General features: G+C 40.3%; 2 protein-coding genes and 1 long non-coding RNA gene across 4 annotated transcripts; 1 reads left to right on the plus strand and 2 right to left on the minus strand.

The window, feature by feature from the left end:
• The first annotated feature begins 21,572 nt into the window (after positions 1 to 21,572).
• On the plus strand, positions 21,573 to 24,558 carry LOC141627472 (uncharacterized). Of its 2 annotated transcripts, XR_012537029.1 has the most exons (4): positions 21,573 to 21,641; positions 21,741 to 21,808; positions 22,843 to 22,929; positions 24,365 to 24,558. It is a non-coding gene; the product is annotated as an uncharacterized LOC141627472 (long non-coding RNA). The 2 variants fall into 2 exon arrangements; XR_012537030.1 differs by lacking the exon at positions 22,843 to 22,929.
• Positions 24,559 to 47,598: 23,040 nt separating this feature from the next.
• On the minus strand, positions 47,599 to 48,697 carry LOC141627767 (protein FAR-RED IMPAIRED RESPONSE 1-like). The gene is made up of 2 exons (XM_074440989.1): positions 48,502 to 48,697; positions 47,599 to 48,215 (listed from the first exon to the last, which is right to left on the minus strand). The coding sequence occupies exons 1-2, from the start codon at positions 48,695 to 48,697 to the stop codon at positions 47,599 to 47,601; spliced, it is 813 nt and encodes a 270-aa protein (XP_074297090.1).
• Positions 48,698 to 48,736: 39 nt separating this feature from the next.
• On the minus strand, positions 48,737 to 49,330 carry LOC141627768 (protein FAR-RED IMPAIRED RESPONSE 1-like). The gene has a single exon (XM_074440990.1). It carries the CDS (start codon positions 49,328 to 49,330, stop codon positions 48,737 to 48,739), a length of 594 nt encoding a protein of 197 aa, XP_074297091.1.
• Positions 49,331 to 72,089: the final 22,759 nt, after the last annotated feature.

Below are 72,089 nucleotides of genomic sequence, written 5' to 3' on the forward strand. Positions count from 1 at the left end.
AAAGTAGACTATTCGGGGGATATTTGTAGTAAAATTACTACAAAATAAGCATGGAAATGCGTGCTAATATGGCCTAAAGGTCTATATAAAATGCACGCATCAGCATTCATGCACCCACGAACACCTAAGCCAATGTTAGCAGTGTTCCTCCGTTACTGATTTCATCTACGTCCCATTTATTTATGCCATCTACGTCAAACTCAAAGCCCGGCAAGAAGTTTATTCAAATTGAACTACCTGAAGGTGTCGAGGATGACCAGAAGTTGAAAGTTCGGGCTTTGGATGTATGTCTCGTTTTTCATTTTTTTTTTATTGATTTTGTGTTTAATTATTTTATGAAAAAGTTAATATTGCAGTTTTTGATACATTCTTAATACTATTTCCTCATACCTTTGAAATTCATTGTTGTTTGTATTAATTAATGTTTATGTGTAGCATGAGAATTTGATGTGTACTTGTTTATTCAGGATGTACATGAACTTTATTTAAAGATTCAGAAAATTTTTGTAGCATTTCATTCATGGTATGCCGAGGCAATCTCGAGGATCAAACACCTAACAACTGGCAGTATTGATGGAGCTGACCTTGTCCCTTCACAGTCAACCCAAGATTTCTGGCAAGACGAAGAGCTTCATCGTTACTGCGATGAAGTTGAATATATTGCTGAACGGATAAAACAATCCGTTGCTAAAGCACCTTCTGTTCAGGCGGTGACTGCGGATAAAAAAATCTTGGTTGAGGACGAGGATAATATTGTTGGCATAAAATTATCCGAAGTACTATGTCAGCTTAAAAATTCTGTGCTAGGGAATGATGATGTGCCATCAGTAACTGAACGTCTAGGGAATGATGATGTGCCATCAGTAACTGAACCAAATTGCTCTGATCAAGTAATTGACAGCGGGGCATTTTATAACACCGCTGAAATTAATGAAATAATGGAAAACGTGAAAGAGGTTATGCCTGTTTCGCATGTCGAGGGTTCTGCATCTAAGTCAGCAGAGTTAGTTGAGCATGCACTTTTGGAGGAAGCAGGTTATACTCCTACTGAGATAAACGAGGCGTATAATTTTTTGCAGGATAACAGGGAAGGTGATACTGATGTAGGGGTTGTTGATATAGGTGAAGGAGAGGTCGTTGGTACGGACGGCAAGGGTAGTTTAGCACCTCCCCCCATTTATATCCCTTACACTTCTTTAATAAACCACCCATTCCTACTCCACTCCTATCGTGCCTTACCCTGCATGGTTGTTGTTCCTGAGAATCTAGGGTGTTCTTAAAACTGTGGAGCCCCTGATCCCGAGCATATTGTTGTTTCAAATTTTTTATGCAGTAATAAGAGCCTCTTTTCCATAGTTTTCAGTCGTAGGAAAGACGTAATGCACTATGTGTTCAATGAAACGGAATCCGGTGACAAACTGCAAGTAACCATTTCCCAAATATGTCGTTTTAAATTCTTTTTTCTTTTATGTACAACACATCATTAATGAGTGTATTTTTTTTTAAAAAAATTTCTTTGTAGCGAACAATTGGTTTTATACACCGACGTTTACTTCATACCTTGTGAAGACATGATTTCGCTGCTACCTCGAAAACAGATTACGAACAATATCATTGAGTCTTGGTGTTTATTGCTGAACTACATGATGAATGCAAACACTGCACTTGTCGCAAGTAGCCGCTGTTTTTTCGAGCTTAGTCATACTGTATATTTTCATTTAAATTCTATGGCTGTCAACATTTTTTATTTGTTTAGTGTAACTTAAATAGTCTTATTATTAAAGTAATACATTTCAGGGCCATTGTATCTTCATTCTAACAAGTACGTAACTCTACCCGTTTGATTGTGGAACTTTATTTGTTCTTAGGTGTAACTTTTGTACATTATAACCTCTGTTCATTGACTGTGTAACCCCAATACTTTGACTGTGTAACTCTACCATGTCGAGTGTAGAACTCCAGTAGACATTAGGTGTTACCGTTAGTCCAGTGTGACTGTTGTAGGTTGACTGTGTAACCAGAATCCATTATTGATTGTGTAACTTTAAGGTCAATGCATTGACTGTAACCCCAATAAGTTACAAATTCCTTGCATTGGTTATATATTTTTCCTGGATCGGGTACTTTAATTGGTTAATGATTTAATCGACTTTCAAGATTCCATTTTAATTCATTGCATGATTTATATATTTGTCCTGGATAGGGTACTGCGCTGAACATTTGGAATGCCAAAAAAATCGGAAAAGCCGTGGACTTAACTAGCGAGCTGTTTGCTTATTGGGACCAGTGGATTGAATCCTGTTATCCTCCATTTCAAGTTGAGGCTGATATGATATGAAACTTCATCTTGAAGCTGATATGTTGTACATTATCTCCATTTCAGTTTCTTACGGTACAAACTTTATCATAATTGTGTATCTTATATGTTTCAGGTTTTTATCCCAGTTTTGTCTCGTCATAATGATCACTATAGTTGGGCTTGCATTAACTTCATATCAGAGCAAATCGAGTGTCTTGACAACCGTTTGTATGACGATGATTTTTCCAAGTTACCTTACACAGACATTGCACGTATCGTGGTACACCATCTATCACATGCTTTTGCACACACTACAGTTTTTATTTTTTTTGTTTTCCTTTTCACATCCTCTATTACTAATGAAATGGCGATACACTGAAACTACCTTCATGCTGAGGAAATGGGCAAGTACCTATTATCTAAAGGGGTGGTCAAAGGATCAAAGGTTAGCGGGTTCAAGCTCGTGAATGTTGTTTTCAGCTGGCAGGGTGTAGGGTTCTCAATGAATGACTATGGTGTTTATATGATGCTACACATGTTACTTTATTGCGGATCTCCTTTTGAGTGCGGCCTAGGGAAGATGGATTCCAATAACTTATTCCGAACTGAAATAGCTGCTACCCTTATTCTTAGTAACATTAACAAGTGCAGGGCGGACGTGTTGTTTAAGGTTGGTTCCTTTACTGAGGGTAAATGTCAACCGAAGAAAATCCTTTCGTATTTCAAAACCCCTCCTAAAAAAGCTGACCCCAAGAGGAAGATTGATGATGTGGATGAGTGTGAAGTGACGTATAAAAGACGTCGATCCTTTACGCCTGTTGCAGTTGTTAGCCCCCTACTGGTGAACCTCTCTCAGCCCTTAGTAGTCGTCGTCGTGGTAAGGGTGATGGGCTTGGCTATTCCTACAATTGCGGGCAGCCGTCTGGTTTGGCCTGCCTTGTCGTCTCTACTTTCCTACGGAACAACCAGACATTATTTAAGGATGTGCAAGATTTTAGGAGGCACGTAGCGGAGTATTGCTTCCTAGACGACAATGGCATGCCCAACGTATAAGCTTAATTTTATCTGCTAAGTCAATCAATTTACCAGCTAATTAATCTAAATTGTTGAGCTTATCTTACGTTGTTTCAAACACAGAGAGGAACTTGCTTCTTACCGTCTCAATGAATCACTCCAAAGGGATGACATCCTTTCTATGCTACTCCACAGTTTAATGTCCTCATTTGTGATTCAGCGCTGGGCAATGTTGCTGAGCAGGATAGAGTCAGAGGGTTTTGAAGTTGCTAAGATGGCTTTCTTTGGGCTACTTCAAACGGTTCGACCCTAATAACTATTTTTTCTGTCAGTATGTTTATTGACTTCAGCCTGCGTGCTTTTTTGTAATCTCATCACGTATAAGTTGTAACTTCATACTGTATAATGCGTAACTTTAGCCCTATAATTTTGGAACTTCAGCCTCTATAATTATAAACAGCTTTTTTATAAAAAAAAATTATTTTAACCTAAAAATAATGTCTTTAATATTAACAGTTTGCCTTGTAAACAAATTTTGAATTTATAAAAAAAAAATGTCTTCATTAAATTCAGCCCGTATAATTTGTAAGTTTAGCCTCTTTAATCTTAATTTTTTCCAGGACGTTCTCATGCGGCTAATGGATACACCAACTCAGTGTAAACCAAGCGATAACAACAACAATATGCTCATGCGTCTGGCTCTTCACGAGGAGTATGGCATTTTCACCTTGGTTCACATGTTAATGTATGAAGGTGAGCTCTTCAAGCATAATGACCTCAACAGCAAGACCAACCGGCATTACTTGGTAATACAGCTTGCTGCATCCCTTGTACTAGCTGACATGAATGACATAAGAGAGGAAGTTTTGGAGAAGATTAAGCGTTGGGTAGCTCAAAAAGACAGTATTTGGAAGACAATTCAAGTTAGGCGTAATAACAAATTACACCACGCAGGGGGTTGGTTGTTCAAGATTCTGGGGATAAGGACAGGGCACAGCCACAAGAAAGGATGAATTCGCCAAGCTAATTTTAAAATCATCAAAGTGACATTTGTACCTTTTAGAATATAGTTGGAACACAATTCAAGCCAGCTATTGTCAAACTTGTACGCTTTTGAATATTTTGATCCTTCTATATAGCAAACAATTGGCGATGAAGTTTGAATATTTTTACCCTTGTTTTTTGTTTAACTTCGAGACATCTCTGTTTTCTAAATTTTGTGACTTGCAGTTACAGAATAACCCTATAAAGTTACACCTATAGCGGAATACAGTTACACTGCGTAAGATTTTTAATATCATATTGTAGATACCTCATTTCTGCACCTCCCGCAAACCACCCGGTGATGATTGGGCCGCATGTTTGATTCGCGGAACGATTTGTGACAGTTCGTAAGATTGTCGTCAAGTGATTGCTCAAATATTAAATGTCAACCTCTTAGTTGTCATCTACGTCCCGATACGGTCGTTTTGGCAGTAATTAGAGTACATTCGGAGTCCGGGTCAAAAACCGTCTCCATTTTCTGATAACTGTTAAATCCCGAGTCGGAATGTTCTGGAATGTTCTGGATATTTCTATTCCATATTTCATAAATTCTATCTTTTGGCAAACAATATCCCGTAATATTCATAAGATAATCGAATTATTTCCGTCCTACCATAACTCAAACGCGGAAATCTTTCTTCAGCAGGAGGAAACCTCCTGGGAATAGACGCAGCAGGTGCTGCGCCTCTTCCAAGAGACGCAGTGGCTGCTGCGCCTCTTCCCAGGCCCTTCTTTGCATGTCTTACGTATCTTTTTTTCATATCTTTCCGAGATTCACTTCCAAAGAGTCTCCGAAACCCTATTCCTCCGCGTGATTAGTATAAATAGGAGCCTTCGTTCCTCATATTTCTCACGCGAGTGTCCGCCCTTCTCTTCTCCCTTTGCATTCTAGACTTTGTTCTTACTAATTGGCGCCTACGTGCTTGGACTTCCGACCACGTAAGCTCGGATCCTTCCGGGTACCAGCCTCTCCGTTGCATGACCGACCAATTTGACCAACTACACTCAATCAACTTAAATTAATCAATCGTTTTCCTCTTACGAGGGCACTCTCTTTGCATTCGCGTCGAGCATTCACTAGTCGATATCTTAGTTCATCTCGTTTCGTCAACATGTAAGTCTGAGGGTGTATAATCCTCTTTTATTTATTGTATTTTATTTATCGTATCATCGTTGTAAGATTTATGTCGAAAACACCATTAAAACTGATTTCCAAAACCGTGCTTTAAGACTCTGTTTTTGCGGATTTCCAGTAGACAGACGTCGAGAAAAGACGCAGCAACTGCTGCGCCTCTTCGAAGGAGCGCAGTTCCTGCTGCGCCTCTACGTGAGGCCGCCGCATTCCTGCTTCTTTTTCTTCTTCTTCGTCTCTCCGTAATTCGTGTGTTTTTTATTTGTTTCGTTTATTTTCTTTAATTCTTCATCACAATAGTTTAATATTCACATGTATATTATATCACATAATTCATCATTCATTAATATGTTTTAATTATCACAAATCCGACTTAAATCCCTTATAATTCATATTTGCGGGTTTTCGTCATTAAATTCAAACCCGGGTTTTAGAGATTCAATTTATTCATATTGAGTTTCTGGAATTCGTCATTGATATAATTTTCATCTGCTTATTCGCATATTCGTTGTATATCCGTCATATTTAGCCTAATTGACTTATTTCAACAGAGAACTCATTAATGTTTCCATCATAATTTCATGTAAATAATCCGTTTGCATCCGTCTCATCCATGTTTATCGCTTTCATGACCATCATTGACATGTAATAAAAGTATTAATCACTTTCATCCGAGTAAATAATTTAATCGATCCATAAAATTACCAATTAACATTAACGATTTGCGTTCGGCTTCACAAAGAAGAACTCACCCTTGGAACAGAAAGAATCGTTGCGCCTCTTCCAGAGGGCGCGATCTCTGCTGCTGTTCCAGGAAGATTTACTGTCCCGAACTCCGTTTACGCCTTGACCTAGTTTAATTAGTCCACGTATTAACTAACTAATATCCGTAATATCGCTAATTCCTGTTCGTTAATTTATTTCTTTTTATTCTTTTATTCTTTTTCTCAAATTATCCGTTTTAAAGGTATTTTCGACATAAATCGCCTATTCCAATGTAATTAATGTAATTTTCATTATTGTAATTTATGATTATTGTATTTCTTTTATCATTTGTATGTTTCCACATGTAAATCAACATTAAATTCCAACTTCGACCCAATTGTTTGCTAATTACGTGTCAACCGACTTAGTTAATTCTCACATGCTAGGATTAAAACTTGGATGTTGCATTGCATGCATATAACCGACGATATATCAAGTACCAATAACTTCCCTAATCATTAGTAGAGGCCGCTATCGAGGCGGGCGGGATTAGGTGTTCGATCAAAAGAGCTTCCTAATACGTACCCTCACCCCTTACTCCAGATCTCCGTGAGCACCCGTGTTCATTGGCATCCACGAGAGTCATTCTAGACATAGAATGCTAAGGGTAACGATTGCTTAGTGTTCATGTCACTACTTTGTGTCTTAACATGACACGAGGTATTCGAACGGTTCCAATTTCCCATAAAAATTGGTGGCGACTCCTTACAAAATGCAAACGCTTGTTTTTCGACCTTCACCAAGCGCCCCCGTGGGCGGCCCGCTGTCCACAGTTTGGCGACTCCGCTGGGGATAATACACTTACGTGTAGCCAAGGGTGAAACTTGAACAAGGTTAGGGAATAAGTTTATACAAGACAATTGTCGGTTTTCATAACTCGGTCTTCCTAGACCGTTTAATTCGGCCTTCCTAGGCCCAACCCAACCCATTCGACCAATCGTCCCGTCTAAACGGTCCTAATTCTTATTTGGGCCTAAGGATGGATAGCGATTGACGTCATCCATACCATGATGCTTACTCTTGTTTGTATCAAGGGCCTTCACTACTTGAGGAAATGGACTAGGAATCGGCCTTACTCTTGTTTGGCACGAGCCTCTCCACAGACTTCGGGTTTGATGGTTCGGTATGGCAACCTACCCTTTAAACCAAAACCCTTCTAAATGCACTCAGCATCCCGTTATAATGCCTGTATAAGTGTGTAAACCCGACGTGATCACCATTTCTAAACAAAACCATGACGAATTTTCAAAAAAAATCAAAATCCTTATTTTCAAACAAGAATTTCGAAATAGGGCCTTCAATTAGCGCAAAATCCGGTCGAAAATCCGTCCGATTGTCGTGTCAAAATTCGGGCCACAAGCCCATTTCAAACCTCACTTCGAGTCCACTCCTACAACTACACTACAGTTGACTAGGACACACATTTTCAAAGACCTTGTCTTTCTTCAAAATCCAGTCAACACAAGTGGCACACACCCACTTCACGAGTCAAAACTTTTCCTCTTTTAGCAAGTGTGATAGAATGGTCGATCGTGTTTTGATTTGTCGCCGATCTCTTATCCAGTTTCCAAGATGCCCGGATCAAGCGATGAAACAAACCTCCAGCAAATTCAAGAGAGTAATGATCGAATCCTAGCCGCGCTAGCCCAAATGCAAATCACTCAAGAACAAACCTATGACCGCCTTGAACTTATCGAAGGTCGTATCTTTGATGTAGAGGGAAGGTTGCCTCCCCTTAAAGGTGAAGTACTACGTTTTTCCGATGACGAGTCTAAAGATGAGAATCCTATCATAGGAACAAGCTAATGTAGAAGAAGAGACTCCAATACCTAGAGGAGCAATTGATGTACCTTAAGGGGGATGACATTTATAGGGAAAACAATCGCAAATATGAAGCCGTCAATTCCAAATTTCCAACTAACTTTAGCATGACGGATATCCCTAAGTTTAAAGGACATGAGAACCCTTTGAACCACATTTGCGCCTTCAAGGATTACATGTCTATCAAAGGCATCAAACCCGAGATGTTCTTAAGGATCTTTCCTTCATCTCTTGACACCATTCCGAAGCAATGGTTCTACACTTTAGATCACAAAAAGGTCGCTACTTGGGAAGACGCCGCAATCGAGTTCTCGAAACAATACGCGGATAATGCCGAGATCCAAGTCAACATGCGTACTCTAGAGGTTCTTACCCAAAATGACAAAGAAGGATTCACCGACTTCCTAAGTAGGTGGAGGAAGACTAGTACTCAACTAGTTGAACGCCCGGATGAGGCTACTCTTGTGGAAAAGTTTGTGGATAATCTCAAGCCCATATATGCCAACCATTTGAGATATCAAAACATCAAGACTTTCAAGGACTTAACTGTACTAGGGACGCGAATTGAAGATGACATCCGTAAAGTACTCTTGTCCAAAACGGTAGGTAGAGGATATCAAGGGTCCACAAGTCGTTCATACGGCTCTACTAGCAAGACCGACGAAGTCAACCTTCTCGAGCCATCCAAGAAAACTACTCCACCAAGGAAATTCACAAACCTTGGGGATACGTACTCCAACGCTCTAAAAAGGCTAATGAAACAAGGTAAACTCTTACCCATTGGACCTACTCCCGAACCCGAAAGGAAGTCCAAATTCTGGGATGAAAATTCCTACTGTGAATACCATAGGGGCAAAGGGCACGACACAGAAAAATGCTACAAGTTGAAACACGTGCTTCAAGATATGATTGAAGATGGTCGACTTCCAATTCCACCAGGAGGTAAGCCCAACAATACTCAGAATCCTCTTGGAGTTCTAGTGATTATAAGTGATGAATCTACCTTAGATTGCTCACACCTCATTTCTCCCACCGAAAATGAAATTCATGCAATTGAGAAAGAAAGGCTCTACTCCACTATCTCCCCTACCATTTCCGACTTCATCACATGGGCAAGGAATGTAGATAGACAAGTGTGGGAACTAGAAAACATGGTAACGACCTTGCGCAATCCCAACGCAATACCTAAAGAAAGCGTACCATTGATCTTCTCTCAAAATGCCACTATGCAAGAAGTAGTCACCGTGGTTGATAAACTAGTCGATCAAATCATACGACTAGAAAGTGACATCATGAGAATGAAGGAACTAGCTGCAGTCAATGGGGTTTGGGCCGATGATGATGAAGACGAATACCTCATTGAAAACTCCTTAGTCAACGAAATAGTCCAAAATGGTGAAGACCAAGATGTGGATCACCTAAATCGTTCGGGTCGCCCATATCAAAGCACTACTCAAAACGGTCCAACCAACGTCATCACACCAAATGACAACGAAGATGACCCCACTGATCATTTGCTCAAGCAATTACTGAGAAGACCAAGGCTGATCTTTCGATCGGCAACTAGTGGCAAGCTCATTTCCGCATCGCCAAGCTTTCTTTGCAAGCTTTGGCCAAATTGAATGTAGCACATAACTCCACTCCTGAAGATGTAGTCAACTTGGTCTTACAAGAATCACCGAAGCTAAGTAATCCTATTACTTTCTCAGATGAAGACTTGCCACCTTTTGGCGCTAGTCACAACCTTGCTCTACACATCACTGTCATTTGTTTAAAGAAGAATGTGCCAATGACTTTGGTAGATGATGGCTCCGCGGTCAACGTCATACCCCTCAAAACGGCATACAAGCTAGGCATGAAAGAGTCGGATTGGACTCCCACCAATCAAGGTGTACGTGCATATGACGGTACACGACGAAAAGTGGTTGGACTTGCTAGCCTAACCATAGCCACGGGACCAATCGAGCGAAAAGTTAACTTCCAAATAGTGGACATCGAAGCTTCATTCAACATACTTCTGGGAAGGCCTTGGATTCATGCTTCCAAAGCGGTAACATCCACCCTTCATCAAAAGATCAAGATCCCACTAAATGGCAAAGTTGTGACGATCACTTCGTCACCCATCAAGGCAATAATCGAGAAACAATCAAACAATCGAGTCCTTGCGGATCCCATATACGAACTTGGGGGCTTCCAAAGTGTGAATGTCATAGAAAGTGAGTTGGCACCCTTATACTATAATCCCTACTCCAACTTGGTGGTCAACCACATACTCAAATCTCAGGGATACTTCCCTGGAATGCCTTTGAACCCAACTCGGAAAAATACCTTTGCACCATACAAGGAAGGCAACTCGACAAGGATACCACTTGGACTAGGGTACAAACCCACAAAAGAGGAAGTTCTCGAAATGCTCGCTCAAGTCCAAAATCGCAAGCACGTGGGAGTCCAAATGAGACCATATCTCCCCACTCTAAATGGGTACTTCGTTCAAGAAGGAAGTTGAAACTCTTTCACGGATTTCCCGAACCTTGGCATTATCTTGAGAGGAAGTTAGCCAGAATCGAGATCTTTCACGATTGCTACTTCATTCCTCCCGAAACGGTTCCTACCGTCAAAACCCGTCAAGCACCTTGCTTCGACGAACAAGCTGTGAGCCTATTGTTTGGAGAAGATCGATTCATTAGGGCCGCGCAGGATGAGATCATTACTATGATACTTCAGGACGATCGCTTCAACCCCACCGCGTTGATCACGAAATCGACACAAAGCGGCGAAAAGGATGGAGGAAATCTATCAAATGGACCAACAACCAAGGAAGACTCTTCAAGCTCGCTCTTTGGAGAAGGAGAGATGTTCAAAGGAGAACCAGAAGACGATGAGTTCGAGTCGGAGTCGGAGTCAGAGTCGGAGTCTAGAGAAGTCATTAGAGAGTCTACTCCTGTTGTCATCCCCACTCCCTTCGTTTCTCCTAGCTTAGCCTCGAGTAGTCACGGTAGTTCGGGAAATGCCCCAACTCTTTTCCTTTGCCACCACCGACCATGGATCGGTTGGCTTCTTTGTTTCAACTTTACTCAAATCTTAATATGAATAAATCGGGTTACGCTTACTCTCTGTGTTCTTTCGAGTGCAATTCTGTTTATGATGATCCTGAGGATGACCAAGACCCAGACTTGATCGAAATACCTCCCTACGTAGCCAAAGAAATATTACAAGAAGGGGAAGGGGACCGGTAATAGAAGATACCTGGAACCCATCAACGTAGGAACCGAACTAGAACCCAAAGAACTTAGGATAGGGACTACCTTGAGCTCCACCGAAAGGGCCGATTTCATAGACCTCCTAAATGAATTCAAAGACGTTTTCGCTTGGTCCTACAAGGACATGCCGGGATCGACAGGATATCGCCGAACATAGGATTCCGATTAAGCCAGGTTTCAAACCTGTGAAACCGAAGCTTCGACGAATGAGAACAGAATGGGCTCTAAAGATTAAGGAAGAAGTTGATAAACAATTCAAAGCCGGGTTCATCAAAGTTTCCGAGTATTACATTTGGGTAGCTAACATAGTACCCGTACCCAAAAAGGATGGGAGAATCCGTGTTTGTGTTGACTTTAGGGACTTAAACAAAGCGAGTCCAAAAGATGACTTTCCTCTACCTCACATCGACATATTGGTGGACAATCTGCGCAGACCACGCATTACTATCCTTCATGGATGGATATGCGGGTTATAACCAAATCAAGATGGCCATGGAAGATATGCACAAGACCGCATTCGTCACCCAATGGGGAACATATTGCTATACAGTAATGCCATTCGGATTGATCAACGCCGGAGCTACATACCAACGCACCACAACTACACTCCTACATGACATGATGCACAAAGAAGTTGAGGTATATGTAGATGACATGATCGTCAAGTCCAAGGAAAGAGAGGGACATATTGCAAACCTTCGCAAATTCTTCGCAAGGCTACGAAAGTACAACATGAGACTCAACCCCGTAAATGCACATTTGAGGTAACATCTCGAAACTCCCGGGATACGTCATCGATCAAAGAGGTATAGAAATAGATCCTTCCAAAATCAAAGCTCTGATCGAAATGCCACAACCTCAAACAGAAAAAGAAGTCAGAGGATTCCTGGGAAAAGTACAGTACATAAGTCGATTCATATCGAAACTTACAATGATTTGCGAGCCTATCTTCAAGAAACTCAAGAAAACAGACCACACCATGTGGGATGATGATTGTCAAAAGGCGTTTGACCGAATCAAGGAGATATTGGCTAAACCACTAGTGCTCATGCCGCCACAACAAGATCAACCTCTTGGTTTATATCTCACAGTAACGGAAACCGCCATGGGTGCCATGTTGGCTCAAACTCAGGAAGCGAAGAAAGAGCTATTTACTATCTAAGTAAGAAGTTCCTGGAATATGAGTGCAAATACTCGCAACTCGAAAAGACATGCCTCGCTCTTGTGTGGGCAACGAAGAAGCTACGTCACAACATGCTTAGCTACTCCGTCAAAATATATTCCAAAATGGATCCAGTCAAATACCTCTTCGAGAAACCCGTCCTCAACGGACGTCTTGCAAGGTGGACTCTGATGCTCTCAGAATTCGACCTCAAATATGTGCCACTAAAAGTCATAAAAGGTCGCGCCGTCGCCGAATTCTTCGCAGAAAATCCCATCAACGACGCACAAACCATAGATACTTGGTCATTTCCCGACGAGGATATACTTCAAACAGATGTAGACTCCTGGGATCTATACTTTGATGGAGCATCAAATTTAAGAGGATTCGGAATAGGAGTGTTGCTCATTTCTCCTGAAGGTGAGCATACACCGATTTCTGTCAAACTCGACTTCGAGGTGACAAACAACGCTGCAGAGTATGAAGCTTGTCTCATTGGGCTACAAGCGGCAGTAAGCTTAGGCATCAAAAACCTCCGAGTACATGGGGACTCATCACTAATCATCAACCAAGTTACAGGATCTTGGAAAATCCGAAGTGAAAGCCTCGCACCCTATCAGGCTAGGATAGACCAAGTGGCTCAATTCTTTGATCACGTAACCTACTTACACCTACCTCGGGAGGAAAATCAATTTGCGACGCTCTTGCGAAACTTGCATCCTTGATAAATATGCCGGATCACATGATAGACATGCCCTTGTGTATCGAACGACCAGTCGAAGCAACCGGCTTATGTCCACCAAATCACCAATGAAGAGGAAATCGCACAGAACCCCGGTTCCAAGCAATCTGAATTTCAAGCTTAATGGTACCTATCCACCGGATATGGACAAAAGGGGACAACGTGCTATACGCCTATTAGCTTCCCAATACATCCTGATGCAAGGAGAGTTATACAAAAGAACACCTCTTGGTGTAGTCCTACGTTGCCTTGATCATTCACAGGCACGAAAGGTGATGGAAGAAGTCCACGACGGAGAATGCGGTCCCCACATGAGTGGGCCTATGATGGCAAAGAAAATCACACGTTTAGAGTATTATTGGACCACAATGGAATCCGATTGCATCAAATACGTGAGACATTGCCACAATTGCCAAATCTTCGGGAATGTACAACATGTCCCTCCTTCGTTGCTATACACGATGACATCTCCTTGGCCATTTTCCGCATGGGGAATTGACATAATCGGAAAGATAACCCCAGCCGGAACAGGAGGTCACTGTTTCATTCTAGTAGCAATTGACTACTTCACCAAATGGGTAGAAGCAGCTTCCTACACTGGGCTTACGGCTAAAAATGTGGCAAAATTCATACAAAACAACATCATCTATCGATATGGTTGCCCACATGAGATCATTAGTGATAATGGGTCACACTTCCAAGCTGAAACCGAGCAATTGCTAGCCAAATATAAGATTAAGCATCACCACTCTTCGCCCTATAGACCACAGACTAACGGCGCGGTAGAGGCGGCAAACAAGAATGTTGTCACAATTCTCAAGAAAATGACCGACAACTACCGAGATTGGCCAAGCAAGATACCTTTTGCCCTATGGGGATACCGTACATCCATTAGGACGCCCACTGGGCTACTCCTTTCTATTTGACCTACGGCATGGAGGCCGTACAACCAGTCGAACTAGAAATACCATCCTTGCGTATTCTACTCGAAAGCCAAATCCCTGAAGCCTATTGGAAGAAAGATAGATATGAAGAACTCATCCTCCTGGATGAACGTAGGCTACGCGCCTTACATAATGTCCAAACATATCAAGCACGTATCAAACGAGCTTTCAACAAAAGGGTTAGGCCAAGAAACATCAAAGAAGGAGACTTAGTACTCAAATCGATTAGAGCTCTTTTACCTGTCGACCCAAGGGGAAAATTCAAACCTAATTGGGCCGGACCATATCTAGTCAAATCCATACTCCCAGGGGGTGCGGTTAGAATCACAGACCTAGATGGGAATGAGTTTTCAAACCCCACAAACCTTGACCAACTGAAACGATACTATGCCTAGAATAGGACCACACACGCGCCTCGCGTAAACCCATGTGTCGCTCTTGTGGCACTAAATAAACGGCCCCTGGCCCAGCTGAAATAAGCTAAGTGTCACTATGCTCTTGCATTTTGACAAATTTGTCATCCTCATATCATCAAATAAACGAAATTCGCACCTTGAGAACAAGCAAAAGCTCATGCTTAGTTTCTATGTTCATTACAAGCTCTTGCTTCGAACAATTATTCTTTTACATTTACTCAAACTACGCGCAAGGGTTTGATTTCGCTTTTTAAGTGAATACGTAGGCAATCCTTCACCGGATTCAACCCATTATACCTAAAATGTAAATAGAAGGACATTTGCGTTGCATTTGAAATTCGACAAGAATAATAAAAGAAAATCACAACGGTTTCATAACCATTCAACCTTTTTTATTCCATTCGCTTTCTAATAATAATAGTACGTTACATAATAAAAATAGAATAGGCTAGGATTCTAAAAATCCCTCCTTTTTTATGACAACAATAATAATAATAATCAAATAATAAATAAGGACTCGGGCTATTCCTCCATCTTCCCCTTGCCCTTGTCACTCTTGTCATATTTCTTGTCACGACCTCGAGCCGGGCGCTCTTGCACCACTTCAGACCTAATCACCAACGGTCTTTCTCGAGGCCCGACTCTTCCGTTCTTGCCAACCACCATTTCCGCAACAGAGTAGTCTTTGATTTCTTGAAGGATGAATGACACAAAACCGGCTTCTTCTTCTCCCTCTGTCAGATGCTTCTCCTTCTCTTTCTCTCCCTCGCGCACCTTGTAGTCAACAGGTTCGCGTTTCCTTAGTCTCTCGCGCTCTTCCGAAGTCGCAGCCTTTCTCCACCTCAGATAGGAATCCGACACCCACAAAGCATTGGCGGAGAAACTCAAGAACCACATGTTTCTTTGGGCCCATTTGATAGCCCACTCTCTTCGGCTCTCTGTAGTAAGCGCCATAGCAGTCTCCGGGACGGTGTCAAGCCTCGGGATCGTGCTGCTCAGCCCAACTTGCCTCATCAATCTTTCTGGAAAGATGCATACCATGAACTCCGGTCCGGAATGCGCACGGACCTAGTGGGATCCAAAGAAGACACTCCAGTGACGGACTTGAGGTGCCACCACGGTACAACCCACCTAATCAACGGGCCATCATCATTCTTCAGCTTGTTCTTCCAATAGTCACAGACCCGGGTGAAGTCCACCATGTACAACCGCGTCCTCATCGCAATCATACGGGAATGATAGTGTAACACCCCGTATTTTATTAAGTTGGATAAAATTCTTTTAATTGCTATTTTGAATTTAATTACATCATTTAACTACACATGTGAAATAAAAATATAATAAATGGCCTAAAACAAGAAAAAGGCCGATTATCTAATTCATTCAAAATTTCATCCAACCGAATTTTTACCCGCAACCCCAGCCCTGCGACAGGTACGGGTTAAATTGCGGCTGACCAATCACACAATTGATGACATCGAATCGATCAAAGGGACCAAGGCTCGATTTTAAGCATAATCATCCAACATTACATTTATCGCTATATTATTCTCATGCTATTTCTAATTTCTATCATGTGAAAAACGAAAGTAACACATTATCAATCCCTAAACACTTAACAAACAACAAGCACAACATTAACTACTAATGTGACATTTATTCGTCGAGTAACTCGGAATAGTTACCTTAAACTAGCAAAGAGACAAGCAATAAACTTGAGAAAGCTTCTAAAACCCAAAATTACTCTTCATCTTCAACCACATATGAGTCACCTAAAATAATTATGTGAAAGGACGATATTAACGAATTATCATTATATAAAATATGAGTCGGAAATATAATTATTTCAAATGAACTAAACTAGGCGCCTAAAGAAATCCATAACCACGACTCAAGGCGCCTAAAGATTATAAAAAAAAATGAACTAAACTAGGCGCCTAAAGATTATAAAAAAAAATTAATTTACGATTATAAAAAAAAACATTTAAAAAAAATAAAAAAAATAAAAAAATTATAATGATGATGATAAAATTAATTAGATGTTTACTATTAAATTATTGGTTAATTATTACATTTTATTATATAGTATTCAATTGTAGTTTATGATTTTATGTATTATATATAATGTATTCATTTTTACTTTAATTTAATATATTATTAATAATTATATATAGATATGTAATTGTGTATTATAAATGTTTTCTATTATACTATTTTTATGAAATATTGATTATATTTTATACATTGTATTAGTGTTATTGAATTCATTAATATTTTAATGCTTTATGTTAAATAATAATTATTACAAGTATGATTATGGTGTAGTTTATTATAAATTTTTTTTTAGTTTAAAATTATAGAATTTGTTGAGATGCAAGCCGGCTATGGTTGATAGAGTTTGGATTCCTGGATGTTATGTGATTCACATGATAGTGCAGTATGAGTCGGTCTAGTATTCGCATGCTAGGACTATGTGTTGTTATATTGTTGTTCACATGATAAGCACGATTGTCTAGCATCTATATGCTAAGGCTATGTGTTATTCATATTCATATTCTTGTAACACCCGCAAAATTCTCATTTTGACATTTATAATTTATTTAACCGATCAATTACCTTATTTTATATTTTTAAATTATTTAATTTAATTAATTCATTTTAAACATGAATTTTATGAAAAGAATATTTTAAAACGTGATTATTGTTACTCTAATATTGCGATAAATTTTGTAATTTGGGCCAAAGTAGGCCAAGACTCTGAGCTGGGCCAGATTGACCGAACGAGTTTGGTCAAGCTAGGTTTAAACCAGTCAGCCTCGATTTGACCGATGACCCGTCGCGGGACTCGGGTCGAGGGTTTGAAATATCAAGGCACAACATAAAACATCCAATCTCACCTCAAAGACAAACCCTCGACCCGAGTCCCGCGACGGGTCATCGGTCAAATCGAGGCTGACTGGTTTAAACCTAGCTTGACCAAACTCGTTCGGTCAATCTGGCCCAGCTCAGAGTCTTGGCCTACTTTGGCCCAAATTACAAAATTTATCGCAATATTAGAGTAACAATAATCACGTTTTAAAATATTCTTTTCATAAAATTCATGTTTAAAATGAATTAATTAAATTAAATAATTTAAAAATATAAAATAAGGTAATTGATCGGTTAAATAAATTATAAATGTCAAAATGAGAATTTTGCGGGTGTTACAAGAATATGAATATGAATAACACATAGCCTTAGCATATAGATGCTAGACAATCGTGCTTATCATGTGAACAACAATATAACAACACATAGTCCTAGCATGCGAATACTAGACCGACTCATACTGCACTATCATGTGAATCACATAACATCCAGGAATCCAAACTCTATCAACCATAGCCGGCTCTGATACCAACTGTGACACCCTTAATTCTAGCCTAAAAAAAACGTAAATTCTACAGAAAAACTGGTAGGATATGTTTGTAAATGGTTCAACTAGTCCAAAAACCTGCAATTTCAAAAATTTTCTAACTAAACCATTCACAACCAATTCCAACTCAAGAAGAGTGTCAAAAACCCTGCAACAACTGATAAACTAATTTACATACATAACATAAGACGCGGAAATATAAGGATACAAACCAAAAATAGAAAGGTTTACTAATAGACTAGCCAAAACTAGGTCCAAGGTTCCTTGCTCACTAGCTGTCTGTGACCCCCAACAAAGAATCAACAACCTGTCAATCGCATTTTATACAAACACGAAAGCCACAATTCAGTGGGGAGTAACTTCGAGTCCTCCCAGCCACGAATCGTCAAAATTAATGTAACATGTAATGTAACATGTAAACAATTTGATAAACCATTTACTTTTCATGTATTCTAACAAATGACCCCTAAACTGACCAAACTAAACTATCATGTGAATCAGATAACAAATAGTAATCCAAACTTTATCAATCAGAATCGCTTACATCTCACCTATTACAACTCATAAAATCACCATACAAGAAAGGGCAATATATCAAAGACAGGCATAAGTTCTTAGTACGGTCAATAGTCACTTTGTAACTCGAGTCTATACCACGAGGTAGGGAAGGTAATCGAACCGGTATCTTGGCTCAGCGGTTACTATTAAGAAAACATGGCCAAGAGACAACACAACCCTAGCCTAAAATCTGCGCAGACCTAGACATGCGGATACACACCACCGCACCCAAGACTCACAACTTTTTTTAAAACAAAGTGAAGTGAGTACCCTAAGGACACCACCAAAGGGTTGGCTAGTACTTAAGCTGACCCCATACTATCAAAATAAGTACCTGAGGTCATGCCCCAACTTGGATAAACATCCACTAGTCAGGAACACAAAGGCTATCAAGCAGTGAACATATACTCGTCAAAGACTATAAAGACCTATCTATGATGGAGGCCGAAATACTCACCTAGGACCTAGTCCCAGCTAGTCCCAGCTTGAATATTTTAGCCCACACCACACATAACTCACCACACAAGTCAAGTAAGACATCCACTTAACCTTAAGAGGGCAAAAAGTCCTACTTATCAATATAAATTCTAGCATTCTATCATGTGAAAGGCTTATAATGTCTAATTACAGCATACAATCCCAACAGAATCCTCAATAAGTATTCAATACTAATTTCTAATTCTAACAATAGTAACCATATTAAAGGCTTCAGGGGAAACTAGGGCCATTTCTACAATACAAGACACTATTAAATTCAATAAGCTATACATGTGAACTAAAGCTTGATAAATGGCCTAAAACAAGAAAAAGGCCGATTATCTAAATCATTCAACCGAATTTTTACCCGCAACCCCACCTGCGGCAGTGCACGGTCAAATTGCGGCTGACCAATCACTCAATTAACTGACATCGAATCAGTCAAAGGGACTAAGGCTTAGTTTTCGGCACAATCAACAAAACATTACAATTATCGCTATAAAATTCATTTTGTAAACTATTCTAACATGTGATAATTTTTAATATAAGCACAATTTTTCTCATTAACATAATTTTTGTTACTAGTATGCTTCAAATCAAATTACTACCCTTTTTGTTACTTATTCTATTCTAATATTAATTAACCCGAAAAGACCAAGATTGTACGAAAAACCGCAAAACAAGCACGGACCAACCCGGGCCAATCCCAAGACCGGCCGGGAAGCTGCCGTGGGCTGCCCGGCTGCTTTCCGGACCATTTGCCACCATTTCTCCTCTTTTTTTTTCATTTTTATACATTATAAGACCGTCTGAACATTAATTAATCGTTCCCAATTCAACTTTGTTAATTTAAACTAACAAAAGGCATAATTTAATCTAACAATTGACATGCATGCAACCATCCTAAACATGTGAAAATTACTACACCAACAAAAATCACCAAACATACAAAAATCAAAAACATGTGACGATCTTTCGTCGAGTAACTCGAAATATGTTACCTTAAGCTAGAAAAAGAGCAATTAACACCTTGAAAACCCAAACCCTAACGACACTAGCCGCTATCCTCTACAATATACGAGTCCCCGAACTCGTCTTCCAATCCTTCACCTAAATAAACAATTAAAACACAATAATTAAACATATATACCGAAAAATCCGAAATTTGGTCTTAAAATAACTTAATGAAAACTGAAATTAAATTGTACCAAGTTGTAGATCGCGTCGAGGGGATTCTGGAAAGGTAAATTATGCGAAAAACGGACTAGTAACGAAGAATTTATGGCGATTTTAAGCTTGAAATTATATAAATGGTGTTTTGGTGTTTTGTTGATGATGATGATATGAACAAACCAGAAAAAAGAAAGAAAGGAAGGGCTGGTCAGCCGTGTAAGGGAGAAGGAAAGGAGAAAAGGAAGTGCGGGATTGTTAGTCGGGATTTTTACGAGTCGGGTTTGACTTGTTTCAATAATAATTAAATCCGTAAGTCAAACGCAAATTCCGTCAAGACCAAAGTCTTTAAATACGAGATTACAATAAAATTGAGTATTCATACGACCCACTTCCAAATTCGTTTACCCAACGTTCAAACGAATTGTCATTTTCCCCCCGATACGCCCTTATTTCGAAAATAATTAATTAATCAAGTAAAATTTGACAATAATGTATTCAAAGTAAAAATAATTCAAAGAAATATAATTTTATTATATTTTGAAGAAAAGTATTTATTTTGATAGTTTTGAAATGTTTAAAAATAGTTTAAACCGTGTAATTGTAACACCCCGTATTTTATTAAGTTGGATAAAATTCTTTTAATTGCTATTTTGAATTTAATTACATCATTTAACGATTTATATATATATATGCTTAGCTAATTAATTAATTTAATCATAATTCGATACGTTAATTTTAATAATCATTAATAAGTTTATTTAAAGTTAGTTCGAGTTTATTGGAGTTAGTTCGGGTTTATTTATTTAATAATTTCCGTTCCTTTTACGAGTCCTTTATGAAAGTCGTCCCTTAGTGGATTCAAAATGGATTTAGGAAAGTCATCCAATTAGCTATTTTGAGTTATTTTGCTAAGTAATCAAATTTCGTTAAACTCCGCTAATTTAGTAAAAATCGCTAATAATTCCGATTCAAGCTGATATCGTATTATTTCCGTTAACTAGCTGAGTTTATTTTATTTTCACTCATTAAATTTATTTATTATTAATTCCGTTTTATTACTGAAACTTTTACTAAAAACCGATTTTTATTAACTCGAGACGGTTTTAAAAACGAACGAAATTACTTAACGATGAAGTAACGTACGTATAATTAATAGCTAGCAAGCTAGCTGGTGTCTCATTATTATTATTATTATTATTTTATTGTTGTTGTTGTACCCCGACCCTACCCTCCTTCTTTTCCCTTCCTTTTCGTGAATCACCAGCAACAACAAAACAATAGCAATTGTTTCATCAACCAAAAACGACATCAACATCCACCATTTTCGTCACTTCAAACCTCGGATCCCTACCCATTTCTCAACCAAATTCCGTAATTTTTGTACCATTCTCTTCCCCTTTCCTTCCTCCTCCTTTTAAGGTAAGAAAGTCTCCTTTTTGTAGTGGTTTCGTCTTTCGCCGTCTTATAAAAGTGTCGTCTTTTAGCTTCTTTATTCCGTTTTCTTGCCCTTTTATGAAGGATTCGAAGACCCGGGGTGAGGCTCGTGCCTTGTGGACCATTTATTCGAAAAATAAGGGGCGTTTAAGGTAACATGATTTTACCGATCCTAGTATTTTTATTATTATTCGGGGTTATATGTTTATTTTTTATTTATAATACTAGCTTTTATATGTTCTTCTCCTAAACGATTTTATGGCGAGACAGGGGACTTAGTTTCGTTTAATGGAGTGCCCAAGTTGACAGAAAGTGATATTTGGTGATAAGATTATTTAGTGTCATATATAGTCACATGAATGTGGGAGTACATATTCAAAATAGCTGTTGATTATCTTGCGTTTGGTGGGTTGTTTTCCAAGCTTCATATCGGAACCCAGCTAAGAGTATTTGGGTGTAAGTTTCGGGACTGTTTTAAGACGGAAAGTGGACTGTTTTGAGTCAATTTTTGCTTGATAAAATGGTGCCTTTCGGGATTTTTTTGGGGCGTAAGAGTGATCGGTATAACACGATTTTACGGGTGGGAAATTCGATTTTTTGAACTCGGCTTTGGAGCCGTTAAAGGGACTGAACTGGTCTCTGTTTTGATGGGTTTGATAAGTATTAACAATTATTTAAGTGTCGACGTCTCACGCTCCCAACTCTTCCAGGTTTGAGAATAGTGAACAAATTACTCCATGTCGCATTTAATATTAGAAATTACTAAATTACTGCTATCGCTCGGAAAGATATCGCTTTGTATTATTGAATTTGGCTTAAACAGCTATCCCTTCGTATACGATTGATCTTTCCCCAGCTGTTTACATGTTTTCTTTTCAATGGGCTGAGTTGTGTTTGAAGTTATAAACCCGTCTTATGGACTGGTTGGTCACAGCTGATTTTGGGTTATAATGGTGGCTGTTTGGGATCGGCGTGGGCATTTGCCTAGCCTAAAGTGGCTTGGTGAGTGCGACCTTAGCCATAGGTGGTGTTAAAGGCGGAAATAGGGCTGCCCAAACGGTCCTTGAGTCGTGGTTATGGATTTCTTTAGGCGCCTAGTTTAGTTCATTTGAAATAATTATATTTCCGACTCATATTTTATATAATGATAATTCGTTAATATCGTCCTTTCACATAATTATTTTAGGTGACTCATATGTGGTTGAAGATGAAGAGTAATTTTGGGTTTTAGAAGCTTTCTCAAGTTTATTGCTTGTCTCTTTGCTAGTTTAAGGTAACTATTCCGAGTTACTCGACGAATAAATGTCACATTAGTAGTTAATGTTGTGCTTGTTGTTTGTTAAGTGTTTAGGGATTGATAATGTGTTACTTTCGTTTTTCACATGATAGAAATTAGAAATAGCATGAGAATAATATAGCGATAATTGTAATGTTGGATGATTATGCCGAAAACTGAGCCTTGGTCCCTTTGACCGATTCGATGTCGATCAATTGTGTGATTGGTCGTACCGCAATTTAACCCGTACTGTCGCGAGTCAGGGTTGCGGGTAAAAATTCGGTTGGATGAAACTTTGAATGAATTAGATAATCGGCCTTTTTCTTGTTTTAGGCCATTTATTATATTTTTATTTCACATGTGTAGTTAATTGATTTAAGTAGCTTCTTATATTGTAGAAACGGCCCTAGATTCACCGAAACCTTTAATATGGTTAATATTGTTAGAATTGGAAATTGGTATTGAATTCTTATTGAGGACAACTTTTGGATTTGTATCTTTGAATAGACAATTATATAGCCTTTTACATGATAGAATGTTAGAATTCATGTTGGTAAGTGGGACTTTTTGCCCTCTTATGGTTAAGTGGGTGTCTTAATTGACTTGTGTGGTGAGTCGTGGGTGGTGTGGGCTAAAGTATTCAAGCTGGGACTAGCTGGGACTAGGTCCTAGGTGAGTATGTCGGCCTTCATCATAGATAGGTCTTTATAGTCTCTGACGAGTATATGTTCACTGCTTGATAGCCTTTGTGTTCCTGACTAGTGGATTTATATCCAAGTTGGGGCATGACCTCAGATACTTATTTTGATAGTATGGGGTCAGCTTAAGTACTAGCCAACCCTTCGGTGGTGTCCTTAGGGTACTCACTTAACTTTGTTTTAAAAAAAGTTATGGGTCTTGGGTGCGGTGGTGTGTATCCGCATGTCTAGGTCTGCGCAGATTTTAGGCTAGGGTTGTGTTGTCTCTTGGCCATGTTTTCTTAATAGTAACCGCTGAGCCAAGATACCGGTTCGATTACCTTCCCTACTTCGTGGTATAGACTCGAGTTACAAAGTGACTATTGACCGTACTAAGAACTTATGCCCGTCTTTGATATATTGCCCTTTCTTGTATGGTGATTCTATGAATCATAGAAGGTGAGATGCAAGCCGGCTATGATTGATAGAGTTTGGATTCCCGTGTGTTATTTGACTCACATGATAGTGTAGCTTGAGTCGGTCTAGTATTCACATGCTAGGACTATGTGTTGTTATATTGTTGTTTTCATGATAAGCACGATTGTCTAGCATTTATATGCTAAGGCTATGTGTTATTCATATTCATATTCTTATGTTTACATGTTATATTAATTATGACATTTCGTGGCTGGGAGAACTCGGAGTTACTCCCCACTGACTGTGGCTTTCGTATTTGTATAAAATGCGAATGACAGGTAGGTGATGCATATATGGGGTACATGGACGAGCTAGCGAGCAAAGTAACCTTGGAACCTAGACTGGTTTTATTTCATTGTGACCCTTAAACCCTTTTTATGTCACATACATTTTAGGGACATATGTCTCCCTTTCTCATATTTGGTTTGTATAACTTTCTTTTCGCGACTTTAGCGATGTTTCATTCTTGAGATTTATTTTGGACCTTGCATGTTTGACACCTTTCCTTCTGGATATCTTTATAACAGGTTCAGGTTTTAAAAATTACAGGTTTTTACCCAATTGAACCTATTACAAACATATCCTGTCAGTTTTTCTGTAGAATTACGTGTTTACTTTTCCGCGATAAGTGAGGGTGTCACAGATAGGAAAGTGCATGAACTGGGGGCTCGAGCAGTCGGAGCCGTTCCATAAGCCAAACCTACCAAAAGCAGGTATTAGACACCAAACAACAAAAAAACAAAAAAAAACGAAAAAAAAAAAAAAAACGAAAAAAAAAAAAAGGAATGATGTCTCTTACTTACGCAAAATGACGGGACTCCCCAAGAACGGCGGATCGCGGTTGGATTTCCTATTATCCAAACCCAAGATGATCTCCCTAAGCATAAACAAGCTGGGTTCTGCGCGCTCCATTTGCTCAATAAGACCCAAAAGACGGGGATCACCTCTCAAATCTTCATCAACGTGTCCTTGGAAGACATACACGTGCAGCAAACAAAAGCCAAATGCCCTCCTCCTGGCAACATGGGAAACAGTAGGGTCAGCCCTGTTAATGAATCGGTCTACAAAATCCAACATTCTCACACCTTTCGGGGTAACTAGGCGATCCACCTCAAGTCTGGTCAGTCCAAGCAAGTCTCTGAATTTGCTCTTATACCCTTGTGAAGTGGAAGGAATGACAGGTAAATGTTCAGGATCCCATCCACCAATAGCAGCTATTTCTTCAGGAAATGGGCAAATGTCACCTCCTGGGAACGCGAAAACATGATAATTCGGGTCCCAATGGTCAAGGCAAGCATCCAAGAACGGTTTTACAATCTTAATGAGTTTCAAACTCAACAAAGACCCAAGGTTATAAGCACCCATGTCGTGCTTCTCCTCATTCGAAAACTCGTTGGTCCATTCCTTCAGACGGATCTCCAAAGTATTCATGATGACAATTTTCTCTTGAAGATTTATTTCGAGAGTTTTATGTGAATAGACGAGGAAGAGACGGAAGAATTGTGTGAATTAACGCCTCGTCGACGCTTCTATTTATACTAATTGTTGTTTCCAAAAATCCGCCAGAACGGACCAACTTGGGAACAGGCGCAGCGCCTGCTGCGCCTCTTCAAAGGGACGCAGCTCATGCTGCGCCTCTTCCCCAAGCTCACTTCTAAGATTTCCGCGTTTGGATCTTTCCTAATTCTATAACGAATAAATTCCTATTCTTACGGGATTTTATTTTGGTAAATACGAGCAGTTTACCATGTTTCAAGTTTCCTATTTTCGCGGGCACGCATTTCGAGGCAACATCGACACCTTCGCCATTTCATGACACTCAAACTTTTTATTCTTAGGAAATGAATTTCATTTTTTTATTTTTTTAGGAAGTAAATTTCATTTTCTTTTTGGGAAACAATTTCCTTTTGTTTTCATTTCAACATTTCATTTCTACACTTACAGATTTCTCTTTTTTCTTTTTTTTTTAGGGGGTAACCCTCCCTACCGTCCGGTCATTTCCGACAAAATTTTTGCATTTTTCATGCTCTTTCGAGTCTCATTTTGCGCTGGTCAAAGGCCATATGTATAAAATGTATGTTTTACGTGATTTCTATGTAAATTTCGGCAGCATGACGGCGTAAACCGTTATCTACCAAACCTGTTCAAGAACTAACCTGCAGATACAAGCAACACAACCCAGCAGCAAAGGCACTCGGGCCATCGTATATACAAATGTACAAGCAAACTGGGGGCTTGCGCCCCGAACAAAGTCCAAAGTCCAAGCAAACTGGGGGCTTGCGCCCAAAAACAAAGTCCAAAATGTTCAAAATCAGATGTCCAAATGTACAAAACTACACAAAACTACTGCTGGGCACCCTCCAACTCAGCAACCCTCGCCGTAAGAGCAGCAATCTCGGCATCCCGAAACTCGAGCTCCCTCAACAAGCGAGCTGTCTCCTCCCGAGACTGGGTCAACTCTCGCTCCGACTCACGGCCAGCCTATAAACAGAAGTAAATTGGCTCATGTCAATCAATTCAAACAAAACTGAAAATCAAAAAATCAAAAGAAATCAAATGAGGTTCATACCTGACGACCTCGACCACCGACGAGTGCCTCGATGGCGGTAGCTCGTAGCCGGTTGGCCACCCTCCATAGTGCCACGAACCAGGATGGCGCGACCTGCATTATCAAAAGAAATTCTCAGTAAATTGAACAAGTTCAATCAAATGTGTTCTTACACGAAAGGTATATAAGCTGGAGGCTCACCCTCCGAATCGATCTTTGCCGCCATCGTCTAGGCCAGCATCCGTCACAGCTACGTCAAAGTCACGCAGCTCGGAGATCGTCGTCCTCCCAGTCGCGTCAGTGTACTCGAGGGTCTCGGGGTACTCTGGGGGCTCGATGCCCGCCGCCTCGACCTCCTGCAAGGACAAATAATTCTCATTAATCGACGATCTTTCATCGTAATTCTCAAAATCAAATCAAGGAAAAGTAAAAGATACTCACCACTCGGCGATCGCCAACCTCCCGTAAAGGAACGCCGAGTAGTCCTCGCCGAGGAGAAGAAGGTCGTCGCCACCGGCACCGCCCCGGGTCCGCCTCCCTCTCGGCCTCGGTGGGCTCCCGAACATCGTCCTCGGAGGATCGACGGGAACCGTCAACGCGTCCCGAGAGCACCGACGAGCCAAACGCTCGCCCGGATACCACACAGACCCATCGACGTCCACAACAGCGGCTCGGGCTCCTAGGTCGAAGGACCTCAGCGACAAAAGGAGGCGCTACAGCGTACTCCGCCCAAGGTTTGGGCACCCACTGCGACAAGATAAGGCAAAGATCATTCCTATGATCAAGTGAAGGCAAAGGATAAGAAATATAAATGAATACGAGTGGGATACTCACGCTGCTCAGCTGAAGGGCGTTCACGTCCCGCCGGTAGACATTGTGCGAAGAGCGCTTGCTCTTCGTCCGGCACATCACCCAATCCCTCACCACGGGATAGGCCTTCTCCAGCGGCTCCGTCCTCTTGGGCGCGAGACTCGGGAAGTAAGAGTACACCCACGCACAGAGAATGAATAATCAATTACGATCTTTCGCGATTTAATAAAGAAAGGAATTTACCTTGGTCTAAAGGAAGGTTCATACCTCCAACGAGTAGTCCGGTCCGACGGCGCCGGAGAAGCCCCTTCTCCATCAACTCCGGACGAACCATGGCCCTCATGAAGCGGATGAGGACCGAAAAACCAAAGCGATGACCCGGTCCCGGCGTCTAGGGAACTCGGTCGAAAGAAAGGGAAGAAGCTTCGTCGATAGCCTCTCGCCCTTGTCTCCGAGGTAAATCGAAGACAGGGAACCACCAAAGCCACGACGAGCCCTCTGCTCGGTGTACAAGGAGGAGGAGCGATCTCCCTCCCATCGATCGTCACCGGCGCAGGGTCTTCCCCGCAAAGTAGTCTCGGACGTAGGTGCGGGTACCAAACCCGCATCAAACACCTTCGGCGACAAGTTCCGGCCGATCAATCTCCTCGCCTCGGCCGAATCCGCCCTCATAGCGCTCCGACCACACCATCTCCTCGGTCCCACACGGCGGACCCGTAAATCATGCCATAATCCTCCGTAGTAACTCCCACCTCACGAAAGGCGGGTGAAACGTGGAAGACGTATCCCAGAATCGGTCCAAGAAAGCGCGGACCAGGCTAAGGTTAGCCCGCAACTTCCTCTTCACGATATCCCTCCAGATCTGAACCAGAGGACCAAACGCTCCACGCTCGATCATGGCCCTCTCCTCCGCCGACAGCCGCTCGTAGTGCTCCATCGCTGTCGTGTAACCCGAGAACGACCGATGTTCCGGCCTCCTATAATGATTTGAAACAAAGCTATCTTTAGTTTTGGCTGAAATTTGAAAGAAATTTGAACTAAAAGAATGAAAGAGGACGGGTAGTGAGTAGTGAATTCCTATTTACCGGGCTCTTCACCGTCTCCGTAGGACGGGTGACCCTCTGCAGCCCACACGAGGTGCCTACTCTCGCAGTCTCGGCCACGCACGCAGAGCTCCTCTCACCTGACGACCTCCTCGCCTGACGTTGGCCCGTCTCGGGATCTCCTCCTCCTCGACAGCCTCCTCCTCGTGAGCCTCGTCTCAGCAGCCTTCACCGCAGCGGTGAAGGCCTGCTCTAAAGCCTCCTCAACAGTACTGACGTCTATCTCCATGGGAGTCCTCCCAGAAGTATAAGCCTCATCACCTGCAACGTTAAAGTAAATTCAGGCCGCGTCACATGACGACAAGCCTTTGTTAAGGAGTTTTCGAGCCTTCAGAGCCCTGAAAACTGCCCTTTCCATTCCATCTTTGGCCATATTCCCGTCAACCCAATCACTCATGTGATAAATTGGGTCAAGTCAAGTCGAAGTCAAAGCCTAGTTCCAGGTTCAAGTCGAAAATTCGGCAGCATTCCGCCATAACGGCGATTATGCCCTAGAAAGGTGTCCTCAAAAAGTTGTCGCAAACCAAAATTTCGAGATGGTAGAAAGTTTACCCATCATCCAAGGATCCCAAATACCAAATTTCATCGCCAATGGGCATTCCTAAGGCTATTTTCGAAGAAATTTACGGTTCAGCTGTAAAACCGTCTCAAATTCACTCAAGGGCTCAAAACTCGATGAAAATTCGAAGTAAATACATGGTTATGTTCCTAACATTGCCTACTATCCGTTTCTAACATCAATTTGGCATAGCAAATCCATTTGGGGGAAAAGCCCCAAATTTTCGATCAAAAGGGTCGAAAACCCTAGTTTTCGCGGCTCAAAATTCAACAAATGTAGATGATTAATGCAAGATTGGAACATATACCTCGATTAGTCATGTTCAATGCAAGCTTTTGGATCAAACCTCGACGGAAATGGTGAAGATTTGAGAGAGAAATTGCAAGAATTGTGTTTCGAAATAATGAAATACAATCCTTCTGAGTTCACGTTTTTACGCAGAAATAGCCAAATTGGGGAAAAGACGCAGCAGGCGCTGCGCCTCTTCCAAGAGACGCAGCTCTTCTTTGCGCCTCTTCCTTGTGTTCCCTCCATACGGATTTTCAAAAATTCGTTATGAGTTCGTTATTTGTGGGCCCATCTTTGGTGCGCCTCTTCTTCAACGCTATTATATTCTTTTGGTCCGTTTCGATGATTTTCTTTGGTTCCGGCCCGCATTTTATCCAGCGCAGAATATTTTTGCGGTATTGCTCAAGATCATTATATCCAGTAGCAGAGTATTTTGCGATCTTGCTCACTCAAGATTTCTCCCACGACGATCTAGATGTTCCTAGTCGTCAAAATATTCCCCAAGAGAGTTTGTTTGAGACCGACGCAAGCGATTCAACCTCAAGTTTTGCCGAGTTCGCTTGAGACTAACGCAGCGAATTCCCCAGCGATTTCTACGACGTCCTGCTTTGCTTTCAATATTTCTTGTTTCCCCGCAGATTCGACCAAAGTTCCTGTGACCCTAATGCCTTGAGACACCAAGTTATCTTCGGACCAAAGAGTTTTGCCGAAGCGTCTTGATCCCGCTTCACCCGGGGGGTATCTCGGTATGGTTTCTTCTTATGGTTGGCAAGCTTCCTTACGTAGTCTAATGGACTTTAAACGACCCTCCCGATAGTCGACAGACTCTAAAATGTTCCCGACGACATGTCCTTGGTTCGGACCCCTTGAGCCGCCTCGCGTCGCCATAGTCGTCGGGTTGTAATCTTCGATTGACCTGATGGCTATACTTTGACTTTCGCCTTGTCCAAGCCTCGGTCAAAGTGGGGCTCTGTAGATACCTCATTTCGCACCTCCCGCAAACCACCCGGTGATGATTGGGCCGCATGTTTGATTCGCGGAACGATTTGTGACAGTTCGTAAGATTGTCGTCAAGTGATTGCTCAAATATTAAATGTCAACCTCTTAGTTGTCATCTACGTCCCGATACGGTCGTTTTGGCAGTAATTAGAGTACATTCGGAGTCCGGGTCAAAAACCGTCTCCATTTTCTGATAACTGTTAAATCCCGAGTCGGAATGTTCTGGAATGTTCCGGATATTTCTATTCCATATTTCATAAATTCTATCTTTTGGCAAACAATATCCCGTAATATTCATAAGATAATCGAATTATTTCCGTCCTACCATAACTCAAACGCGAAATCTTTCTTCAAATAGAGGAAACCTCCAGGGAATAGACGACGCACAGTCTTTGCCTCTTCCAAGAGATGCGATGGGCTAGCTGCGCCTCTTCCCAGGCCCTTCTTTGCATGTCTTACGTATCTTTTTTCATATCTTTCCGAGATTCACTTCCAAAGAGTCTCCGAAACCCTATTCCTCCGCGTGATTAGTATAAATAGGAGCCTTCGTTCCTCATATTTCTCAGGCGAGTGTCCGCCCTTCTCTTCTCCCTTTGCATTCTAGACTTTGTTCTTACTAATTGGCGCCTACGTGCTTGGACTTCCGACCACGTAAGCTCGGATCCTTCCGGGTACCAGCCTCTCCGTTGCATGACCGACCAATTTGACCAACTACACTCAATCAACTTAAATTAATCAATCGTTTTCCTCTTACGAGGGCACTCTCTTTGCATTCGCGTCGAGCATTCACTAGTCGATATCTTAGTTCATCTCGTTTCGTCAACATGTAAGTCTGAGGGTGTATAATCCTCTTTTATTTATTGTATTTTATTTATCGTATCATCGTTGTAAGATTTATGTCGAAAACACCATTAAAACTGATTTCCAAAACCGTGGTTTAAGACTCATTTTTGCGGATTTCCGATGAGACGGCGTCGAGAAAAGACGCGGCAAGCTCGCTGCGCCTCTTCGAAGGAGCGCGATTCTGCTGCGCCTCTTCGAAGGAGCGCGATTCTGCTGCGCCTCTTCGTGAGGCCCGCCAGTTCTGCTTCTTTTCTTCTTCTTCGTCCTCTGTAATTCGTGTGTTTGTTATTTGTTTCGTTTATTTTCTTTAATTCTTCATCACAATAGTTTAATATTCACATGTATATTATATCACATAATTCATCATTCATTAATATGTTTTAATTATCACAAATCCGACTTAAATCCCTTATAATTCATATTTGCGGGTTTTCGTCATTAAATTCAAACCCGGGTTTTAGAGATTCAATTTGTTCATATTGAGTTTCTGGAATTCGTCATTGATATAATTTTCATCTGCTTATTCGCATATTCGTTGTATATCCGTCATATTTAGCCTAATTGACTTATTTCAACAGAGAACTCATTAATGTTTCCATCATAATTTCATGTAAATAATCCGTTTGCATCCGTCTCATCCATGTTTATCGCTTTCATGACCATCATTGACATGTAATAAAAGTATTAATCACTTTCATCCGAGTAAATAATTTAATCGATCCATAAAATTACCAATTAACATTAACGATTTGCGATTCGGCTTCACGGCCCGAACTCACCCTTGAACAGACGCAAAGAATCGCTGCGCCTCTTCCGAGGGCGCGATCTCTCTGCGCTGTTCCAGATGATTTCTGTCCCGAACTCCGTTTACGCCTTGACCTAGTTTAATTAGTCCACGTATTAACTAACTAATATCCGTAATATCGCTAATTCCTGTTCGTTAATTTATTTCTTTTTATTCTTTTATTCTTTTTCTCAAATTATCCGTTTTAAAGGTATTTTCGACATAAATCGCCTATTCCAATGTAATTAATGTAATTTTCATTATTGTAATTTATGATTATTGTATTTCTTTTATCATTTGTATGTTTCCACATGTAAATCAACATTAAATTCCAACTTCGACCCAATTGTTTGCTAATTACGTGTCAACCGACTTAGTTAATTCTCACATGCTAGAATTAAAACTTGGATGTTGCATTGCATGCATATAACCGACGATATATCAAGTACGAATAACTTCCCTAATCATTAGTAGAGGCCGCTATCGAGGCGGGCGGGATTAGGTGTTCGATCAAAAGAGCTTCCTAATACGTACCCTCACCCCTTACTCCAAATCTCCGTGAGCACCCGTGTTCATTGGCATCCACGAGAGTCATTCTAGACATAGAATGCTAAGGGTAACGATTTCTTAGTGTTCATGTCACTACTTTGTGTCTTGACATGACACGAGGTATTCGAACGGTTCCAATTTCCCATAAAAATTGGTGGCGACTCCTTACAAAATGCAAACGCTTGTTTTTCGACCTTCACCAAGCGCCCCCGTGGGCGGCCCGCTGTCCACACATATAGTTTGTAACTTCACCGCCTAGTCTGTGTAACTCCAATATATAACAATCAAGCTATTGTCACATTTGTACCCTTTTGAATATTTCGAACCTTCTATATAGCAAAACATTGGCCATGAATGTAATACTACGGATTTTATAAGCTAAGTACTCGACCGAGTAGAGCCTACTCGGCCGAGTAATGCCAAGAGTGTAGTTTGTTTGGGTTCTGCCGAGGAATACTCGGCCGAGTATGGTGAATACTCGACCGAGTAGAGGATACTCAGCCGAGTATACATTTTACTCGACCGAGTATCCGGTCTGACGGGTTATATTTTTTCAGCGAATGATTTAGAAAGGATTAGAGTTATTTATAAACGCAAAACAGTTTCCTATTACATTTCATAAAACCTAATCACTCAAACGACGCTCTAATCCTCTCTAAATCTCCCCTTGTGTGTGTGTGTGATCTTAGCAAGTGCATTCATCCTTTGGTTCTTTCGCCGGTAAGTCTATATCCCTATGTTGTTGATGATTAATTATAGGGTTTGTCTTTATTCATGAATTAGGGGAAATGGGGTTTTGCAGTTAGTGATTGGAACTATATGATTGTTATTGTAGGTGACGGTGTGGTAATTGTTATGCATTTGTATGGTTGATTGCAGCGTAAGCGGATTGCGAAAAGGTAGGGTTTCCCTACTCAGTTCTTGTGTAATTGAATTGAGATATTTGTTGTATTGTGTATGATTGTTGTCTGCTGATCATCGGAGTGTTGGTGTTGTGGTGACGGTGGTGATGTGGTTGTGTTGTGACGGAAGTGGTGTTGTGACAGCTGTGATGCTGTGGTATGTGTGATTGTGGTGAAGTCACTTGCGGGAGTGGCTTCACACCCTAGTTCGCCCTTCGTGGAACCCGTCATGGGAGGGGATGTGCACATTAAGGGACAGGGATTGTTAGTCGCTCGTTGATGAGCTGGACTAGGTGGGGATGGGCTGCGGTCACCCACTGGCAGCAAGGATTACCTGTTGCGATGGGTAATCTGGCAGGGCTACACACTTCGGTGTGTAGTCGGTTAATGTGTGAAATTGGGAGACCGGGGATGGAGGATGATCACCCGGTTACATTATTTGTTTGTCTTATTTGAATTATGCGGTAACTGACCCCGTGTTGTTATTTTGTAAAACCTGCGGTGATCCATTCGGGGATGGTGAGCAGATATGATAGGTAATGTAGATGTTTAGTTATGGGACAGACATGGGGAGACATCACTTCGAGTCTAGTTTCCGCCGTTATGAGTTTAGCCGTCAATGATTTCAGTTGTATTGAAATTCTTACACTTTTAGTTTGAGTTGATTTGAGATAATGTATTCGCTAACTCTTTATACTTTAATAAATGTTGTTTGGAAATTGTAACTTTGATATACTAACCTCGGGAAACCGAGATGGTAACAGCCTTTCATGTTAGGGTAGTCCTTGATAAGGTACCTTGGTATGAGGGGGTGTTACAAAGTGGTATCAGAGCCGACAATTCCGGCACCTAAAACAAATGAACCCAATGAACTTAGGGAGTCTAAATAATATGAACCCGGGGAGAGTTGTTTGGAGCTACTGCAAGGACTTGGGAGACGTCCTGAAGTCGCATTAAGGCCCTTACGCTCTCAAGCCGGTCACATGGGGAGGAAAACTGTTGTATGCTTGAGTTCTGTGAGTGTGATATCTATACTTTGAACCTTGTGCATGGTTGGATGAAATGATGAAAGAAGTGGAATGTGATAGTCGTTGAAAGATGCATCGAGGATTTTTCATGTTAAACTTTGAGAAGGAATATGTTGGCATGTTAAGTGTTGGAACATCGTAAAATATGAAAGGTGAATTGTGAATTTGTATCTGATTGATATTGATTATGAAGAATGTGATCATGTTATCTGTTTAATACAATGTTGAGCATGAAGTATGGTAGTGGTACATGTGCATATGAACATGATGATTTTAATGCTTGATTGTTGGTAGAAGCATGTGATTAAGGTCATGCGTCTATATATGTAAATGGCGTATTTAATTTTAATGTGAGTATGATAAATGTTCAACTATGTACTGGTTTTTAGAGGTATTGAATTATTATTGTTGCCTTATGTATGTTCAAGTTGTTTTGGCTTAGGAAACTTGATTTGTATAAAGAATGATTAGGGAATGGTTGTCTTAAAACTGTCATAAGTAGAGTTCTGGAAATGATATTGCTGTGATTCTAAGTTGAGGTGATAAATTGTCCTCTTACGATTCTAACGATAGGTCACACGCCCAAAATGACCAAGTAACGAGTGAGATATGACTGTTTTACGAAAACTGGTCGGTGCTGAGAACTACGCCAATACTCGACCGAGTAGTCCCTACTCGGCCGAGTATCTTTTATACTCGACCGAGTATTCCATATTCGGCCGAGTAATCTCTCGTGATAATCTTGTTTAGCGTGCGGAGTCGTGAACTCGGCCGAGTAGTCTCATACTCGACCGAGTAAGGTCTACTCGGCCGAGTATTCCCAATACTCGACCGAGTAATTCTTATGCGACAATTGAGTTTGCTTCTGGAGTCGAAAACTCGACCGAGTAATATAGTTACTCGACCGAGTACCTTGTACTCGACCTATTATGTTATGTACTCGACCGAGTACCTCATTGGGCGGCCACTTTGAGTCGGTGGCTATGTTCTTACTTTTGTTTTGAGTCGGTGGCTATGTTCTTACTTTTGTTTTGAGCCGGTGGCTATGTTTTTACATTGTTTTGAGTCGTAGGGTATATACACATGTGTTTTTTGAGTCTTAACGCATTCTTTTATATGTGAGACGGTCTTGATACGTAAGTTACCAGAAGTTATGACATGGGGAATGACGGCTTATGAGGGACATGTGTTGGGTAAGGAAGACATGTGTTAATGTGGTTGTGAAGGATAGTGGAAAAAGAAAAGGGAAGAATGATGAGCTAATCGAGGTAAAGAGCATGTTTTGTGAGATATGATGAGTGATATAGTCGTGTGTTGAGTAGTATAAAAGTAAGTGTATATGGGCAAGGGTGATGTAAGTGTAAAGAAGCATGAGAATGAAAGACTGAGATAAGGGATACGAATAGTTGCATATTCGGATGTGTAAGGATTTATGGAAGAAGACAGCTAGGATAGAGTTTCATAAGGATATATGTAATGGAAGGTTTTTGTAAGAAGATAGGAAAGAGAGGTATATAGTGAACTTAAAGGAAGTTATGTCGCGATGTGGATTTGTAGAAAGTGGCTAAGTTTGGGAAGTTGGAATATCAAGGGGTGAGCCTAGTGTGTAATTCTTTGGACAAACGGTATGAAGTGAATTTTGGTTTCTAGAGATGCGAAAGGGAGATACGACTAATTGAAGAGTAACTGTAAGTGCGTGGACTTGATGGTGACAAGGGTGAGTGTGAAGCAAGATGAGAGATGATAAAAGATAAGAAGAATGATAAGATATTGATATGAATTAATGGAATTAGAGTTGTAGAGCTATGAAAAATAAACAAATGACTAAAGGGTTAGGTAGAAAGAGAAAGAAGATGACTTATTAATTGGCATTATTGAGTAAAAGGAGGGAAAGAGGGATGGAAGTAAGTTGAGAGAACGTTGACCGGAGTTAAGGAGCATGAAGGTAGGAAATTATGAAATGTATGATATCCCCACTAGAGGGTGTGAGTTAATGGTTATATAGGAGAGCAGGACGACGTGTTAGCCGTGAGTTTCGAGGTATTAAGGGAATAAGAAGCTTGTGGAGTGTTGCAAGATCTGAGATTTTGGTGGGGAGTTAGGTAGCGATATGATAAAGGATAGAATTGGGAATAATGTTGAGGTATGTTTTGTTGATGGATTGGATGTTCGTATTTGGGATGATAACCAAAGAGAGGAAACAGATTGTTATATTAAGAAGTGATAGTAAGAGAATAGTCACATGAAGGATGTTGGTGTCATAGTAGTGTCACTAGTGGCTGAGGGTGATGTTACTTTAGGGAAGTTAGTTGTTCTAATGAGGTTGATTTTGTGGAGGTGGTTAGTATGTTTGGTTGTGAGGAAGTATAAGATGTGGATATACGAGGTGTTCGCTGGAAGTTGGGTACTGATGTTATGGCTACATTTGCCGGAGGGGTGATAATTGTGTGTAAGAGAAGATATGTTAGGAAGGGCACCTGAGTTAAGTCCGGATAAGAGATATTCATTGTCAAGCGGTAACTTACGTGATCAGAATTGACTAGTTGGATGTGATTATGGGTCTAAGAAATATATAAATGTTTGTGTGAGGTTGTGACCTCACGAGAAGCGGTATGGTGTGATAGTTATAATGTTGTTATCTGAATGTTCTGTCAGATATGTTGATATCTGATAACTTAATAGAATGATGATCAAAAGTCATAGTTTGGGTGGTCTGACAAGACTGGTTATACTTGCATGTGTATTCATGATATATGTTTTTTCCATGAAAAAGTATGGATGGTATGCATGAGATTCTTGTCTATTTATTCCGTATAATATATGGTGTTGTGATCTGGTAAAGCAGTCTTGAGTAAGTTTTTCTTGTCCGAGATGTTATATTGAGTCAGTGTTTATGGGATTGTGGATGTTGTGATGTCTATCGGTGTGGTTGTGGTGCCTCGGGTGGTTTTCCGGGCACGGTACTTAGTATTGTGATGCGGGTATTTTCGCATGCGCGGTGGGTTTGTTGTGGCGGTGTTGCGATGCCGTCACCGGTTGTGGTGGAGTAGGTGAGGTGATTATGATACGAGTTTCGAAAGTGCATACCAGTTAAACATAGATTGTTGTTTTATTTGCTGCTGTTCCTTGTGAGTTTTGGTTGAACATATAGACTGTTGTTTTGTTTGTTGATGTTTCTTACCAGTTTCAGTTTGGGAATGAGAGTAGAGTAGGATATGAAAGAGAGTTGTATATGTTTTCGTTGTTGTCATGGTATAGTGATATTCTCATTGATGGGACACGATTGTGAGAAGTTATTCTTGTAATTTTGATCTTATTTTAAGATGAGGCATCGGTAGTCATAGTCATGGCAAGTGATTCGTGGAATATGTGTTGTAATGATCTGAAAGCGGCAGGTAGTTCATAATCTTTTGTTGAGATAGTAAGTGCAGGATATTGGGAATTGGTGTCATGTTAAGTTATGTATGAGTTTTGCGGTAATGAAAGAAAAGAACTTGAGGATCTAGTGTGAGTGTACGTAACAAGTGTGGAGTGTGAGTTATGCTTTTGGTGATATGAGTTTTATATAGTTTATATAGAGAGGTGTGTCATGTTTCGGTAATGTGGAAGAGTTCAAGTTTTGGGTTATGTTAAAGATTTTGAGGTATAGGTTAGGGGGTGTGACGAGTGAATTGAAGGATGGGAGTTGTTTAAGTAAGAGAGCCTAAGATATATGCATGGCGACTGTTTAGATTATAAGTGCTTATCTTTGACATGCGGTGGTGATGGGGATAATGAGAAGATATAGCTAGGATTTAGTATTAGTGAGTTACGAGGACGTAACATTTATCTTAAGAGGAGTAGGATGCGATAAAAGAGATTTTGATGGTTGTGCATATGGTACTATAATTGGAAGTAGAGTGTTGGTGTAGCATAAAGGACGGATATTTGTTTTGATTTTTATTAAAGGTCATGACCGTGCTTGTAGTAGTTCGATGTTTAGGAATGAGAGAATATTTCAATAGTGTTGACAGTTGAATGATGATAATTATGAGTCCGATAGTTTTGACAGTTGGAAGATGATATTTATGTGTTTGAGTAAACTTCGAGGACGAAGTTCGTTTTAAGGATGGTAAAATGTAACATTCCGTTTTGATGGTTGATCTTCTTTTGTGGATTGAGTGCTATTGCGTGTTATAGAAGTGAGACAAGGTTGGCAACATTATATTGTGGTTATTTGGTAATGTTATGGAGTCAGTATTGGGAGCCTATGCTATAATTGAGACGATATAATGAGCCATGTTGTGGAAGGAAGAGTGGTTTGTGGAGTTAGTGTTAAGTGTCCATGTTTTATAGGTTGGATTGGAACTTCGGGGACGAAGTTCTTTTTAAGGGGGGAAGACTGTAATACTACGGATTTTATAAGATAAGTACTCGACCGAGTAGAGCCTACTCGGCCGAGTAGTGACAAGAGTGTAGTTTGTTTGGGTTCTGCCGAGGAATACTCGGCCGAGTATGGTGAATACTCGACCGAGTAGAGGATACTCGACCGAGTATACATTTTACTCGACCGAGTATCCGGTCTGACGGGTTATATTTTTTCCGCGATTGATTTAGAAAGGATTAGAGTTATTTATAAACACAAAACAGTTTCCTATTACATTTCATAAAACCTAATCACTCAAACGACGCTCTAATCCTCTCTAAATCTCCCCTTGTGTGTGTGTGATCATAGCAAGTGCATTCATCCTTTGTTTCTTTCGCCGGTAAGTCTTTATCCCTATGTTGTTGATGATTACTTATAGGGTTTGTCTTTATTCATGAATTGGGGGAAATAGGGTTTTGCAGTTAGTGATTGGAACTATATGATTGTTGTTGTAGGTGACGATGTGGTAATTGTTATGCATTTGTATGGTTGATTGCAGCGTAAGCGGATTGCGAAAAAGTAGGGTTTCCCTACTCAGTTCTTGTGTAATTGAATTGAGATATTTGTTGTATTGTGTATGATTGTTGTCTGCTAATCATCGGGGTGTTGGTGTTGTGGTGACGGTGGTGATGTGGTTGTGTTGTGACGGAAGTGGTGTTGTGACAGCTGTGATGCTGTGGTATGTGTGATTGTTGTAGAGTCACTTGCATGAGTGGCTTCACACCCTAGTTCGCCCTCCGGGGAACCCGTCACGGGAGGGGATGTGCACATTAAGGGACAGGGATTGTTAGTTGATACCGTCGTTTAGTACCAAAAATAATATTTATAACCTAAGTACTACTAACAGAAGCTAGTGGCAGTCAGGGTCGAACCACAGGGAGGAAGGGAATTTCAGTTGTTCTATATTTCAGTCTAGAAGTAACAAGTAAGGGTGGTGTTTTGACTTGTTCTATACTAATGGCAATAAATGAACAATAAAAGAAACTGGATTAAATCAAATATAAAAAAGGTGCTAAGATGGTCGGTTCACTATAGCTGCGATGGCACAAAATCCTAGGTAAGTCTGAAATAAAGTCGTGTAGATGGGTAAATAACAAGTCCTCGCGGTCCAAGTTAACCAGTAGCTCCTTTCGGCCTATGCGACTAGCCCCTAAGTCTCACTAATGCTAGCTCTCGCACTGAAAAGTGATTCTTAAAGCCTAAATTACCTGTCTTTCGATCTTAGCAATTTAGTTGTTCTAATTCATTAATTATTTCCCTCCCCTATCTCGCGATCTTAATGGGTTGGTCGATACTAAGCATTTAACAAATAGCCTCTCGGTCTCGCTGTCAAATATTGCTATTAATAAATTAAAAACGATGCTAATCATACACGCGTCAGTCGATCGACCACTATAGGCAGTCGATCGACCAACTAGCACGATCGACCATAGAAGCCAGTCGATCGACTGATGCCCTAATTCAGGTCGCCTAATTTTACGCCATCTACGCTATAGATCCCCTACATCCTAGCACAAGGGTTTTAGCTACTCATGTCTATGACGAAAATAACAATAAGACTAAGGCATAAAAGTACCGAATTCATGATTGAAATAATTGAACGAATAAACAACATAAATTAGCAACACGGCTTTGGAACTCCTAACTAGCAGATCTAACTACAGAGAAATTAAAGCAATAACTGAAATTTGGAACAGAGAATACCGTACGAAATTGCAGCGAATAAAGATCCAAAGGACCGAATGCGCAACAAACTTGTATTGAAGGAAATAATTATAAGTTACGAACCCTAGAATTTTTATGAACTTAAAACTAATGTAAAACTGAATGAATAAAACTGAAAGCTAAAGCTACGTTATATAGGAATATCACGCAACTCTTATTCCTAAACCTAATATACAATGGGTTTAAGCTAAATCTCGCCTGAAAATTCTCGTCAGACCCGTGGAGTGGTCGATCGACCACTTGGACCAGTCGATCGACCAACAGCGCTGTACAGAATTGCATTCTGACGATTCCTGCAGCGCGCACCGATCTTAAAACAGCTGCCATTTCTTCGTTACATGGTCAAATCAGGCGTTCTACACGGCGTTGGAAAGCTAAGAGGATAAGCTTTCACCTCCAATTGGAATCACTCAATTATCGGCTCTAGAACTAGAGATATAGCCATCTGAAATAGCCTGCAATGTCGTGAGGTGCTTCTTTGCTTGTTAAACTCATACGCACCCATGCTTTTGCTATCTTCAGGCCTTGAAATGCATTCTAAACTTCAAGTCCGAGTCAAATATTCATGTCCTTCCTAATCTTAGCTTCCGGGGTCAAGATTTGGTTCATTTTCTACCCATTTCCGCAATAATCTGCAATATTACATAAAAACACGAGAGTAGACAGAAATAGGGGAAATAGTAGAATAAACTACATATAATAGACATAAAATGCGTGGAAATAAAGATGTAAAACATCATATTATAGACACGCATCAAACTTCCCCAAACCAAACCTTTGCTTGTCCCCAAGCAAACTAAATGCAAAACTAAATTTAGATAGAAAGGAGCAAAACATGGACAAACTGAAAATCGTCTACTTAAACCAATTTAATGCATATGAATCAACAACTAATAGCTCAAAGTCACGCAAACTAATTTATGCATATTTCGAAAAGATGTTGAACGTTTGACCTTGCAAGACTTTCAAGATTGGACTCTCCCGGGTCACTCTTCTCTCAACAAAGCAAATGGTAAGCAATTTATATGTAAGAGAGAAAGAGACAAAAGTCGCTCACCTAGACTCAACCAACATGATCATGCATGCAATATAGTATGATAAGTAATTATAGCTACCGTGCACATACATTCCAACCATTCAGGGTCCATCACATGCCGAATACTTGCAAAGATTTGGATAAGTGAGGCTATGGGTAAGAAGAGGCAAAACAATATGGGAATGAGAGGGAAATAGCCAAGCTAGCATCCTAACAAACCGAATAAATACATCCACCTCTAACTCAATGAAATAAGCTCAAATGCCTTAATGAATTAGGCAAACACTTCACTAATCCACATACCACTCCTCATAAAATATAAAGCAAACATAGGAGTAAACTTTTTTTTTTCTTTCTTTGTCGTTTCTTTTTCTTTTTTTTTTTTTTTTTTTTTTTTTTTTTTTTTTGTTTTTCGTTTTTTTCTTTTTCTTTTCGTTTTTTTTTCGGCAGTCCCTATTTTTCAATTTTTTTCATTTTTCTTTTCTTTTCTCCTTCATTCATTACCAACTTCATAGAGTGCAAATCGAGCCAAAATTGATACAATACAACGAATACCACTAAAACTACTAAACTAGCTCAGCAAAAGGTAGGCTTAGTTTATGGATTGTAGCTAAAGGGTCAACTGGCAATTTTTGGCTAATGTGAAGCTAATGGGTAAAATGAATAAAAGGGATTTTCGCAAGCATTCTCCAAACATGCAATACCAACCACTAACCTGAATGTATGCAGGCAAAAAGCAATTAAATGTCATACTTGTGCAAATTAATGTTACACGATATGCAGGGAGTAACTACTCACAATCCTAAATGAAACTGGTCATGAATGACACAAGTTTAAAAAGCTCTAATTCCTTAGAAAGTTTTGTAGTTTGCCAAAATTTCAAGTCAAGTCTAATTGTTCAACAAATTTTGAAACGAAATTCGAGATATTGCAAAAACTTTTGCTAAAAGATGTGATAAAATGCAGGGAGTAAGCAAATGACAACTATCAGTAATGAATACTCCAATCTGACTCAACCTAATATGCAAAATTAAATGTGATATTTTTGATTTTTTTTTGAAATTTCTCTATTTTTTGGATTTTCTGTATATATAGGGGGAAATAAACAACAATGCAAGACAAAAATGTAAACGTGTAACTGAAATGCAATAAAAACAATGCAAATGCGACGCAAAACCCTTCCCCAAACCAAATCACACAATGTCCCCATTGTGCGATATCATGTATAAAGAAGCAAGAGGAAATGGGATTTTGCGATAAATAACTAAATAAGACATGAAATTGGGACTCGGAAACTTACAAGATTTTAAGCGCAAAAGGAAACCTCCCCAAACCAACGTGAGCTAGGAGGTTTCAGTAGCCAGCAGTGCTACCAATAAGTACCTGAAAAGACAAACAAAAGTACCGTGCGTAAATCCGAGAAAACAATTTACTAAACGCAAAATTATGTGTAAAATAAAGAAATGGAAGAAAACAGAAATAAATCGGAGAATAAGGTGTGGAAAAGACTCCTCAACTCCGCAAACCGACCAAACACAAAGGGGAATGATCGATAACAGTAATAAGAGCTGAAAGTGGTCGATCGACCACATCACCCAGTCGATCGACCAAGGTGACACGAACAAAAGCTTCTGTAACTGTAGCAGTCAGTCGATCGACCACATAGGCTAGTCGATCGACTGAAAAACCTGCTGTAACTTCTGATTTCTTCAAATTAGCTCAATAACTTGAGCTAATATGGTCTATAAACCTGCAAAAGCACATAATAACGCGCCCAAAAATTGCGCACAACCCAAAGTAATAGTTTAAAGCATAAATAAATCCTAAGCAAACTTATAAAAGCGAAGTCTCGCGCAAAACCAAAAACAGTAAAAAGTCTTAAATGCAATAAATTGTCTTAAAAACTCAAGCATTAAATTATTTATCCGCGAAAAACGCGGGATAACTCCGACCATGGCCTTTGGCTAGATGCGATCGCCTCAAAGAATACTAATCTCGGCGAGATGGAGACCACCCATCTCCGTCATCTAGGTAACTAAATGGATTGTCGACTCTAGCCCTCCATGCTCTAGTATCGTCCGGCTCATCGAACTCCATATCATACTCCATGCCTCGCTCCGACTTCTTCAAAGCTAGAAAATCGGGCGGCTCTTTCTTCCCCAAACCAGCTCTGAAATAGTCAAAGGCAAAAAATCTTCCTCCATCTTGCTCCCAATCTGGGGCGGAGGTGTTAGAGCAGAAATAAGGGTAGGAATAAAAAATGGGACATCATCAATATGCGATCGATAGTGTACCTCATCTCGCCGATTTCGAGCCGCTCGGAAATGGAGGCTTTATCGACAACTTGGCCCGCTCTTCTACTTCCTTCCTTGAAACATCCTTTGAATTAAGGACCTTGTCCTTATCAACACGTGGAAGCGACTTCATGGCTCGCTCTATGAACGACACGTCAATAACTCGGGCCGAAGTATCACGTAAATCGACAATATCGGACTTGTCCATGTTTAAAACCCTCGTCACATTATCACTAGTCATTTAATTTTGCAATTCAAATGACGGTTTTGCGTTACGCTTTCGGGTATACTTGGTCGGTCGACCGGTGGTGTTGGTCGATCGACCATGAGCACTGGAAACGTGATCTCTTTCTCGCATCGAAATTTCAACAAGCTTCTCCATATTTCCCGAATCCTTTCCTTGCTGATTAGCCGCTAAGATTGCTATTTGGCTTTCAATTTTCACCATATGGGCCATAAGAGCTTGGACTACCGTTCTCAATTCTGCAATCTCATTGGTGTCATGAACCGAAGCATTCTCGCTCTCTGAATTTTCTTGCTTCAATTGTGCCACCTCAAGCTTTTCGGATTGAGCATTAACGAGAAGCCTCAAGTGCCGCAACAGTACTCATCTCTACACTTGCTTTCCGCGACTGTCTACTCTCCAGCTTGTCAGATTTTTCATTCTGAGCTTCAAATTGTGCTACAATTCTGGAGACGGTTGACATCTTGGTGGAAGAATCAAAGGTACTCAAGCCTTCCCTCTGATGTTCTCCTTCCAAATTCCTGCTTAGATAGGACCTGAAAGACCTATAAAAACAAAACTAAAGGAAAAAGATGAGAACTGCCTCAAGGAATAAATCCCTTGAGGCTAAAGACAAACTAAAATAAAAACAACTAAAACTAGCGCTACCTCCCGAATCAACGGCGCCAAAATTTGATACCGTCGTTTAGTACCAAAAATAATATTTATAACCTAAGTACTACTAACGAAGCTAGTGGCGGTCGGGGTCGAACCACGGGGAGGAAGGGAATTTCGTTGTTCTATATTTCGATCTAGAAGTAACAAGTAAGGGTGGTGTTTTGAGTTGTTCTATACTAATGGCAATAAATGAACAATAAAAGAAACTGGATTAAATCAAATATAAAAAAGGTGCTAAGATGGTCGGTTCACTATAGTCATGATGGCACAAAATCCTAGGTAAGTCTGAAATAAAGTCGTGTAGATGGGTAAATAACAAGTCCTCGCGGTCCAAGTTAACCAGTAGCTCCTTTCGGTCTATGCTACTAGCCCCTAAGTCTCACTAATGCTAACTCTCGCACTGAAAAGTGATTCTTAAAGCCTAAATTACCTGTCTTTCGATCTTAGCAATTTAGTTGTTCTAATTCATTAATTATTTCCCTCCCCTATCTCGCGATCTTAATGGGTTGGTCGATACTAAGCATTTAACAAATAGCCTCTCGGTCTCGCTGTCAAATATTGCTATTAATAAATTAAAAACGATGCTAATCATACACGCGTCAGTCGATCGACCACTATAGGCGACTCGATCGACCAACTAGCACAGTCGATCGACCATAGAAGCCAGTCGATCGACTGATGCCCTAATTCAGGTCGCCTAATTTTACGCCATCTACGCTATAGATCCCCTACATCCTAGCACAAGGGTTTTAGCTACTCATGTCTATGACGAAAATAACAATAAGACTAAGGCATAAAAGTACCGAATTCATGATTGAAATAATTGAACGAATAAACAACATAAATTAGCAACACGGCTTTGGAACTCCTAACTAGCAGATCTAACTATAGAGAAATTAAAGCAATAACTGAAATTTGGAACAGAGAATACCGTACGAAATTGCAGCGAATAAAGATCCAAAGGACCGAATGCGCAACAAACTTGTATTGAAGGAAATAATTATAAGTTACGAACCCTAGAATTTTTATGAACTTAAAACTAATGTAAAACTGAATGAATAAAACTGAAAGCTAAAGCTACGTTATATAGGAATATCACGCAACTCTTATTCCTAAACCTAATATACAATGGGTTTAAGCTAAATCTCGCCTTAAAATTCTCGTCAGACCCGTGGAGTGGTCGATCGACAACTTGGACCAGTCGATCGACCAACAATAACACTGCATGCAATTGCATTCGACGATTCTGCAGCGCACCGATCTTAAAACAGCTGCCATTTCTTCGTTACTTGGTCAAATCAGGCGTTCTATACGGCGTTGGAAAGCTAAGATGATAAGCTTTCACCTCCAATTGGAATCACTCGATTATCTGCTCTAGAACTCGAGATATAGCCATCTGAAGCAGCCTGCAATGTCGTGAGGTGCTTCTTTGCTTGTTAAACTCATACGCACCCATGCTTTTGCTATCTTCAGGCCTTGAAATGCATTCTAAACTTCAAGTCCGAGTCAAATATTCATGTCCTTCCTAAGCTTAGCTTCCGGGGTCAAGATTTGGTTCATTTTCTACCCATTTCCGCAATAATCTGCAATATTACATAAAAACACGAGAGTAGACAGAAATAGGGGAAATAGTAGAATAAACTACATATAATAGACATAAAATGCGTGGAAATAAAGATGTAAAACATCATATTATAGACACGCATCATTAGTCGCTCGTTGATGAGCTGGACTAGGTGGGGATGGGCTGCGGTCACCCACTGGCGGCGAGGATTACCTGTTGCGATGGGTAATCTGGCAGGGCTACACACTTCGGTGTGTAGTCGGTTAATGTGTGAAATTGGGAGACCGGGGATGGAGGATGATCAGCCGGTTACATTATTTGTTTGTCTTATTTGAATTATGCGGTAACTGACCCCGTGTTGTTGTTTTGTAAAACCTGCGGTGATCCATTCGGGGATGGTGAGCAGATATGACAGATAATGCAGATGTTTAGTTATGGGACAAACATGGGGAGACATCACTTCGAGTCTAGTTTCCGCCGTTACGAGTTTAGCCGTCAATGATTTCAGTTGTATTGAAGTTCTTACACTTTTAGTTTGATTATGATACACTATTTGTTTAACTTCCAGACATCTGTTTTCTAAATTATATAGCTTGTAGTTACAGAATAACCCCATAAAGTTACACCAATCGCGGCATACAGTTACACTGCGTAAGATACTTAAAATCATATACTTTGTAACTTCACTTGCTTATTTGCGTAACTCCAATAGATAGTTTTTGTAACTTCAATAACTACCTTTTACAATATTTTGTAAAACAATACAAGCCAGCTATTCTCACATTTGTACCGTTTTATACATTTTGAACATTTTATAAAGCAAAGAATTGGCCATAAAGTTTGATTATGATACACTATTTGTTTAACTTCATGACATCTGTTTTCTAAATTATATGGCTTGTGATTACAGAATAATCGTATAAAAGTTACACCAATAACGGCATACAGTTACACTACGCAAGATACTTAATATCATATACATTGTAACTTCACTTGATATTCTGTGTAACTCCAATCTATAGTCTGCGTAACTTCAATCGGTGTTGTTTTGAGACCAGCATTTCCAAATTTTAAGGCAAAAAAATTTCATTGACTCTGAATAAGAAGTTAATATTTGTTCTTAATTTAAAGATTACACAATAATAAATAACTAAAATATGCTAATCCTAAACGTCTACTCAAACGATTCGTCGTCCTCTTCCTTATCCTTGTCTTCATCCGAAGATGATTCAATAGATGGTTGTGGGCGCTCCGCAAACGGGTTGAGGCAGTTTCGCTTATCGTGGTGTGTCATTTGCTTGCAATTATTGTACATCCGTTTCGGTTTAGATAACAATGCTGTGGCTTTTGTCTTGGCAGACAACATCCTTTTGCCACTCCCTTTGTTTTTCGCATGTTTGGGAGGCAATATTGTTATCTCTTTGCTGGCCTTACAACCCAGTAGTTCTTCAATTTCTTGGTGCTTAGTCAATTCCTCCCTTGACGGTGACAACTTCTCTCTAAAATCCCTACTTAAATTGGATAAGGTTTCAATATGATCCTTAGCTTTACCCCTTAGTACTCCAACAGTTTCTTGTATCTCAAACCATAACTTTGTCATTTCGATTTGTTTTCGATCAATTATTTCCTTCCCATCAGAGACGCCGTATACTGCATCCTTTCTCCATCTTTGAACCACGTACAATTCCGGTATGGACTGAACAACATTAGTTGAATAAATCCAAATGATGTGCCTACATAGCATTCCAGCTCTTTCAAACTTTCTACACGAGCATGTTGCCTCATATGTTTCTGTTTCGCCATATATCACAAAAAAACAAAGGACTCAAAAAAACTGCAACAAATATTACGTAACTGGAAGTCTTACTGTGTATAACTGCAACAGGGTTTAGTTGTAACTTCACCAAACTATCAGTTACTAACTGCAATACGCTTGAGTTTTAATTTTAAGCGTTACTCTGTGTAACCGCAATAAGGATAAACTGTATCTATATAGCGTACTACGTGTGACTCTAGTGATATTTAATTGTAACTAAAACAACTGAAAGTGCAAATATCAAATGTCAGTGATAAATACCTGGTCTGAAATGAACGTCAAAAACTCTTCCTCTTAAGCTATACTTTACCTTTGTCAGCTCTATTTCGTTCTCCTCAGTGAAACCCCTGGCACCAAGTCCATTCGTTGACATTTTTACCTCTTCTTGGAACTCATCGAATACGACATGTGTGTATACCCTTGCTCTATGCCGCTCGATAGGACATTGAGTTACCATTTTTGGGGACATCTGCCTATTGGCATTATCAGTTTTCTTCTAGGTATGTCTTTGTTGGTTAATTGCACTTTCAAAATGCATCCAAAATTCAACCAATGTTCCATTGTTGTACTCAAGCATTTTAAAGAAACTATTTTCACTCTCCGATCTTTGTTTTATCCTCATAACACTTCCCATATTCAGGTCCCTACAATGGGCCATCATCCATTGCCTCCTTTTAAGGTACACTTCCTCAAACCAAGCAGATTTACCAATGGCATGCTCCTTCATTATCTCGCCCCAGCGAACGTCAAATTCATCCGGTTCAAGTTCGTCGTCCCAGATTATGGCATTTAACTTCTTTATAAATTCGGGAAAATCTTTGGTTGTACCCCCGTATTTCACTGGAACCTTGTTCATTATATGCCACATGCAGAAGCGATGCCTAGCTGTCTTAAAAACATTCTTGACAGACTTTATAATACCCGCATCTTGGTTGGTTATAATATATTTCGGTTCCTTCCCACCCATTTCCACCAAAAAACGTTTGAACACCCAATCAAAATAATCCTCGTTCTCCCTAAAAAGCAGTGCACCACAAAAATTTATTGAACGTTTGTTATTATCAATACCCGTGAAAGGTGTAAATACCATGTCATACTTATTTGTCGAGTATGTTGGATCGAAAGACACATCATCACCAAATACAGAGTTGTTTCATCGAGCAATACCATCCGCCCATATCGCCCCGATCAAGCTTCCATCGGCATCGACTTCATTATCGAAGAAGAAATTTTCATGTGTTTCTGCCATGTTTTTAAAACGATCTATGAATAATTGACCGTCCCTCTCATTAATATAGCACTTAACGTTTCTATGAAAATTCTTGAAGTCAGTTAAACTCGCACCAATATTTTCGAACCCATTAACATGTTCCTTGCACATTTTATATGTCCTTGTAGCACCTATCTTCAACTGCATTCAAACAACGTCATTTACACTGGCTAAAAACAATCCAATAAGTTTGTAACTTCAAATCAATGTGTTTGGAACTTCAATGTTTTAACTATGTGACTTTAACCATAGGGTAACTATAACACTGAACGATGTAACTCTAGTACGCTGATAGTGTAACCTTAACGGAAATTTGTGTAACTACACCAAAATTTGTAATCCAATGAGAATTCATAATCTAAAACTGCAGTGTAATGTAACTGGAACTTCAATTGAATAAAATTGGAACTTCAAAAGGAGAATTATGTAACTTTAACAATAATTGAACTTTAAAGCTCATAATGTAACTTTATCGAGCTCATAATGTAACTTTATCGGGTAAAATATGTAACTTTACTCGGATTATGTGTAACTTTAAGGAAAGTGTAAATTTAACAGTGATTAATGTAATTGTAACTGAGGAAATATGTAACTCTAGCAAAATTTATAATCCAATGTGACTGCAATGTTATTTAAATAGGAAGAGTGCACTAACCCTCGAGTTATAGACTATAAGCTCCTTGTGATACTTGTGTAGTTTCCTTGACAATTTTTAAAACTCCCTATCTCTCACTTCAACAAGTTCATGATTGTGTCCCGCGTGAAATCGGTCAACTAATAAAATACCATTGAACATGAGCAATCTAATCCTCGCTTTGCACCCAATCCTCCTTACTTTCGTTTTTCTCCGCTGCTTTTCTCCAGCTGAAGATAGGTGCTACAAAGACATACAAAATGTGCAAGGAGCATGTTAATGGGTTTCAGAATATAGGAGCGAGTGTAACCGACTTCAAGAATTTTCACAGAGACGTAAAGTGCTACATTAATGACAGGGATGGTCAGTTGTTCATAGACCGTTTTAAGAACATGGAACAAACGCGTGATGATTTCTTTTTCGATTATGAGGTAGATGTTGATGGCAGCCTGCTCAGGGCAATATGGGCGGATAGAGTTGGTAGTAGAAACTACTCGGTATATGGTGATGCTGTGTCTTTCGACCCCACATAGTCAACAAACAAGTACGACATGGTTTTTACACCTTTCACATGTGTTGATAATCATAAAAGATCGGTAAAATTTGCTAGTGCATTGATTTTTAGGGAGAAGGATGAGTATTTTGATTGGGTTTTCGGTTGCGATGGATGGTAAGGAACCAGAGTATATTATAACAGACCAGGACCCAGGAATTATATCATCTATTCAACACATATTCAAGACAGCTAGGCACCATTTTTGCATGTGGCACATCATGAACAAGGTACCTGTGAAATATGGGAGCAACGCGAAAGATTTTACAGATTTCACGAAGAAGTTGAATGCCATAGTGTGGGATGAAGACATTGAACCAGATGAGTTTGACATGCGTTGGTGTGAGATAATGAAGGAACAAGGAGTTGGTCCCGAACGTGACTGGTTTGAGTAACTTTAATACAAAAGAAGGCATTGGGTAATGGCCCATTGTAGGGACTTAAATATGGGGAGTGTTATGAGGACAATGCAGAGATCCGAGAGTGAAAACGGTTTCTTTAAGAAATTTGAGAATAATTCGGGAACGTTAGTTGAGTTCTGGTCGCGGTATGAGAGTGCTATAGACCAATAAAGACATACACAAAAAAAGCTTGACAATTAGAAAAGGCAGACATCACCAAAATTAGCAACTCAGTTGCCTATAGAGAGCCGCGGGGCAAGAGTGTATACACATGTGGTATTCGATGTGTTCCAAGAGGAGGTAATTAGATCAACAAGCGGACTTAGTGCTCGGGGATTCAACGAGAGAAATGGTGTCGAGGTGACAAACCTAAAAGATAGAATGACGGGAAGAGTATGACATTTAGTATAAACCAGGTATTAGCCAATATTTTGTTCTCCTTAAAATTTGACTGTCATAATTTGGAACTTTTGTTTAAATAATTTGTAACATAAGTGATAAATAATGTAATTAAAACAGGATAACTTATTGGATTGTTGAAATATTGTGTTTATTGAAGTTATACTTTAGTTTTACTGGATGACGACACCATATTGAATTAATTTTGTTTTTTCTTTGTGCGTCAACAAGGAACACATGAGGCGACATGCACGTGTATAATGTTCGAACGTTCTGGAATACTTTGTAGACACATAATTTCGGTTTACTCAGGTAATGGTGTGAACAAAATACCGGATGCTTACGTGGCTAAAAGATGGACAAAGGATGCAGTCGGCTACGCGTCTGATGTAAAGGATATTATTGATGGCCGGGAAAGAAATTGAAATGACAAAGTTGTGGTCAAAAGTGTACGAAACAGTTGGATTATTAAGAGATAGGGATAAGACTGATGTTGAGAGGTTGGGCATTTTAATTCGGGAGTTTTGAGAAGATTTATGACCATCATTGAACGAGTTAATGAAGGAACAAGAAATAGAACAGTTACTTGGATGTAAGGCCATCGAAAAGATTACAATACTTCCTCCTAAGCAGGCGAAAAACAAGGGGAGTGGAAAAAGAATGTTGTCGACGAAGAGTAAAGTTGCTGCAAAAAATGCTAAACCAAAGAGGATGTGCAACAAATGTAAGCAAATGGCACACCATGACAAGAGAAATTGCCCCAAGCCGTTTGCAAAATGTCCACCGATTTCAGTTCAATCTTCTTCAGAGGAGAGTGAGAATGAGGCAGAAGAAGAAGTGGACTGGAAGTAACAATTTGAATTACTTTTCATTGGTTATTTTGGCTTGTGGAAATGGTTTTTTTAGATTATTGAGTTGTAGTTATTGTTCATACTTTTTTGGATAACTGTTACGGTGAGCAGTTTATTTAGCAGATGTAGTTACAAAATGTAGGACTAAAGTTATATGTTATGTGAAATGAAGTTACAGTTCGTAATTTAATTATTTGAGTTTTCCAAGTCTTGGTTTTAAGTATGGTTACACACTTGAGATTTCGTAAGGTATATCATAATCATAGATAACAAAGTTGTTGAAAAAATTTCTAAATTGGTTAGCCATTGGAGTTACACAATCTAAGACTGAAGTTATATGTTATGCGACATAAAGTTACAGTAACAAATTTATTTATTTTGGTTTCTCCAAAATAAATTTAGGACTGTGAACTTTATTAAATGGGGCTTCAACTTTAGTACGTGTAATGTGTAAATTCAGTTGGAGTTACACATTCTTGGACTTAAGTTACAGGAATTAAGACTGAAGTTACATAATTTATTAATAAAAAATATGTTCAGGTAGGAAAACTTTAGTGAAGTTATATGTTATGCGACATGAAGTTACAGTAACAAATTTATTTAATTTGGTTTCTCCAAAAATAGTTTATGACTATGAACTTTATTAAATGAGGCTTCAACTTTAGTACGTGTAATGTGTAATTTCAGTTGTATTTACACATTCTTGGACTTAAGCTACAGGAAATATGACTGAAGTTGCTTAAACTAATGATTAAAAATATGTTCAGGGAGTATAACTTCAGTGGTTAATTGTGTAACTCCAAAACCTAACAGTGTAACTTTATAGCGTATCTTACTCAATGACATATGTGGTAGGGGATTAGATAAATCTACAATAGTGTTGATAAGTGAGTACCAAAAATAATATTTATAAATTCCGAACTACAACTAGCAAGCGGTAGTAAGGGTCGATCCGCAGGGAGGTAGGGAGATAATAGTTGCTTTTAATTTTAGTCTAAAGGTAACAATTTGAGGGGGTTTGGATTTTGTCTAAGTCTAAATGAAAATGAAATAAATAAGTAAATAAATAAGATGATGTAAACAAATAATAGAAAGGAGCTAGGATGATCGGGTCACTATAGCTACGATGGCACATAAGTCTAGGTAAGTCTCGAAATACAGTCGTGGGTGATGGGTACGACAAGTCCTTTCGGTCCAAGTCAACTAATAGCCCCTCTTGGTCTATGCTATTAGTCCCTAGGTGTCACTAATACTAACTTTCGTTCTTGACTAGTGATCTTAATGCCTAAATTACATTATCTTACGATCTCAGCAATTTAGCCGTCTTAATTCGTTAATTTAAGTCCTTCCCTATCTTTCGATCTACGGGTTGGTCAAAACTAAGCATCTAACAAGTCTCCGCTAGGTCTCATTGATAGATATTGCACTTAAAGAGTCAAACGAAGCAAATCAGACACGAAGGTGGTCGATCGACCAGCTACCCCAATCGATCGACCAACCGACTCAGTCGACCGACCAGATAAGCTAGTCGGTCGACCAAGCCCTAATCCAAGGGTCACTATTCTAGTGCCATCTATGCCATAGCTCCCCTCACATCTTAGCAAAAGTTGTTTAGCTGCTCATATTGAGGATAATAACAACAATAAAATTAACAACTAAAGTAATTGAATTCATAATTAAACTAACTAAATAATTAACAAACATAAAACAAGAATTCGGCTTTGGCAAATCCAAACTAGCAATTCTAAACTACGAAAGAATCAAAGCAATGAAATTGAACAAAGGAATAGAGAATACCGTAAAGAAGAACTGAAAAGAAAAGATCAAACCCGATGCAAAAGAAAACTTTATTGACGGAAAAATACTCTAAAACTAATGAATGAATCCCCTAATGACTATATGCCTATTTTGAAACATAGGGTTACGTTATATAGAAGTTCTTACGTAACTTTATTCCTAAAACCTAATCACAATGGGCTTCGGAATTCTAATTCTAAATTTGCGCGTCAGGTTAAGATAGCGGTCGATAGACCACATAGGCCAGTCGATAGACCAACCTCCGCTATACAGTAGCTTCTGATAATCGCGCTATGGTCGATCGACCAAGGTCATCAGTCGATCGACCAAGGGTGTTGTACAGTAATGCACTCTGACGAATTCTGCAGCGCGCACTGATCTTAAAATAGCTGCCATTTCTTCGTTACTTTGTCAAATCAGGCGTTCTACGCGCCGTTGGAAAGCTATGAGGATAAGCTTTCACCTCCAATTAGAATCACTTGATTATCAGCTGTAGAACTCGAGATATTGCCATCTGAAGCAGGCTGCAATATCGTGAAGTGCTTCTTTACTTGTAAAACTCGTACGCACCCATGCTTTTGCTATCTTTAGGCCTTGAAACGCGTGCCAAGTTCACTTCTCAAGCTTTCCCTTCATGTCAAATGCTATGCTAAACACTTAGGGACGGATTCGGCTCATTTTCCGCTGAAATCTTCATATTTCTGCAATATCACACAAAAACACAAAAGTAGACGGAAATAGGAAAAATAGTAGATTAAACTACTAATTGAGCTCTGAAACGCGTGTAGAATGAGGTGTAAAACATCATATAATAGACACGCATCAAACTTCCCCAAACCAAACCCTTTCTTGTCCCCAAGCAAGAACTAGACTCGATCCTAAAACCTAGTGGAACGATTTCAATCTCAGAGCGAAATGCAACATGTAAAGCCTAAACTAGTTTAATGCTACAAATCAGCAATCAATTAGCAATATGAATCATGCAAACGAGTTATGTAGTCGTTAAAAACTGCTGAACCGTCAACTATTGAGACTTATCAATTCGGACTCTCACGGGTCGCTCCAATCACACAATAAATACAGGGGAATATATGTAAAGATAGAAAGAAGTAGATGTAAGGACTCTCACCTAACTACGACCTATAAGAACATGCCTGCAATCTAATATGAAAATGATCTCTACAACCGTAGATATGCATTCCAACCAAAAAAATGACCATGACACATGCCGAGGTAAATATGGATATGTGAGGCTATGGGTAAGAAGGGCTAAGATAAATTTGGATATCAGGAGTTAAAGCCAAGCTAGTAACAACTAAACCAAATTATAACAACATCCACTTCCTTACTCAAAATTAAATCGATGAAACGGTGCTATAACTAGCACTAAACTCACAACCCAACAACAAGTCAACTCCCCAACAATTAGAAATAATACATGGGAGTACAAAATCACCAACTTATAACAATTGCAACATGTGATTTTTCGAATTTTCTTTTTCTGCTGCAGCACTCAGTCGATCGACCGCTTGGTTTAGTTGATCGACTAACCTCTCTTTTTTCCAAATCATTGTTCTTTCTTTTTTTTTTTTTTTCTTTTTTTTTCTTTTCCTCATCCTTTTCATCTTCCCAACATCATCTCAAAAAGAGCATTAGCCACCAAAAATGAAATAACAATCCCGAGAACATAAACTACTAGCTTGACAAGGGCAGGCTAAATGTAGGATGTAGTAACGGGACAAAAAGGCTATTTTTGGCAGTGTGGAGCTTATGGGCAAAATGAATAAGGGGGCGACCTCTTCCACATGTGTCAACTAACCATGAACCCGAATGCATACAGGTATTAAGCAGATTAAGTTCATATTTATGCAAATTTATGTAACATGTCTCATAAGGAGTACTACTCACAATCCTAGATAAATTGGTCATAGATGTCACCAGTTATAGGCTCTAATCCTCAGAAAATATAAATAGTTTGCCAAAATTTAAGTCAAGTCTATAGTTCAGCAAGAAATTAACGAAAACTTGTAGACTATGCAATATGATTCTACTAATAACATGTCAATTAGTAAGGCTTAGGCATAAAACAGCTGAAAATGCAATGTCATCATTGAAATACTACCGTTCCGACTCGACCTACATGCTAAAATAAACGTGCAATATTTTTGAATTTTTTTCAAATTTTTCAATTTTTTTGAATTTTCTGTATATATTGAGAAATTAAATAACAATGCAAACAGAATAATTAAACGTGAATGCAAAAACAAATGAATGCTATGCAAAACCCTTCCCCAAACCAAATCACACAATGTCTCCATTGTGCAAAATCATATAATGAAATAAAAGGGAAACGGGAAATTGCGTGAAAATTAACTAAATAAGACATGAAAAGGACTCGGAAACTCACAAGACTTTAAGCGCAGCAAAAGGAAACCTCCCCAAACCAGCTTGAGCTAGGAGGTTTCAGTAGCCAGCAGTGCTACCATAGGTACCTGAAAAGACAGAAAACACCGCGCGTAATTCCGTGAAAATAATTTATTAAACGCAAAATTATGTGTAAAATAAAGAAACAGAAGAAAACAGAAATGAGTCGGAGAATAAAGTGGAGAAAAGACTCCCTCAACTCCGCAAATCGACCAAACACAGCAGGGGAATGATCGAAAACAGTGCAGAGGCTTTGGGCGGTCGATCGACCACATCACCCAATCGATCGACCAGAGTGAACAGAACCAAAGCTCCTGAATTCGCAGCTCGATCGATCGACCATAGGAGGCAGTCGATCGACTGGAAAACCTGCTGTAAGTTCTGATTTTCTTCGAATTAGCTCAATAAATTGAGCCAACATGGTCTATAAACCTGCAAAAACACATAATAATGCGCCCAAAATTGCGCAAAACCCAAAGTAACAGTCTAAAGTATTTAAAATCCTAAGCAAACCAAATAAAATTCGAAGTCTCGCACACACGAAAAACGGTAAATAGTCTTAAAAAGCAATAAAATGTTTTGTAAAGTCTTAATCAACTAATAGTTGATCAAGAATGGCCACGGAATGGCCTACTTGTTCGGTTGCTGGCTACAGGAAGTAGCCTCTACAGTTCTCATCTCCTCAGCTGCACTCCTATCAACTTAAACATCTGCAGAACTCAACGGATCAACAGCTTCAGCATCTTCCCAATCAATAACTTCATCTGACTCGTCAAAATCCAAATCGGACTCCGTCACTTTGACTGGCTCCTCATCAGTGCCATAGCTAAGACATCCTAAGCCGCCTCTTTGAACGATTGGCTCCTTCACAGTTGGAGCAACATGCGGCTCTTCCTTCCCCAAACCATTTCCTGCACTATCTAAAACAGAAGAATCTTCTTCCAATTTGCTCCCATTCTGGGGCGGAGGTGTTATAACAGAAACAGGCATAGAGGCAGGCACATCAGAAAGCACAAAATAAGATTTCTTTTCAGAAATCACATTACAAGTGACTGGCCACATGGGGTCTTTCTTCTTAGCGGTCTGGGCAAAAACGATGGAATATTTCCCTACTTTGATGGTCAAGGTCCCTGAGCCAACATCTATAACTGCACCATCAGTGTGCAGAAATGGTCTACACAAAATGATAGGAATGTGAGCATCCTCGGGCATATCTAACACAACGAAGTCAACTGGGAAAAAGAACTTCCCTATTTGTACAGTAATATCCTCTAAGACTCCAATAGGCTGGACCGCAGAACGATCAGCCATCTGTACAGTCATGTTTGTGTCTGCAAATTTGGTCAAACCCAACTTCCTAGCCAGACTCAATGGCATGACACTAATGCTAGCCTCTAGGTCACACAAGGCCTTCTCAATAGAAAAGGTGCCAATACTACATGGGACTGAAAAACTACCTGGGTCTTCTAGCTTATGGGGTGCAGTATAAGTTAAATAAGAATATGACTCCTCAGTTAGTGCGATAGATTGCACAATACCAAGTGACTTCTTTTTAGACAAAAGCTGCTTCATAAATTTCATGTAAGCAGGCACTTGATTAAATAATTCAAGAAAACGAACTTGTACATTTAAGCCACGAATAACATTTTCAAATTTGTTAAACGATACCTGTTCCTTTGTCGGCACCAATCTTTCCGGATAAGGGGCTGTAGGAAGTAACTTAGCCCTCTCCTCTAGGTCTCGCATACCCGCGTCAGTGGATTTAGGTTGAAAATCCACTACCTTGTCTTTGTTATAGCTCGAACCTTCTTCAGACCGTCTCAAAAATGAACCATTAATCGTCATCGGGTCATACTTTGGAACCGGGACTTACCCATCAGCATTTTGGTCTTGCCTCAATATTTTCGGAGTCGTCGTACCCCGAAATAAGTGGTCCCTCAAGTTATCCGCATTGGAGGACGAAAAGGTTCATGATCAACAGCGCCGTCGGTCGGCCGACCGACCTTGTAGGTCGATCGATCGACTTCTACTGAACTGAAACCAGATCTTTGCGTGTTTGATCGATCGACGGGTATGTCACGATCGAATGAATACTTGCGATCGTCTTTTTCTTGCCACTGCTCATTCGCTTCTTCTTACTTGGTTCCGCCTCATATTTTCCAGTAGCTTCTTCGACCATAGCGGGCCCATCAAGGGTAGACCCACTCCTCAAAGTAATTGCATTAAGGGTCTCTTTTTTATCCGGCTGCGACGGTAAATGCCCCGGAGCTCGAGTTGCACTCTTGCTAGCCTATTAAGCAATTTAGCTCTCCAACATTTTCATCCCGGCCTCTCTAGCTTGAGACTCTTTCAGCAACAAATTTTTCAACTCGGCAAAATCGAGCCTTGGGATCATTGCAGTTGCTGCTTTGCCATTGAGGGACATACGGAGGCTTTTGGTACAGTTCTTTGCTTATGAGGGGGCACATAGTTCTGCTGTTGTGGAGGTAGAGTCGGATTTTGGACATTTTGGCTACTCCACCTCAAGTTCGGATGGACATTCGGCTCAAAATAAGTATTTGTCTGCCTATAATGTTGAAAAGCAGCACAAGCCTCATAGGGACTGTTGCTGTGACAACCCGCGATAAAGCGGAAAATATAACTAATAAATTAAAGCGGAAATTGCGAGATTTTAAAAACTTTTTGTTATAAGTTAAGGATTATTACGCGGGTGCCAAAAACTAAATGAAGCAAATACTACAATAGACAAATTTAGGTTATTACAACCCAAGTCTAGAAAGCGGGGAAAAGATATCCCACGAATAAACAAATTAAGGGTTTCTAAATTAGAAACTAAGGTCCAAGGGTTTAGTTCTCGCTAGCCCACACGTCTTCCCCACGTAAGCATCTTCACCACCTGTCATTCATGTAAACATGAACGCCACAGTCAGTGGGGAGTAACTCAGGGTTCTCCCAGCCACAATATGTCAAAAAGCAGATAACAAACAACACTTAATCGAACATATCAATCATGCAACATATGTGAACAATGAAGAATAAGGAGATATAATGAACAATCATGGTGAAACAAGCATAATACTTAATAGAATAGGCATGGTATATGAGGATGAATGTACGATCAAGGAATAGAATCACCAAGTCAACCCACTCCTGTGGACACGACTCAACAAGTGTAAGACATATACTTAGTATGAACTCAAACAAGACAACCCTCTAGACTCCAACCTCTTGGTAGGACGACGATCATAATACGGTCCTAGTCTAAACCTGGCCAGACTCTCGGGATGGACGACACCCGATTCGACACACGATACCAAATCGTATCCAAGACTTGAAACATGGTACACCTAACCGTGCCCGAAAGTCGAGTAACCTCAAATCGGAACCTTGTCACCTAACCGTGACCCCCGGTCCGAAGAGGCGGAAGGAAAAATAGCCCAACTCGGAAACAATGGCACCTAACCGTGACCCAATGTCCGAGGGCAAATAAATAAGGAATGTCAAGTAGTCACACAATGTAAAATGTCACACTTGAGTCACAATAGGAGTAACCATAATGGCATGATCATCACGTAATCATGTCCTAAATTGATCACTTATTAATCACGGAAAAGATACATGCGTGAATCATTGGTTAATATAAGTTATAGGCGAAGAAGAACAATCGAGGGGTCTCAAATGGTTTTGGGCCGGCGGCCGGTCCACCTACTGGGACTCCAGCACATATTGATTTTCAATAAAACTCACGGGGGTTCCCACTGGTCCAGAGCTTCGGGCGGTCAACCAACCGAGACCCATGGTTCATTTTTGAAAAATTGTAAAAGGCCAAATGTTACAAATGGGTTCCCACCGTCCAGAGTCCGAGCCGGCCCAACCGGCCGAGACCCACAACGCACTTTGAAAAGTGAAATAAAATACGGGGTTCCCAGCCGGTCCAGAGTCGTGGCGGTCGGCCAACCGGGCCGAGACCCATTGTACGCGTGAATCGCCAAAATCGTCTCTCAAATCATTTTCAAACAACCACAAATCGTTCCACAACAATTATTTACCTATCCTAACATGATTCTAACCAAGAAAAACAACATAATTGAGATAGAAATTCAACCAATACGTCTGAAAGACAATAAAGGGTGAAACTTTTCCTTAAACATGTGAGAAATGTTATTCAAGTATGCTAATCAACATCCATTCACCACCAATCATGCAAGACAACAAATTTAACAATCATATGAGTCTAATACTTAAACAAATCACACAATTTTAACATAAAAGTCGAGTAACCCATCACCGTTACCTTTTTGCACTTAAATCCACAAAAGACTCGTCTACCTTTCAAGAATCCGCTTCCGGGTCAACTAACCTTTCTCCTAAACATAAGAAAACACAAAATAAGACTAAAAATCGAAACTAGAAAAAGGGTACCATGTAGAGGATGGCTCGACAGCCCCATTAATGGAGGAAAGGTAGTTCTTTTCTTACCTAGAAAGAAGGAGGGCGATGAGAGGAAGAGATAGACGCGAAAATCACTTGAATCGGATAAGAATTGAGCAAGCTATGGTGTTTTGAAGATTTGTAAGATAGATGTATAAAAATGGTGAGGGTTGTTAAAGATGAATTTCAGAAAAATGAAGAGGGAGATGAAGTTGTGAGGTGTTAGGTGAGGGTTTTATGAAAAGAAAAGAGAAGGAGAAAAGGCCCATAGGTTATAAAAAGCCCAACAACTCAAATTGAGTCGGTATACACTAGAAGTTTCGTCTCAAGCCCACTACAACTCAAGACGGGAAATATTATTATTATTATTATTATCCGACCAAAATATTTATTTCACATAACTTAAGCTTTAAAATATAATATTTATAAAAATCATGTTTAATAGTGAAATCAATTAAATTAAATAATTTAAAACATAAATAAGACAATAGAACGGTTAATTAAATTATATTTGCCAAAATGGAAAATTCGCGGGTGTTACAATCACCCCATCTTTTAAAAAGTTTCGTCCTCGAAACTTGAAAATGGAAATGAAAGGTTGGAAAAAGTAAAACTGAACTTTTAAAATCGGTAACCAAAACATTAAAAGGTTACTTATCGTAAAAATCAAAATCCCTTCAGAAGTTTCAAATAAAATTTTCCGACAGAACCAGATTCTCATCAAAGGAACGGAAGTGCTCTCGTTGCGCATTCAAGAACATCACATTCCAAATCGAAGATATGGTCAAAAGCAAATCATTTGTATAAGTCGAAAATCAAAATACTTTCAAAAACATTAATAAAGAATTTTCAAAAGTATAAGTCTCATTCATGGAACGAAATTGCTCTTGTCGTGCACACAAGAACGCTAACTTTCCAAGTCAAAGACAAATTTAAAACAAAAATCATTCGCCGACAAGCGCAGAACAAGTTATTAAACGTTTCAAATAACGAGTTCTAACATCCGATCAACGTCAAAATCAAAAGAAAAGGCAATTCACTCAAATTTTCTTTTGCAAAGGTCAAAATAGAAATAAAGGTTTCATTTCTAAATTCAAAAGGAGGTCAAATTCCTGAAAATATAATATTAAACTTTTGACGACGAAATCATAAGTAGATCGAAGTTAGTTAGAAATTGAGCAAAGTTAAAAGTAACTCGGGTTTAGCAATTAAAAATCAACAAAAGGAAGTTATACTCGTAGAACAAAAGGAGAACTAAATCGAATTCTCATTTTCAAACCGTTAAAATAGGTAGGGTTTGTAAGAATAACATAAACTTTTAACAACGAACCAAAAATGGTAGTTTGAAATGTTTAGGAATTTTATGAATTGAAAAGTAACTTAGATATCAAGAAAACAAGGTACGTTAAGTGGGTTTAAACTTAACCAACAAAAGAGATATGATGAACTTCCTAGGAGAAGATTCGAATCGAACCTACAAGGATATCAAAGATTGAATTTCACAAGTTACGAGTATCACATATAAAGGAGGAGCATGATGAAGCGAAGAAGAGAGGTGTGAACGGAAACACTTATGGCCAAAGAGGACGGGAAATTAGGCAACAAGGAAACGCCAGATACTTAAATCTCGAACAACGAATTCATCCTGAACGGTTCCGTAAACTCTCTAACCACAAAGCTCATAACCACATAACTCCCAAAATTTCCTCAAAATACTCACACTTTACTCCTATGCTACCTCGTGGGTCAAGTCACTCCGCCACAATTGTGATTCCATAACTCTCAAATATAAATCATCTATAAACGATTTCCACGAAAGATCAAAACTACTAAAAGAGTTACACACATAACAAACTATCGACTACTAGGAGTTCTCACTATGGTAAAATCCTTAATCAAAGATCAAAATCTCAAGGTCTTTATACTTTCTAACACTCCGAACCAAAATCTCATTCACACCCAAATTCACAAGTATAAATGATCACATTCCCCAAAACATAAAGACCACCAACCAAAAGTAAATAGATTGTCATACAATTTTTCCTACTCAACTTAACTCAAGTTCCACAAACCCAATTTTTGACGAAGTCAAGGTTCACAAAGAATCCTCAAAGAGCATCTCACTCACTCTACAACGTAGCCAACAATGCCATCACTCCACTGAAGAAACAAAGAGTAATAAATAGGTCAAGAAATGATAGGAAATTTTCAAAGGGATACATGAACATGACAAGGTGTGAGATTGAAGGAGTCAATAATAAAGGTAACTAGTTAACACTAGTAAGAGACATCAGAATTAGAGAGGTATTCAAGGCAAGTAAATGACAAGTAACTCTTATACTTAAGAAATAAATCTAATCAAGGTATGAACGAAGGGAAGGAAGATGATTAAAGACACGAAGGGGGATTTCAAGGCTTAACCCATACGCTTCCTAAGACTTGAGGTTCTCTCTAACAAGGCCACACCTATTAGGATATCGTACCATCATAACAAAACGACCAAATTCCAAAACAAGGGTCAAGGCAATTCATCTCATTCCTTATATGCAAGTCTCTCTTAAAGGATTACACCTCTATGACTGATCAAGGTAAAAATAAACGCTCGCTTAAGGGCTGATAAATTGGTTAGGTTCATTGTTCACCTATCCTATCACATATTAGGATATCCCTAAAGTAAGTCCACCACTCAAGTATAACAACATTTCTTTATCTCAAGTACTCGACACAACCTCAAGGTTTAAAAACCAAAGAATGAATTAACGAAGACTTCTCAACAAAATTCTTAAGGAACAACTAACATCAAATCACATCACCAATCTATACGGGATCATTAATATCTAAAAATGGGTTTTCTTCCAAATTCATATCCTAAACTTATCTCATGTTTACTCCTAAGGTAACGACGCTCAACCTACTAAGCTTTCAAATCCCAAACATAAACAACAAGGCCAAATACTATAACTTTAATCGCATAGGCAACTCATTCCTAACACAAAGAATCCACCCATCAATTATACTCACTTTGTCAAGGAACTAGGTATAAGAATCACTAAGTATGTCTCATCACATCACCTAAATCTTTCTAACATCACGACATCTCAAAACTAGGGTTATTGGTCAAATACAAACAAACTCCATAAAAACCAAATTATTCAACTAAGGCTAATATCCTACAAAAGAAAGAGAACTATCAAAAGGTGTTAAGGGAGGATAAGCAAGGAACAAAGCACAAGTTAGGAGGGTACAAGAGCAGCTTCCAAGGAAAAAGAAAAGAAAGATTAGAAGAGCAAATAAGCATCAAGAAGTAAAAGAGTGAGGCAAGGTACACAAAGAACGAGGAACATCTTCGAGGAAGTAGAAACATTCTTCAAAGTTGAACAAATCTTCAATTTCCGGCAATAGGCACCAAGTCTTGATCTTCACGTAGGTAAGCTCACGGTCATTGATCCAAGGGCACAAAAATTATTAAAGGACCATCAACAAACGTGTTAGAACCTAACAAAGAGCAACTGATACGTGCCTAATGTATAGTCTTTTTGGCCTATTTCAGCACGTATTTCTATGCATTTCTCTACTATTTTTATAGTATTTTGCCCCGAATTGGCTACTTTGGTGTATTTTGTCCTTTTTATAGGAATGATCGCGAAAGTAGTGGAACCATGCTCCTTTTCGTCCTTTTTGCATGCATTTAGAGGAGACGGGATTGTCCCAGAGCGAGATGTTGCACTAGGAAGTGTCGTTGCACGCATTACGAGGCACTTGGGTGAAGACGTGAGCTGAATTGAAGATCCAAGTGGTCTATCGAGCAGTTTATAGGACGATCGAGTGGTCCCTAAGCTCCCCAAGGCTCGATCGAGCTATTCCTTACTCGATCGAGTAAGATGCACATGATCCAGGCCTCGATCGAGTGACCTGTTGGTCGATCGAGTGACCTGTTGGTCGATCGAGTAGTTTTGCCTACTCGATCGAGAGGTTTTCGACATATTGGGCTTTAATCAGTCCGTGTTTTATATTTCCGCATAAACACTTAGGGGTTTTTGCTATTTAACCTATGTTTTACTAGGTTATTAGGGATTCATTCGGACTATTCCCTTTACTATCTCTTTTACTATCTTTCACATTAGAGCGACTGCTACTTTCCTACGTTACTTTTCTTTCTACTGTTGCTTGCATTTTGAGGTTATTTCACTCGGACTCGGTTGTTCTTTACGCCGGAATCGCTTAGATTGTAATCTCCCTTCTTCTCTTAATAATAATTAACCTTTGGTTGCATTGTTTTCTTGTTATTGTTATCATTCTTTCTGCCCTAATTTATATTATTGCATTTTATTGTTATTTCGTCATGTCTTCTGCTGGAATCTTGTTTGCTGCTAGTTCCATTAATAATATGAGTAGCTAAACCCTTTCATGTTGGGATTAGGGGATCTGCGGTAGAATAATGACGACGTAGTGAATGAATTAGACGAATTGACATAAGAGACTCTGTCACTATAGCAATATAACTGTAATTCTCGACCTAGTTGAGTGCACGCTTCTATCTCACCCATTAATCTGTCTACAATTAATCCTGGATCGAAAGATTGGACTAAATAGGCCTGCTATAAACAGTAGACTACCCTAATGAGGACGAAAGTTAAGTTAGTGGTATTTTAGGGTGGGAAGTGGACCGAAAGGACCTTCTAATATCCGTCTCGCATTAGTTCGTCCGAGTCATTTCTTTGCTAAGTTGTTGTACTACCGTAGTGAACCGAGTTCCCGACATGTCCCCCTCTTATTGATAGTTTTAAATCATTTTCCTGCTTATCTGTTCTTCTCTTTATTTCTCTTCCTTCAACTCCGTAGTTTAGAACCAAAAATTTAATCAACACCAATTGTTACCATAGGATTAGAAATAGATAGCTGTAGTTGCATTCCTCCCTGTGGATTCGATACTCGACTGCCTCTACTACATTTTTAGTTGAGACCGTTAGGTTTTATTTTTGACAGGTACGCGACAGACGTGTCAAATTTTGGCGCCGTTGCCAGGGAGGCAATTGTTTAATTTACTAGCTGTTTATCTTTAATTCTTCTTCTAGTTTATGGAACATCGTTCCTTAGACTATTCTCATATCTTGTCTGTAGTTTCGTCTTATGCGCAGGTCGCAAGGTGGGCCACTACTACCTTTTGATCCCGAGATTGATAGATCTCTGCGCGTAAAAAGGAGACTATTTCAAGAGCAACAGTAGGAAGAGCCTAGTTCTCGTGGTAACTTTTACGAGACGAGCTTTTCAAGACAATCCACCGTCTTCTCCAGTTTCCAATTCATCACTTGAGTCTATCACTTTCCCAGAATTTCCCGAAATGGCTAAGGAAGCAACCATTGCTAGTCACTCCGAGCCCACGGCTGACAATCTCTATAAAGGGTTCGAATTGCCAGGAGATGCCAGGAAGTTCGAGCCTAAGCCTGCATACATCAATATGGTTGAGAAAAATCAGTTGGGAGCTGCGAATCAAGACGCACTCAAAGATATGGAGACCTTCATTGATTACTCGCTGCTCCATACCCCCTCCGGTGGCGTGATACCGATCGATCAAAGAAACTATGTTCATCTTCTCACTCGCGATGCTTTGCAAGGGAGTGGTATAGGGATTTGGACCGAGCTGCTCACGGCATAACAGATTGGAATTCGCTAGCATTAGCGTTTTATAAAAAGTATTTCTCTGCCGAGAACCATCGCCATCAGAGCTCAGATAACGAGTTTCAAACAGGGGCCCGACGAGAACTTCCACGAGGCATGGCTTCGATTTAAGAAACTAGTGCGAACCATACCGCACCACGGTTTCGAAAAATGGAGTCTGTGCAACCATTTTTACAATGGTTTATATGATGATCGAGAGGGCTATACTAGATGCGGCGAGCCAACGGTCGATTTTCCGACAACTTGGGGCCGATTTAAGGGATGGAAAATCATAGATGATTTAGCCACTCATAGGGTGAATACGGGAATTCAAGGGGAAACCAAAGGAGAGTGCTGAATCCTCTTCGAGCCGCATTAGAAGCCCTTACCGCTAGGTTCGACAAGTATGAACTAGGGGAGCTCTCAATCCAGGGATGTACCAGTTAATGCTATGACAGACGGTCCTTTCGTGCATGCGAGATGTGGGGTAGATGGACATGTCGCTGATTATTGTCCTAGTCCTTATGAGCAATGTGCTGCCTTTCAACACTACAGGCAAAACAACACTCATTACGAGCCGAATATCCACCCCAATTTGAGGTGGAGTAATCAGAACAACGTACTCAATCCCACCGCTCCTCCAAATCAGCAGCAGCAGCCCTATATTCCTCCACACCAGAAGCAACAAGGCTATCAGAAGCCTCCGTCTTTCAACCCTCCTAACCAAGGTGCTTCGTCATCTAGTGGGGTGAGTGAGATAGGTGAGTTAAAGTCCATGATGCAGGCCATTGCAAAGCAATTACAACAGAAGGACACGGCATTCAAGGCACTTGAGACTCAAGTTGCTCAACTGGCTGAAAATCAATCTTCGAGGAAGCCCGGTCATTTGCCAACTCAAAATGACAAGAACCCAAATGAGACGGTGCATCTGATAGAGTTGAGAAGCGGTCTCTCTTATGAAGGACCAGAAGTACAGAAATCAGACCCGAGGAAAGCTGTCACTGATGATGAACAGTGTTCTGTTAAGAAAAAGGGACTCACGACACAGGAGTTACTCGATCGACTGAAAACTGATGGTCGATCGAGTGGAATTGGTGAGGAAAGCCCTCGATCGAGTGGCCTTTCTGCTCGATCGAGTGAACTGAAGTCAAGATGGTCGATCGAGTGGGAATGTTGCTCGATTGATCAAGTTGCTTGAAGAAGGTGCTCGATCGAGTGAACACGTTGCTCGATCGAGTGATATTGATGACGGGAAGCTTATTCGAGAGCCTGCTAGTGCTCGTTTAAGCGAGGAATTACCAGAAAGGCCTCGTTCGAGAGGTAAGAAGCGTCCAAAGGATACCGAACTTGCTCCGGAAGACACTTTGGAAGCGAGAAACAAGGGACTCGAGATTCCACCATTCTCGTTCCCTTCCCGAGGCGGCTGCAGAATACCAAGATTAATCAACAGTTTGGCAAATTTGTTGAGCTCTTGAAGAGTTTGGAAGTTTCCGTGCCCTTCATTGAATTGCTGACCAAGGTACCCTCTTATTTAAAATTTATGAAAGAGATTTTAGCACGTAAGAGGACCATTAATGATAATGAGACCGTAGCTTTGATCGAGATGGGGTCAACCCTATCTCAAAATAAGCTACCTCTTAAGCAATCAGACCCGGGTAGTTTTTCGATCCCTTGTCACATAGGTATGCAATTGATTGATAATGCGCTATGCGATTTAGGCGCTAGCGTAAGTGTTTTACCTTTGTCTCTAGCTAAGAGACTTGGTGTGACAAAACCGAGTTGCTCCAACATGATCGTCCGGATGGCCGACCGTAGTTTATCACGGCCACTAGGTGTAGCGGAAGACGTACTGCTCGGATCGGGAAGTTCTTTATTCCCGTCGATTTTGTCGTCCTACATATCCCCGAAGATGTGCACACCCCTATCATTTTAGGGAGACCATTTTTGTCCACTGCCCGTGCAGTGATAGATGTCGGGGGGAAGACTTTGACCTTCCAGGTAGGGGATGAGGAGCTGACTTTTCATCAGTCCAAGTTCCGGAGGGCTCCCATGCAAGCTCAGCCTTGCAATGCCCTTTCTTCTGTTGACCCTATTATTGACACTCCAGATGAAAATTTGGAGAATATTGTCAAGTTATTGCTAACCCTCCGCCTCATACCGAGAGCAAAAAGGAGAAAAATCGTCTGTTTCCCTTACTGCAGTGCAGGATGAAGGCAAGAAAGGAGTTGTCAAAGGACGTGGTACAACCATTATCAATCGAACTGGAGCAAAGGATGCCAAGGAAGATGACAAAGGGGCGAGGACGAAGACAGTTCGCACCTACATAGATAGGAACTACATTCCTCCTACTGTCGCAAACAGTAATTCAAGCTCATGGAAGTCAAAGAGGACGGTCAGTATCGCTGAAGTGACGTCCTCCAGTCAGAAGCCCACCAAGGGGCTACTGAAAGCTAATGGGAATTAATCGGGGAAATGCCCCGTGTAACAAATTGTAATAGATATTCGTTTGAATTTCTTTTGAATTTCTTTTATTACGTTTTTAATTAGGACAATTAGTTTAGACAATTTTTAGCGTAGACTAAGACTATAGACTGTGTTTTCTGCGTTTTTGGTATTTTGGGATATGTCTGGATATGTTTCATGCAGGTTTGGGGAAGATGCACGCATTTCGAGGAAGTAAAGACGGAAATTCAAAGAAGTCTACACGAGGAAGTCCTCGATCGAGTACCTTTTGTACTCGATCGAGCAGAAGTTGGTTCGATCGAGCTTGCTAGCTATTCGATCGAGAAAGGCCACAAGGGAAATGGTCGATCGAAAGGTTCCTTATTCGATCGAGCAAGGGGAATGAATGAAAGTCCTCGATCGAGTGACTTAAAATCACTCGATCGAGTGAAATGAACAGTGGACGGGAGTCTTTCTATACTTAACTCCTTATTTCAGTTTTTCATTTCTATTTGTTTTATCCCTAATTTCCCCTAAACCCTCCTTAATTGCGATTCCCATTTCCCCCAAATCCCCAATTTTTGCCCAAAATCATCAAATCCACCACCTACATTCTATCACTAGCACTTAATTCTTCAATAGCCCCTTATATTCCCCCTCTTTTGTGCTCGTTTTTGCGGATTTTAAGAGGGATTAGGGTTTGCGGTTTTTCAATCGAAAATCCGCCTTGGTTGATTGTTTCTTTTGAAGTTTAATTGCTTTATAGGTTAATCATCATCAAGTAAGTGTTTTCTTTCACACTCTTTGCATATTTTCTTCATTTAATTCAAATTTCTTTGAGGTGATTGAATTAGGGTTCGAAAATTCCTTGCCTAGTCGAATTTATTCGATTAAATTGTGTCTATTTGCCCTTGATTAGCTTGATGATGATATTTTCGCAATTCCTCACTGTTTTTACATATTAAATTCGAATTTCGCGCGATTTCCGCGACTAGGGTCCCTGTAAGTCGAATGTTTCGACTGTCAGTCGGTTTTATGTTGCCTTGCTTGCTTAACTTCAGTCCATACTCATTTATCATCATTTGTTAATCGCCGTTACCGTCCCCTATCGCCTTTATATGCTTTGATTTATTAGGAATCTCGCTGCTGTGAATGGTTACTCTCGATTGCCCGAGTCATACATGCCCCATTTTCGGTTTTCATGCCGTATTAGCCCTTTTGCAGTCATTGTTTTATCATATTATCACCACTCACATGCTGCTATTCGAAATTTTTGAGGAATTGTTGGTTTTGATTTCTGGAAGTCGATTCTTTTTCGACTGATAGGGCCATTTTATGCTGTCACATGTTGGTTAGCGGGTTGTTTTAACCACGGTTAGCAGCACCCTCTCTTATTCGTGCCCTTTGATACCTTGCAGGATGGACGCGAGTTCTTTGCCTTCTACTAGTACGTCCTCCAGCTCGTCCGCGAGCGAGTCAGTGGCCCCTGCTGTTGCCACTAGCTCCGCCTTGTCACCACCTGAAGCACCAGTTCTTGTCTTGTCTCGGCTGCAGGACAGTTTACTCCGCGGCTAGCTCGGTAGGAGCTCGGTTCAGGCTACACCAGCCACTACTCCTACCGGGCCTTTCTCCTTGCTGGACTGCGGACGCACTCCTCGTCTCCCGCAGCCTGGTATGCTGCCACCGAGGCCACCTCAGCAGGCTAGCCAGCTAGCCATCACTTCCAGCCCTTCTGAGGCTGTTGTTACGGGAGAGGGCGCTCTCACACCTTTACCAAAGTCGCCCACGGTGCGTTTCACTTCGAGGCTCACCGGAAACGGTTAATTGCTTTACTTCGTTGCCCTCTCTCCCCCACCCGTTTCCTTGCGCGGACTGACCTAGAGACCTTAGGCATTTACGAGGAGGTCTGTAGTTTGTTGAACGGGACGGGTATGTCGGGTTTGATTACCATGCAGGAGGCTACCATTCGTACCCTTACGTACGAGTTCTTTAGCTCCTATTCCTTTGACACCGAGTCTTATGATGCTGACCACTCCAGTTCTTGCATTTACTTTCGACTCCGCAATGAGTCGCACCACTGGACTTTGGCCAAGTTTGGCCAAGTTTTAGGCCTAGTTAGTGACGGTCCCACCGCCCCACCTAGAGACCTCCTTCAGCCACTTTGGGCTGCTCTTTCTCACACCCCCTTCCACTCACGGAAGGGAGCTCATGTTCACTTACCTGCGCCCCGTTATTACTTGCGTCTGTTAGGAGAGACCATTTTTGGGCGCCCTGAGCCCAATAACGTGACCAACACTGAGCTAGCGATTCTAGCGGGGTACCTCAACATTGACTACGGTACCCCGTTTGTTCTAAACATTGCCTATCTGGTAGCTCAGCATTGGAACGGAATTGGGACTCGGTCAAGACCGCTTGTTGTCCGTGGCGGGCTAGTGACTAGGATCGCCCGCCACCTTTACCCCACTGACCCTTCACTCACTTCACCTGATGAGATGGCTCACCTTGACCTGGATGCCATGGCTGACTTGACCTGGTTCCCAAAGGCGAAGGGGAGTGCGAGGACGTGGAAGATCTGTGGTTCCACGTCTGTTACCTTGCCGTGCTCTACCCTTCCCCCACTTTTACCGCTCTCATCTCACTGCTGCGGAGCGAGGCCACCTCCACCTACCTACCACCTTACCTTCACCCCTCCTTCCTCTTCTAGGAAGAGGAAGCGGAGGCCGGAGCATCCTCTAGCTCTCGGAGCTCGGCCCAGCCGGACCTACACCCACGCCTCGGCCTACACCCACTCGCACTCATACTCCACCCCACTTGACCCTCCTTCCTTACGGTTCGGCCTTTCCGCCAATTTTGTCTGCCCTCCCCGTCTTAGAGGCGCCCGAGGTCATGGACCAAGGGCGTCGTGATGCCGTGCTTTCGGATATGTGCAGGTACATTACTGAGATGAGACGGGATATGGCTTTGGCTGTATTCCCGCTCTACGAGTTCC

This window comes from Silene latifolia, chromosome Y (assembly GCF_048544455.1).
Source record: "Silene latifolia isolate original U9 population chromosome Y, ASM4854445v1, whole genome shotgun sequence".
Lineage (NCBI taxonomy): Eukaryota > Viridiplantae > Streptophyta > Magnoliopsida > Caryophyllales > Caryophyllaceae > Silene > Silene latifolia.

Excerpts from the sequence above, each read along its gene's own strand:
- LOC141627767 (XM_074440989.1), bottom strand. The coding sequence starts at position 48,697 with ATGGTAACTCAATGTCCTATCGAGCGGCATAGAGCAAGGGTATACACA. Across the intron at positions 48,216-48,501 it reads TGACGTTCATTTCAGACCAG|AAACATATGAGGCAACATGC; the intron begins GTATTTATCACT and ends ATGGCGAAACAG.
- LOC141627768 (XM_074440990.1), bottom strand. The coding sequence starts at position 49,330 with ATGGTATTTACACCTTTCACGGGTATTGATAATAACAAACGTTCAATA.